Source organism: Tenrec ecaudatus, chromosome 4, assembly GCF_050624435.1.
Source record: "Tenrec ecaudatus isolate mTenEca1 chromosome 4, mTenEca1.hap1, whole genome shotgun sequence".
NCBI classification, from domain to species: Eukaryota; Metazoa; Chordata; class Mammalia; order Afrosoricida; family Tenrecidae; genus Tenrec; species Tenrec ecaudatus.
The window spans coordinates 168,173,379-168,245,199 of record NC_134533.1 but is presented as its reverse complement, the minus strand read 5'-3'; the positions used below and the strand labels follow the sequence as shown (position 1 = coordinate 168,245,199).

The 71,821-nt window shown below is 44.3% G+C and overlaps 1 protein-coding gene across 5 annotated transcripts; it reads left to right on the top strand.

Moving 5' to 3' along the window:
• The first annotated feature begins 19,874 nt into the window (after window positions 1-19,874).
• MECOM (MDS1 and EVI1 complex locus) lies at window positions 19,875-70,215 on the top strand. 5 transcript variants are annotated; one of them, XM_075548896.1, is made up of 14 exons: window positions 19,875-19,977; window positions 23,742-23,958; window positions 29,124-29,271; window positions 31,087-31,240; window positions 35,671-37,027; window positions 39,573-39,660; window positions 44,435-44,461; window positions 49,884-50,050; window positions 51,216-51,293; window positions 57,200-57,369; window positions 60,243-60,387; window positions 63,659-63,880; window positions 65,179-65,359; window positions 69,345-70,215. In XM_075548896.1, exons 1-14 carry the CDS (start codon window positions 19,929-19,931, stop codon window positions 69,477-69,479), a joined length of 3,138 nt encoding a protein of 1,045 aa, XP_075405011.1. In that variant the 5' UTR covers window positions 19,875-19,928; the 3' UTR covers window positions 69,480-70,215. The 5 variants fall into 5 exon arrangements, with proteins under 5 accessions (XP_075405011.1, XP_075405010.1, XP_075405014.1 ...); XM_075548895.1 differs by having other exon boundaries at window positions 31,084-31,240; XM_075548899.1 differs by lacking the exon at window positions 44,435-44,461 and having other exon boundaries at window positions 36,643-37,027.
• The last annotated feature ends 1,606 nt before the right edge of the window (window positions 70,216-71,821 follow it).

The following is a 71,821-nucleotide window of genomic DNA, read 5'->3' as shown; positions in this document are numbered from 1 at the left end:
CTCTGCAGAGTGTTACAGTGCTGTTTGTCCGCAGGAAGCCTATTAAAAGTGGACAGTGTAGTCATTTCATCTGGCTTTGGCTGGACTGCTTTTCTTTCCTTTAATGATGTGCTGGAATGTACCGTGCCCACAGGGTCTCCATTAGGGGCACTTTTACTTCTGGGACGACCATGAAGTTTAAGGCTTAAAAGAAGCATCAGCTTACAGTCTTGTGGGAATCACTTGAATACTGGAGCACTAACTTCTGACTGCTTTCACTAATATATTGACTTCTTTTAAATAAACAGTTACACAATGAAGGCAGAGCCAGTGGCCTTATTGGAAATCTTTGGGCCTTTTAGAGATTCTGAAATCCACACAGCTGGGGGAGGAAGGAAGGGGCCTGAGGAGGGTTTGTGCCCTTTTCAAACCAGGAAGAAAACCCATTAACCTCTCCCCCCCAGCCCTGCCACCAGCCAAAGGGGAATCTTAACTGCTCCTTGAAAGTGCATGGGCTCACACTCAAACCTCCTCTTGCCCGTGCCTCCTCCTTGGTAAACAGGAATTAACAGAACGAGGCAGAAACAAACAAAACCAACAACACGCGAATTCCTTCTAGGGAAATTTGTCAGAATGGGATTTTCTTTGGAAACACTCCGAATTTCTGCATGTGTCCCCGCCCTCCCTCCCCCCTCCCCGGCCCCATGCATTTGTTACAGCTTGTTCTCCATCCCCCTTAATATTTAGATCATTAGCCCCGATACATGTTTGCACATTAAAGCTGGTTTGAGATTATAGTAAAACCATTATTTTTAACAGCCCATTTTCAAGAGCAATGCTGAACACCGGAGAACACGCATGTTACTGATTACTGCTGAGCAGACAGCGGCTTTGCAGATGAATTTGTAACTGGGAACTACTGTAAACAGATTTCACCAGAAATCCCAAGGACTACAGAGAGTTGGTGGTGGTATTTGGCTGCTGGTATTTATTTATTGTCACAGGAAAGCCAGCTCGCTTGCGAGTGGCCTGCACAAACCCTTTCCCTGGGGCCGCTTTTCTCTCGTGTTTCTCTTCTGAGGACGGGGCGGGTCAGGGTCTTCTCCTAAACGCTGATGCTTTACACAGCAAGAGGCTCTTTTCCAGAAGAACAAAGCCCATCTCGCTAGCCGCGCCGGGCTTCCAAGATCCTCCCTGCCAACTTCAAGTTGGGCCGCCACGGAACCAGCGGGTGGCCCTCCCATCACCTGAAGTTAGGGTTCTGGGCTCAGAGCGGAGAGGGGGTGCAGGACAAAAGCCCCGGGGAGAAAACCAGAGAGCGAGGCAGTGTGTCTGTCCGCGTCCTTTGCCCCGTTGCCTCGGATTTCCTCCGGCCGCCTGGCGATGCCGTGGGTCACAAACCCCATGGCGATGCCGTTCATGAAACGACCGTGTGCATGCCAAGTGGGAAATCGCCCAAGTTCTCCGAGAGGAAGTGCTACTCAACGTCATGCGTGGAAAAAGCCCGCGTCCAGCCCGGATGCACAGCGGCCTCGCGTCTGCGGGCCGGGCTGCAGGGAGCATCGCCGGCGGCGGCCCCGGGAGGCGCGGGGCGCGCGAGGCGGAGCAGAGCCGGCGGGCGGCTTCACCTGGTCCCCGGCGCCCGCTTTACTCCGGGACGCACCGCCATCTACCGGCGTCCGGCCGCACCTGCGAGCACGCAGCCTTGAACGTCGCCCCGCCTCCCCCACCCCTGCCCAACCGGAGGGGGGAGAAACTCGGAGACCCTTTCCACGAAGCCCTGCGTGGAGTCCGGACCTGCTGATTCCGCACGGCTCTCTCCCCGTTTCCCCTTTCCTAGTCCACCCACGTGGCCTCCTCCTCAGAGCCGCTTTGGAAAGGATAAGAGGGGTGGGGTGGGGGCTGCAGGCTGGGGCGGGAGGTTGGGGCGCTCGCTGAGCGCCCAGAGAGAGCCCTGATCAGGCCGCACTGTCTCAAGCAATCGGCTCCCCAGATTACTTGTATTTAATACACAATGCATCATAAAACAAATCCCTCATCCTGACAGGAAGAAAATAGAACAGCTCATAGCTCGAGCCGGTCCAATTTATGGCTAAATTAAAAAAAAAAAAAGAGGCTCCGACAATGGGCAAGTTGAGGAAGGGCAGGAAATCAATGGCAGCAAACACCCCCCACCCCCGGCTCTTCCACGTTCTCAAGCGCCGGACTCTGGGAACCTCGGAGCGGGCTGTAGGTTATTTACAAAGGATATTTCCTGTCCTACCTACCACTGCGGTGCGATTTTCCCTCCAACAATAGCCATTATCTGATACAGCAGTTCAATGTCACAGATAACAGGCCACCGAAACGAATTCAGTCACCACGTCTTGTCATTTGCTCATCCCCACCCCCATCCCTCACCCACCCCCACCCCCGGATTCCTCCCTTTTGTTACTGTTTTTGTTTTAAAATCCGGCATTTGGGGGAAATGGAGCTCTAGGAGATTTACGCGTCTGTTTGAATTTGGCGGCAACAAAAAGTGGGGTTTTGTATAGTCCCTCGAGACAGGTTTGCACATAAAGTTTAGCGTCAGCGGACTCCTTACCTCTTTCTCCCCCACTCTCCCCAGCAAGGTCCTTAGTCTCCCTAACTTTGACTAACTTCCCATTGTTGAGTTGGATGTTGTCTATTTGTTTTTATGAATGGAGGGTTGTGATAAAAAGCATGATTTCAATGTAGCCGACGGATTTTGCTGAAATTTTCGAGATGGGCTACAAGAAAAGACTATTTTATTCTTCACTATAGTGTATATATTTTTTCCTGGATCGTTTCTGAAATATGTAGTTAAAATTCACTATATATTAGAAAGCAACATTTATGATGTTAAAACGTTTGAACCCCGAGTTACCAAATTGCTTATTTCCACTTTGGGGCGTTAGTGGCATTTTAAATAGCAAAAGCTCATTAAGACAAGACGGTTGCCCATCTTTCTAAACCCGGAACACACTGTCTGGGCAGATTCTATACAAATAATATTTCAAAACTGCAAGTTCCTTCTAATTAAAATCCATAATCTGAAAATCTGGCATCTTCTGTTCACCTAGCTATTACTAAGCCAGGAATAAAATTTCAATTAAAAAAAAACTTTCCTTAAGCTGCTCAGCAGAAAACTGGAAATATCAACGTTTCCCTATCTGGGCTGCTGTTTTCTGAAAAATTCTAATATAATTATGTTTAGAAGCGTCCCTCCACCCTCAGCCTTGCTCTTGCTCCCTCCACCCCTGGAAGTACTCGTTCACCCCATCTCTCCCCACCCCTCCTCCCCCCAACACACGCGCGCACACGCGCGCGCGCGCACACACAATCACACTTAACACTAGTGCTTTCAGAACGTCGAGACAGAGGACATGTCCCTGGGGAAAGAAATCCTGCCTGGCGAGGTCTCCCCATTGGTTGTTTACTCGGAGAAATCTACATGTTTAAGGGGGATGGTGCATCCATAATCAGTCTGTCCCTATAGGACTTGGGTCTTGGCGACCTTTTGGTGACCTCTCCCGCCAGAGGAGGCTGCTGTCACTTTAAAAATTTACTGAAAGAGGAGCCCGTCTGGCTTCCGACCGCGGCGGGCGGCAGGAGATAGCGCCCTTTCTCCGCGGCCCGGGCGCTCTCTGGATGGCCGCGCGGCGCCTCTTTAAAGGGACAGTCCACGCAGCAGGACCCCGGCGGCCGGGCGCGGAGTGGCGGGAGCGGTCGCGCCCGGGAGGGTCCCGGCGCGGGGCGGGCGCGGCGGCGGACCTGCGAGGGGGCAGCGCGCCCCTGGCCTCCCCAGGCCCCCCACCGTGACCGACGCCCGTGCTCCCGCCGGCGCTCCTTCCCGGGAACTGGGAGCGAGGAGTGCAAGAAGTTTCAGTGGGTTGCACCGAACTTTCCTTACACCCCGGGCTGATAAGAGCGAGGGAAAGTGAGAAAAGAGGGAGGTGATGTGCGCCCGAAGGAATAGCTCCGAGCTCCTTTAGGAGGGGGGGCCCCCAAACACACCCAGCCCGGGGCACCCACCGAACGGAGACGGCTTTTCTGGTCTTAAAAACACACTCTTGGCGGACAATAAATCTGCGACGCGCGCTCGCGGGCAAGCAGATCCTAGGGACGGACAAAGTGATCCGAAAGAAACCCGTTCGGAAACCGAGACGCGAGGTGTTGGGTTTTGTTTCTGTTTTCTTTTTGGGTTTTCCTTTTTTTTTTTTTGCATCGCCGGGGATCGCGCGCGCGACGATCGGGATTTTCGTTCGGGAGAGCTGGGGGCTGCCGAGGATTTTGGTTTAAGTTCTCCTGTGAGTGCTCGATATTGCCGAGCTGAGGCCATAGGCGGGAACTAAGGTAAGAGAACCCCCCCTTGCAGAAAGGAAGGGAGAGAGGCGTGTGGGCGAGGTGCAGCCTTGGCACCCCTGCCCCCTCCCCAGCCCCCTGTCCTGCCCGCGGAGCCCGGGGCCCGCGCGTTCCTGGTTCCTCCTGCGCCCCCGGGGTGGGTCGCCGGCCTTCGGGGGGACCCCGGGCCTCCCCGCCCGCGGCGTGTCCGCCGTCTGGATCTGGGGGCGCAGAAGGTGGGGTTGCCAAGATCCGAGTTCCTGGCAGCGACCACGCGACTCGGGAGCAGCTCTGGGCCGAGTTCCACCTGGGCCGAGTCGCCGCCTCGCTGTCCAACACCGTGCGCTGCGCGCGAGCCGCTCCCACGCGGACCCACCGGCTGCCTGGCCGGGAGGCGCGGGGCTTTCCCCCCGAACCTTCTTTTGCTGTTGTTTTTTTTTTTTTTTTTGAAAGGGCCTTTCTGGAAAGTCCAGTTAAAGAGATTTCTCGCCCCCCCCGCCCCCCCTCGAGCTATCTTAAGGAGCTTGACAGCTTTTAAAAGCACAAGCATGTGTTGGATGAAATGATGGAAGATGTGTTGTTTCTTTATTTTATCCGAGAATTCCGAGCCGATTAAGACATTTGGGAGACGAATGTATTTCTGCTAGCAAATCAAAAGTGAATATTTCACCCGGTGGGGGTGGGGGCCGGTTTTGGAGAAAGTTAGGCTTTTGTCCTGGGGCAAGACTATCGAGGGTAAGAAAGTTAGTAATATTGGTTAAAAAAAAAATTTGAATCATCATATAACAGATATGCAAAGAGACATTCTTTGGAAACGAAACTTTCAAAAACATTCATTTCACTGTTGACAGAGGCACCGGCAGTAACGTTAACACGGAGTTACATTACACCCAGCATTTTTATGTGCAGTCGCTGCAATCCTTAATTCTCTGCCCCCCCCCACTCCCCACCCCTCCCCGCAAAAGGGAATGCTGGAAAACTAAGGGGCTAGATGAGGCTTGACTTTGAAATTAACATGTTTGCCACGACTTTCTGCAAAAACATGGCATGGAACGGGCCCATTTCACTGGCTTCACCCTGTTTCCGTCGTGAAACATTTCTGCCTCAGTAAAACTTGTTGTTTGCTGTTTGCTAGTCTGAAAGGCAACAAAAGATCCAAACCAGCAACCCAACAAAGAAACAACAGACTCCAATCTACCACTTGGTACGACTGTTTTTCATTGTGTGTTGCTTACTGCTGCTGTCTGTGTGTACCTTTTAGACACCTGGGTAGGATCGAGGAATCTCAAGCTGCCCTTTGAGTAATTTCCGCCCTGACATCAGTAGAAGACATCTTAACGTTTGCAATGGTCGAAACAAGAACTTGGTTTTCAGAAACCTGTCCTTTGCACCAGAGAGGGCATTTGAGGGTAGTTTTGGGGTGTTGTTAGTGAAGAGGGGTCCTGGAAAAAGCAGGCTTTGATTTGTGTATTTGTGTTGTGGATGTATCTAGCAATTACTCCAGTCGTATTTTCTGTTTAGATTTCCCTTTTTTTCCCCCCCTTTTAATTGTGAGACTACTTTCTGCTCTTTAATTGCCTTCTGGCGCAAAGCTCATTCAGAGTACCTCTTGACTAGTGCCCTCAGCGCATGGGGCTTCTTCTCCTTGAAGTTCGTGGTGAGTTAATGACTTGAATCTGCAACGGGGTGATTACATGAATTCTAAGCAAAATTGCTTTGGGTCTGTGTAGTCAGGATTTTAGTTTTATCTCATACTGGTTCAGGTACAGCAGAGTTCTGAAGGGGTTGTTTAATTCACTAATTTCTGTTCTGGACTAATATTGTTTAGACTGTGATTGGAAGCTTCCTCAGGGTTGCTTTAAAGGATTGGTTTAAAATTACTGGCTATTCCCCATCAGATCAACAACTCTCGAAATGTTTAAAGCATAATTGCTATTACTGAATCTGACTAGCTTGATTTTAAGTACTCAAAACCTTTGAAATGGGAGTTTTCCACTACAGTTTTTGTTTTAATAGGTGTATTACGTAATGATTAATACTTCGGCTAGGCCAAGAGTAACATCTCCTGAGAAATGACAGTACACAACCACATAGAATGATTGTGAGTTTATTACAATCATTCTTACCTGTTTTTAAAACTTGTTCACAAGCAGTTGTATTTTGCTTTCTCCATGTAAAATTGAAATTTGCATTGGCATGTGTTAGCTAAGTCATTAGGTTGCCATACTTTTTGCATGACTTGTTCACCAACTATTTCTTTTCACTTGTTTTTCTTTAGTTTGGCCAGAAGCACAACTAGTGGACAATTTATTTTTCTCAATTAAGGGTAGGATTTAATTGTTTTGTGGTGGTGAAATGCAAACTGAAGAAAGAAATTTAATAATATTGTGACGAAAGTTTTCAACTGAATTCTTTGAAATAGCAAAAATGTGAAAAGAATGCATTTCTACTGTGTCATTAACTAAACCTAAAATCTTGACTATTTGTTTTGGAAACATGCGCCTATACGCTGCTCTGTATTATTCTAACCCTTCCATTGGATAAGATTCTTAAGTCACGCATCACAAGAAAAGCAGGCATCTTTGAAGTCCCTTGATCTGTTTTAGTAATGTTTACAATTGCTTTCTTTGTTTGTTTTTTTAAAAAATCACAGTACGTTGTCATTTCTAAGATAATTAATTAGTAGTCCTCCTTTATTAATATGCATGCTGCTGCATGACTTTTTTTCTTTTAAGGACCCAAAGGAGGACTATCTAGTCGACTGAAACCTTTTTAAAGCAATTAGCCATTTTAATGAATGGACCAACTTGGAAATGGATTGTTCTCCTGTTCTTCCTTTGTAGATCTTAGATGAGTTTTGCAATGTGAAGTTCTGCATAGATGCCAGTCAGCCAGATGTGGGAAGCTGGCTCAAGTACATCAGGTTCGCTGGCTGTTATGATCAGCACAACCTCGTTGCATGCCAGATAAATGATCAGGTATGTTGTAAAGATTTTCTTGTCTTTCCTTGAGAACACAGAAGTGTCTGTAAAGCCTACAAAATAAAAATAACAGGTAGACCCCTAGGGCCTGTTTGAGATGACGAAAGTAATGAATACACAGATGGAAGATCCAGAATGCAGTCGTTTTCAGTACTGCTTTCTTCCAGTACAACTTTTCTTGAGGACTCTATTTACTGGGCATTACTGTCCTTCATGAATGCTCTAGTTTTCTGAGTGTGATTGAATGATTTCAAAAATGGGTTGTTGCTTAGTGCTTACTGTTCATCACGGATTTTTCTATGCCATCACAATAACAGGGAACTCATCAAGAATACTTAGTGAATTTATATAGAAATTGAAAGTGCTGTGCTTAAATGTTATAGAGGCTTCAAGTAAATTAGTAAGTGAATATATATGGTAAAGGTGCAGTCTTAGCTGCTTGTGCAGTTTTTGTTTTACAGAATTGAGAAACATTTATTTTTAATCAAAATAGTCTGTGTTGGTGTGTGTGTGTATATATATATATGCATATATATATATGCATATATATATATATATGAAAAGGTTTAAATTATCACTGCTGGAATTTACTCTGTGGCATTATGGAGGAGCAAGTGAGACTGACTTTCATAATAATATCAACTGTGAAATAAATATCATGAAACATATTTTGCACTCAATAAAGTTAGGTTATGTATCTTGTAAACGAGTACAGCAATCAATGCCTAAAACAACAAGAGGTTCAGGCGGCTAGCTTTTGTTTTATAAACCTCATTAGGCTAGAATTTAATTGTGCTATCATTTATTTCTTTTAACTCAATGGTTACCTAAATAAAATATGTTTCAGAGAACACATTGAAATGGTTGCTTGGAAAATCTGCTATGAAAATCACCACCATGAAAAAAATAAAGTTTGAATTAGATGTTTCCTATTGAAAGCTGTTAAATGATTCTAGCTTCGTAATGGTCTTCGTCTCTATTTCAATCATCGTTATGAGATTATTCTTTGGCATTTTACCAACTACCAGATAATTTTTACTGGCTAAACTGTAATAAGAGGTAGTAAATTGTAAAATTAGGTTTAAGTGGGAATCATTTTTTAAAAATCTTCAATATATATCAGAATAATAAACCAGATCCATTGTGGGTTTTCCCCCTTTTGCCTTAAGAAAACAAGAGACATTATTGACAAAGGAAAACATTATTAAATTAGCTATTGATTGTGAGCAGAAAATTTCCCAAGTCCCTCATACGAATTACTGTACCATCAACAACAAACATGATTTGATCACTCGCTATTTGTAGATGTGGGAAATACATAGGTGCTACAAGTGGGGGGATTATTTATGTTTTGTTTCCTAAATCAGGAACTGGGGGAATCTCCAAAGCAGCTTTCAGATGTAATAATATAATTACATCATAATAACTTTTTTCTGTCCGTATTAACTGACAAGGAAGGCTATTCCTTTAGATATCGCTCCTGTAAGATCAGTGAAAAGATGGTTTAAGAATGAGATCGATAGTCAAGGCTTTTTTCATTTAATATTGATATGTCAACCATTTCATAGACACGCTTGCCATGGGAATTTCTGATTGGATCACAAAAGGGAAACTCTTTTGCCGTTCCTCCCTATGCATTGGATTATTTGTTAGCATAGGCATTTATAATTATCCCGTGGCTACTTTTGAAGTCCATATTGAAGTAAAATGTCTTCAAAAGAAAATATCCTGGTGCAGACCTTCATGAATAGCATGTCTACTCATTTTATCTAAAGGGCCAGGCAAAAGAGGTAATCAGGAAAGACTTCATTTAAAGCCACTATCAGGCATACATGCCTAGTATGTCTCTAAGTATTCTCGTAAACTTATGTGTTATGCTGGCAGAAATCTAAGATGACAACAGAGTATAGATCAGATGACAGAATTGTGAAATTGACATTACATGGGTAAGTAAGTTCACCCATAAACATCTAGAGAGGAAAAGTCAGAGGTGAAAGTCAGATTTCTGTGATAGGAAGATATGCATAAACTCACTCTTGGCTCAGAAGACAAGTCAAAAGAACACACACCCAAATGATGTATACATATATTATAGAAATATACATCCATAAACCCATTCACATCTTTTTAAAAGCCAGTGAAGGCTAGCAACTCTAGATCGCTCTGAAATGTGGACGTTGGACGACGTACAGTGATGGAAGAACTGACTAAAGAGATTCTCTTGGCAGGAACTGCCAAACGGGGTGTAAGCGCCGTTCATCACGTAAGGAACATACCTGTTGTGGGAGATAGTATTTATTGTCCAGACAAAAAGAGAGACGCTGGCTCAGGTGTCATCTTTAAGCCGTAAGCACTTCAACTCACCTGCACGACGCAAAGCAAATCCAGCAGTCGATAAGAATCTTCTCTGATTCGTAGAATGAACTCAAATTTAGAGAATGAACTTTAATAGCAATACAGGGGTAGATCCTAGGCAATTGAAAGGACGAGGTGCCAGTGGAGCTGTCTACCACAGATGAATAACACAGAGTAAATAACCAAAAAGTGGAAAATTGCTGCCCAAAAAACCCAAAAACGAGACCAACCAATAAGAATGCGTAGTAGTACAGTTTGCCTTTGCAAAGATACCTATTTGTAATGTTCAAGATCAGGTGCAATCAATTTGGGTCAGTTTTCCAAATGACATGGAGTGCTTTGGTGGTGATTAAATGTTTGCTAAGATGATGTGGAGTTTGATAATAGTGAGATAAAGGCAACACATGTACACTGGACAAAAAACAATATTTGATTTGTTCGGTGGGAAAGAATTATTTAGAAATAGCGTGCTTTTCAATTTTCAAATAAAGTTGATCAAGAATGTAACCTTCTGTTTTGTATCATAAACATGAAGATCACTCGGTAAATATCTTCCCTACTTCATTTCCACAAATATTTTACTTGAGGGATTTTCCTGAACTTAAATTTTCTGATGGACTTCTAAGAGAGGCATTATTTTCGTTCCCTCCCCCACCCCACCCCCGCTTCCCAGGTCCGAGTGGCCTTTTTTGACAGTGTTACCCAGAAAGGACTCCTTTCTTTGTTCTTAGGTTTCTCTTCTATTTGAGCTGTTTGGTTCACCAAAATTATTCCGGTGATACCTTTGCAAATAGAGATTCTAAAAACACTGCCATTACTGCTAACCCATACTTTCTTAGTTGCAGTAACTTCTGACAGATAGCCTGCTCACCTCATGAAAATACTGTATTCACGGAAGCAATTGATCTTTAAGAAGAAGGTCACAGCACAGACCCTCACATATTGAAACCACTGTCACACCCACTGGGAGCTGGACCCCACTCCAGCGAGGGCGGAGAGTTTGGTTGTGAGTTTCTTGATCACACTCAAATCATAAAATAGTGGATCCATGAAAAACACGCAGACCTCTTTATCCTTGAAGTCTGCATTATTTTTTTTCTTCCTTAAAAAGTCTGTGTAATGCCACATATCCCTCCCAGTGATGATCTGAAGTCCCTCTTGGTGCATATCCGGAGCAAGAACTGGCAGGGAAATCCAGTGGAGGAGGGGGAGGCACGGATGTAGTTGACCAAAGCCTCTTGGAAGCAAGGTCCTCAAGAGGGCAGGTTCCAGGGGGCAGGGAGCACGGGAGCAGTTTATCCATTATTCAAAGCTTTTATTTACATCTGGAGGAATCCTAGTGTCAAGTAGACCAGACCGCTAAATGATTTCATGATTTCTTTTTGTCTGCCCCACCTCACCCCCAATTTCTTTCATCCTGCTCTTTTGCTGCCCTTTCTGTTAAAGTCTTAGGGATGGGTAGAGATAGCAGGTGGCTTGAAGTTCGGGTCTCACTGTTCCTGCCTTTCACTGTTCTCACCTGCCTTTGCTTAGTCCACGCCGTCAACAGTTTCCATCTCGGAAATCCATGAGGGGTCGCTGCGAGTCTGCATGGCCTCTGTGGCAGTGAGTTTTTTTTTCCTTGGGGAGTTTGGGGGTAACCCCATGGGGTGACAAGTTGAGCGACTACCCATAAGACCAGCAGTTTGAAACCACCAGCTAAAACCACAAGAGAAAGGCGAAGCTTTCCACTCTCAGAAACCCACGGGGGCAGTTCTAGCCTGCCCTCTAGGGTCCCCGGGAGCCGAATGAACCCCATGGCCGTCCGATTTTAAGCTCATCCTTAGATCCTCCCTGAGCCAGGTCAAAGGCAAGGATCCCTGCACCCGCCTCATCTACCTCATCAGTTCAGATCTCACCTTTGGCCCCATCTCTGAAGATGCTCCCTGGTTTCGTATGGCTCCTTGAAGCCTCCTTCCAATGCTGCAGGCTTCCTCTAATGCATCTTCATGGTGAAGCCATGTTGCTGTGATGAGACAGATCACTTGGGCACAGTTCGCATCGGCCGGTTTTTCCCGAGCTCCAAGACCTATCTTTCTGCTCATAACAACTGCAATGATCTAGGCCTGTGGTTTGGAGTAATATTTCATAAATAGCGTGCGAATGTATGCAGCACCCTAGGAACGATTTGTTTCAACCCCCTGGTCTGCCTGATCTCCGAGCAGCGTAAAGTTCCCAGAAACCCAGGACTTTGGGCAGCAGGTCCTTTCCTTTATAAACAATTCCCTGACACAGCTGCCTTTTCATCAGTGCACTGAGAGACGTCTGCTGCTCACGTTGAATCAGTGTTTTGCTTTGTGTTTAAATGTTGATAAGTGATTACCCAGTGCCGGATGGATATTTTGTGGACATAAAATCCAGGGGAACGCGTGTACCCCCAAGAACGCAAAATCCGAGTTCACGTCGGGTATTCTGAGCAGCCACCGCGGTCCCACAGGGTTTTCCTTCGGACCCAGCCTCGTTCCCGTTTGTCACTTACCTTACAGACATTGAACCGCTTCCAGGGTGGCTGAATTGGCACAGCCGCCCACCCTCTTCCTAAGTCCCCGTCAATGGTGCGATCAGACTGCAACACTAGCACGGTATTATTACTGCAAGCTTATTGTGGGCTTAATTATCACCTTATTTTCTTTGGCTTCTTACGGGGGAAAATCATCTGTTTTTCCTGCACCAGTCAGTTAATACAGTTTGTACCCAGGAAGCAGGACTGATCAGCCATGTGCAGAGCAACATGTTAAGTTATAGGCTTTTTCCCCAGGATTGTTTTTTTATTTCTCCCAGAAAAAGGTTTGCGTCCACTGTCAGGTAATTTGTTAAGTTGCTCTTCCTTTACAACGATTTCTGCCCACATTTTGCATGAGCCCTTTTGATGTTAAAATTCTTGTTGGCTTTGACCACTTTCCTTGCTTTGCTTTTAAGTCAAGTTCCACTTTTATACCAAAGTTATGCTCTGCTGTTTTAAGATGAACGCCAGCTGGCAGGACCCAGCGGCTGGCTCTGTGAACAGCGCCTAAGCCGACACTGGGGTATGCTGTCTGGCTGATAAGTGACTTCCCTACACCGAAGATGGAACTGTCTCAGCTAGCTTGCCATTTGATATTTGTATGCTAAACAGCATCCCCTCACCAGAGGAATTCCGCACAGAACAATGCCCAGGGCGAGGCACTGATCCACGCTACACAGACTAGCATTTTTAGTAAGGCAGCCACAGAAGTGGGAAAAGAGAAAGTGGCCTAAGTATTCAGTGTACATGTTCAGTGAGTGCTTGTTTGCACGTGTGCGGTATCTTTCAGGAGTGTCAGAGTCCTCTCTTGCTGGTGCAGGTCCCCACCCCTCGGGGGCGCCAGCTCTTCCTGGGGTAGCGCAAGAAGGTAGTCATTAGAATGCATCTCGACTCTCAAGAGGAAACTGTTGGCCAAGGGCATGAGAAAAGACATCCTAGTACCCCAGAAAACCAACCTGAAGATGGTCATTGGTTTCCTCCTCCCATGGGATGCAGCCATCCCTGACACTCCTGGGGGGCGTCAGCACGCTCGGAAAGCTTCCCTGACTCCAGACGTGTGGCTATTGCTTGTCTTTGGGGCATTTACATAGAGTAGATAGGGAGGTCTGTCTCGGAGGCTCTGTAGAGAGAGCCTTGGAGACGACTTCAGGCGTCAAGTTGCAAGGCTTCAGGCTGGGCACACGGTAGGCTCCAGGTCCAAGAAACAATGAACTTGTCTAGATTCCTGGCTCTTCTTATGCAAAATGGGATTGATAGTCCATTCCCTCATCTGTTGTGTTTCATCCAATAAATTATCCTCGACTTGCTCCCCAGATGATTAACAAAAAGAAAAAACTGTGAACGAGAAAAGTAAATTGCCTCCCAAAATATTCTTTACGGGTGCTTTCTTTCATTTTGGGAAATGCATGTAGCAAGACAGTCTTCAGTCTTCCTCAGCTCGTGTTCTCTTGTCTTTAGACTGTCATCCCAAAGACAACAGGGATGTCATCCTTTTGGAGAAAGGAGGGAAGCCAGGATGGTTTTCTTTGGCAAGGTTGTGTCCCAACCAAGCTTCTATCGTGCTCAACAGAGATCTTTATCTGTCATCCTCCGTGCTGTCTGCTCACGACACTTAGTGATGAGACACAGAATGTAGCATCAGATGCTTCCTCTAGAGGGGGGACACATGACATCGTTCCTGAAGTGGTGCGCCCACACTGCTGTAGAGGGACCGAGGGTCCCGCTTGTGTTTCCCAACGCCATCCCACGTGCACACGGTGTGTGCCTGTGCCTCCCTGTGACCTGTGCCTCTCTGTGTCACCGAGGCTGACAGATGGGTCCCTATCAAATGTTGACTCTGCGCAGATATGTAAACCGTGACCTCCCCTCCCTCCCCTCCGCCACGTGGTCGAGTCCCATGCAGGCGTCCCTCATCTGAGTGGTAAACTGCCTGGGACTGTGGTGAATAGAGCATTCGGACCACAGGAGGAAGAAATCCGCTCTCAGCATCCAAGTAGAAAGACAGCCAGGGTCTGAAAGGGTTGTCTCAGTGCAGAGTTTGCAAGTGAGTCCATTTCTCTATTATTTCAATTATTACAACTTCCTGAATAGGTTAAAGGTCACTCATAATTCACACTTCTGTCATTTTGAGACGCGCCAAACGCCACATCTGAAGTATAAATAAAACTTGTAGCGGTAGGACAGGAAAAAACGAATGGGAATTAATAACAATGAGGCCTTGTTCATCCCATTCAAGCAAAATGATCAGTTTCTTTCCTCCCCCTTTCTTCCTGGTGCTGGCAATTTCCCTTCTGTCTCAGAAGAGGACAAACATGCTACTTTGAATCCGTCCAAGCCTAGCCAGCCAGGCAGTAGGCTGCTCTGAAGGACTGGGGATTGTCTGGTCTTTAGTCGAGGCAGATGTGAAGCCACATTTTTGCCAGGTACGAGTCCCCGTGGTGTTAGCATCCATTTGAGAGAGGTTTAGGTTGGGCTCAAACTTGAGCAGTATCCAACAGAAATAGCCCGGCAGCCCTTGATGGACTGTTAGCGTGCCTGTTGAGGCTGATGAGTGCTCCTGTCCTCTTTAGATTTAAATATCTAAAGACTAGGAATGCTCATGGCATTTGATTACCACAAAGACATACGAGGGGGGCTTTTAAAAAGTTGGTGAAAAACTCTATTGTTCCATCTCTCCACCAACTTTTTGAAGCCCCTTCGTCTATATGGATATATTTAACCTATGGGCTCTGATTGACATAATATAAGTATGACAGATAATTATATATAGCTCATAGGATATACAAGTGAAATAAATCATGCACCTAACCATTTGTATTTTATGTAACTGTATCTTAAAATAGTCTTTTTAAATCTTACCCCCCAAAATATAATGTGCTACATTTGTGTGTCCCATATAAAACATACATTTATACATAAAATTGTATTAAAAAACCGCTTCGGGGAGTCTGATAGTTGCCAAATCAGAGCCATATCTCTGCATGCCGTCTATCTCCAGCTTGGCCTCCTGACTGTTAGCTGAGTGGAGATCCTTTAGACGTTTGAAACTGGTTTCAGATTTTGTTTAAAATAAGTAAAGCACACTAATTACGCTTAGAGTCATTCCAATATGCACGTGTAACATTTTATTTATGGTTTAGATTGTGAATTGCTACAGAAGTAAAAGTGAACAGCTTGGGGGAATTTCTACTCTTTTTTTCCCAACCATCTGAATGATTTAGATTTAATATACAGATACATTTTTCTTAGCAATTTAATAGGCATATAATTTTAACAAATTTAAAAATTAAATTGGATCAGTTATTAAAACCTTTACTATAATAATTTCCTACAAGTTGACATAGTCAGAAGTCTAGATATAAGAGTCATATTTCAAAAGATGGAAAGGATGCTTCTTAAAAAAATAAAGACACTGAGCAAGTGAACATTTTTATATGATAAAATAAAAAGCACTTGAATGCTGCCGCTTCGGGTGTATGGAGAGATGGTCCTAGCGTGTTGTGTTTCCCGGTTTTGGTATTAACTCCCAAATAGAGCCTCCTCCCCTCCCACAGTCCCGCGTCCCACCCCCAAGGTCTTAATGTACTTTAAAAATATTTGTGATGATTTTTAAAAAATGGAATATCTATCTGTAATCTTATTTCCTTCTAATTAAAGGACCTATTGGTGTGATCGTTCTCCATATTGGGAGGGATCAAAAGCTTTTCCCTTCTAATAGAGCATGACATTTTTAGAGAGATATTGCAACCAAAAAAAAAAAATAGAAACCCATCCTTTAGTCTCACCTCAAGCTCTTTTCTAAACGTTTGTGACTTGAGAACTTTGTTCTACAGTTGAGTTCATCGCACAGTCTCTGATCCAAGACGTCTTTATTTTGAATCCAGATAACTTTTTCCATGAAGCCCCTGATGGGAGGGGCAGAAGCCTATTAACTCCTTGATGGTATTGAGCCGAGTGCTTGACTCCCTGCCATTTTTCTCCAGCATGAACTAAAGAGAGGTTACAGTAGTAGTAGTTCTGCTTTCGGAATATAATTCCGATGACGTGTGATTCACATGACTGCCCTGGATTCAGGCTTGGAGGAAAGAAGGATTCCAAGGTCATTGTGGCTGCTCTTTAATAAGCACGGTCATGTCCACAGTTAGACATCTGTGGGGGGTGGGGGAGGAGTCGGCCTCATCTCTTTTGTTTATTTGTTTCTTCCTTGTACTTTCCATTTCCTGAAACATAGCGAGGAGGGCTGCCTTGTGCTCTGGAAGACGTGATTAGCCCCCAGAGTGTGTCTCATGATTGCCAAGGTCATGATGTGGAGGCTGGCCACAAACCACCGCCTTATTTTGGTCCCGGCTCCTCTTCTCACCCCTCAGAGCGTCTCCCGCTATCGCCTTGTCGTTTCTACAAAGTAAGCGTCAGATCTCCCAGTGGGCCTCTCTGGAGTTCCGAGTGGGCCTCTCTGGAGTTCCGTGGTCAGACTGTGCGTTGGGGGCCTTGTAATTACCAGGGGAAAGCCCTGACTTTACTTAAGTCTCCGTGAGATTCTCCGAGATGAGATAGAATGAGGATCTCAGTGGCAGCGACACCTTGGCAGAGCTTTGTGGAGGGTGTGGCAGATGAGACGTCTTACTGCTGCAACAGGAAGTGTGCCCAGAATCTGCCCTCACTGCGTCTGGCGCTTGCCAGTTCTTCTCAAACCTCAGTTTCACGAGCGCCATAAAAACTCACTTCAACTCTAAAAGAACACCCTGAAGTTAAAAGGCGCTCTGCCCTGCCCTGCCTTGCCTTTCACGGCCTGGAATGCCACCCTCTGCCTGCAGCATCTCGAGCCAGCGTGAGCACCGTTCCACGTCTTGTATTTTTTATGCACTCAATATTCTTCCCGTGACGGTGGGGACACGTGAAGGGGAATTACAGGCATGATCTATGCCCCTGGTTAAGAGAATTGTCTCTGTAATATATAGTTGCAGAACAGCCATCATTTTTCCTTTCGTTTCTTGGACGGTTCACTCTGGATGAGTCCATCTGGAATGGAATTAAAGGGGACGTGATTAATAGAGGGCTACCGAGAGACTGGTGTCGCAGCACGTTCCTCAGATGATCCGGCCTGGGCGTCGGCGTGCCGCTCCCTAGCAGTGCCGGGCTCTGCTTTGCCACTGGGCAGGCCATTATCTCTTTAACCTCCCTGTTTCCGAGAAGCCACCGAAAAGTTCTAATATGTCACTATTGAAATGTCAACATGTCGCTGGAAAGGAAGCTAATAAGTTAAACCTTTGAGAGATGCCAAAAAAAGAGGTGATTCAAACTGTTGAGAGAAGTCCATTGTTTCCTAAGGGGAAACTAGGTGCTTACAAGCATTTCAGCGGGAAGATTTCGAGGAGAGGGAAAGCAAACACTACGTAATTTTTTTCCTCCTTTGAATCAGGTAACTGGACTAGAACCTCGGGTGTAATCCTAAAGGTGGGGTGTGTGAAGGTTGGGTGTAATCCTAAAGGAGGGGTGTGTGAAGGTTGGGTGTAATTCTAAAGGAGGGGTGTGTGAAGGTTGGGTGTAATCCTAAAGGAGGGGTGTGTGAAGGTTGGGTGTAATTCTAAAGGAGGGGGGTGTGAAGGTTGGGTGTAATCCTAAAGGAGGGGTGTGTGAACGTTGGGTGTAATCCTAAAGGAGAGTGTGTAAAGGTTGGGTGTAATCCTAAAGGAGGGGTGTGTGAAGGTTGGGTGTAATTCTAAAGGAGGGGGGTGTGAAGGTTGGGTGTGAATGGCCTATAGACCTGGCCCCTTCCCCCTCTCTCCTGGTAAGGGCATATCCCGAGGTAGTTCGGATGCTATTTATGAACGGCCCTAGGGAGTCCCAGTCGGTAGGATACTATATTACCACACTTTATGTAACAACTTATTTGCTCTAAGTCAACTTCAGGTAGTTAAGCTACTCTTCAGTTAAAAGCGATTGTTTTAAGGGGGTGGGGGAAGGAACTAAAGTCAAAGTATTCCTTAGATTGTATTTTGAATCGGGGACAATTTGGGTTCTGGTCTTTTTATAGAAAAATAAACAATTGTGCTTTAGAGCCACCTACTGGAATAAAGGAGCACATACTAACGTTTGATGTCCACAGAGCTTCCGAAGAAATAAATAAATCAACACAGATAAAAACCGTGAGAGTTGGGTGCATTTAAGTTGCCTGTACAAGATAAAATTTAGTCAGATACCAACAAATAATAGTCATCTTGACGCATGGAGAAATCTCCGAAGACCACTTTGAGCTAGCGATAGCTTTTAAGGCGAGTCTTTCTAATTCTGAGTAGTGTACCCCGTTTGTTATGTGACCCGTCTCTTCCTGGCCTGTGCTGAGATTGAGTGTTGCTTTGTGGTTTCCCTGCTGGTGCCTGGTGCTGTGCCTTGTCCAGATGTTAAGGATCTGAGGCTTTGGGACCCATGAAGGTTGGAACCCTGTCTGTGGACTTTAGACTGGGGAACTGGATGGAAAGTGGGAACGCTTCACTGGCGGTGACAGAGAGGGAGGAGGGCACCCGGCAAAGGATGGGATGTGACTAGAGTGCTGGGAGATTTTTTTCCCGAAGCCATTTTGGCAGACTGTAATCAGTACAGCTTCACCCCTCCTTCTGCAATGTCCACCTTATATGAAGTTGTTGTTTTTTTTTAATTCTTAGAAAAGAAATGAAAAGCTAAGCATCTGTTTTCTTTTAAAATGGCAACACATCTTAGAGGGCTTTTTTGGGGGGGCTTGGTTGTTTTTTGCATCTGTGCTTTTTATAAGCAGGGCAGTGGAAGCCCGGACCAATACATTGTTAGTGACTTGCCCAAGGTCACAGGGCTGGTGAGGAGAAAGGGAGGTAGGGAGCTCTTGGAAATTCCAGGGAGGAGTTCTTGCTGCGCTGCCTTTCATTTATAGATAGCTCAAAGCCCTCCTCTCCTCAGCACTTTGCTAGAAAGCAATGGAAAGAACCCCTTGGGGTAGGGGGCGCACCCCTGCCAGACAGATAAAAGAATCCAAACAGGGCCTGATGCCTGCCTTCCAAGAACCGGGGGCTGCGGCCTGAGGGCTGGGCCTGGGGGGGTAGAAGCCTCATCTTGGAGTGGTGATTGAGTTTGAAAACAAAGTACACTCCCCTGCCCCAGGTCTCTCTCTTCAAGGCCCTGGCGCTATCATGATCCCTTGCCCAGGTCCCAGTTAGACCCAGGAGAACGTGGAATTCGCCGTGGTGGTGTTAGCTGTATTTTTACCCCAAACTATTGTTGAGGAAGAGGCATTTTTGAGAACACGCTCAAGCGAGGCTGCTGCACCCCACCCTGGATTTAGGGAGACGGCTGCTGGCTGCCAATGCAAGGCAGGATTCCATGCTGTGGGGGGTGGCTCACCAGGTTGCTGTGAGTCCTTCCGGGATGTGTCACACAGCAAGCCCTGTATTAAGAAAAATTGATTTGTGAAGTAGGATTTGGGAAAGATTTGTGAACCGGTATGAGAATTGCAGTTTTCCATTTGTAACCCCCCGGCTCATCTGCAGACTCTCTAACTTCCTTTGATGGAAGTCAAAGTGAAAAAGGGAGTCTGCGTGTTGAAGTTTGAGCAAACAAACTGGCCTCTTGGTGTCCACCTTGCCCTTCCTCAGTGATGACTCCGTTCCCTCTCTCCTTCCCCTGCCCACCTCTGTCTCCTGCAGATCTTCTACCGCGTAGTCGCAGACGTGGCCCCGGGAGAGGAGCTTCTACTGTTCATGAAGAGTGAAGATTACCCCCATGAAACGATGGCGCCGGATATCCACGGTTCGTACCATTCCACCCCCCACTCCACCACTTCCTCAGTCTCCTACCTCCCCAGTGGGCCTGTCCCCTGGGAACAAAGTGCCCTGGCCGGGCAGTGGCTGTTTTCTTGGCTTGCCATCTGGCTCACGTTCCAGGGCTGCAAACGTAGGGAGAGGGCCTCTGAAGAAAGCCAAAGGATGTTCTGGATAGCTTAACTGCTGTGGGAGAAGCTTCAGTCAAACCTTGGCCAGTGCCTGAGATGGATGGTGGGGAGAACCTTCTAGAAGCTTAGAGATCTAAGCCCTAGAGGGGCTTGAAGTTTTTGTCAAGCTCGTGGGTGGTTCTTCCAGCTAACACTATGACTGGGAAGAGTATTTCCACTCAAGGACAGTCTTAGCCACGCACGGATGAGCCGAGGGAAGGAAGAGGGGTTAATTAGGAGAGAAGTACAGATGTGAAAATGTTGGGAGACGGAGAGATTTAATTCCTGCTACTACTCACTAAGGGCACTTGAAGAGCAAAACCTCACTTGAGTTCATGTGTGTCCCTGGGGTGAGATTTTAAACTGCTTTTCTCTGTCCCCTTGGCGAGAATGGGGCGCGATGGGCAGGCTTTCAGCCTCTGCTTCTGGACCTCCTCACACCGAGCTGCTCCTGTCGACTAGGGTTTTGCTTGAACAGTTTTCCCTCTGGCTCCCTGGATTCTGCCCCTTTGTTGGTTGCGTCAATTAAGAATTTGGGGGTGGGCAGAGGGGGCTTTAGGGAACTCATTTTCATTTTAGAAACGCTGACAAATAAATGGCTTTACATCCAGGAGTTCTCAAAATCAGCTCAGTCTGATCGGGCAGTCTGCTCTGGGGGAAAGGACTTGGGGCCCAGCCCTCACTGGTGGGAGTGAGTGGTTCTGGCAATGGGATCTTTCCGTTGGTAAAGGATGGAACTGGGCTTTCTCTGGTTCAATGCATCTTTCTTCCGTAAATGTTAAAACAAAAGGTTTTTAAAATTTCATCTTTCAAAATATAAATCATCAGTGACCCTGAAACAATATTGAACAACGCGCCCACTCTTCCTTTAGGGCTGCCATACACAAACCTGCCTTTAGAGAAGACCTTTGAACTCCATGCCTGCTTTTATGCTTTCCAGGGATCGTGCATCTGTATGGATGTGGATAGCCTATGCTGTTCAGCTGGTAACTTGTCACACCTTCCCGGGAAAGAGACAATAAGACAGAACACATGGAGTACCGTGTATACTCGAGTATAAGCCGACCCGAATATCAGTCGAGGCACCCAATTTTACCACAAAAACTGCATTAAAAATGTGCTGAAACGTTCAGCATATACACGAGTATATACGGTATACATCTGCTCTGGCTGGATGTTGGATAGTTCCCTTCTATTATCTCATTTCATCCTTCACAGCAGCTGAGACTGAAAGGCCAACTGAAGGGGCAAAAACCACATGGGTAGGAAGGGATGGAGTCGGCATTCCAACTGAGGTCTTACGGTCACTAAAACCCCTGCTTCTCCAGGTAACATGTGGCCTGGAGGTTAAGCTCGTGGTTAGGTCCCTCGGGAAGAGCCAATGTAGGAATACCGTGTACCGAATATGAATTGTATTGCAGGTTCGAGGGAGCGTTTGGATTACCTAGTTAAGCTCAGGCGAGTGTATCACTTTAGAAGCGCTTCCTTTTCCTTAGGAGCGCTGGTGGTGTAGCTGATCATGTATGCCTACGGCTGCCAACCACCACCAACTCTACAAGAAATGAACAAACAAAATGAGGCTGTCCGTTTAGAGATTTGTTTAAAGTCTCGGAACCCAGAGGGTCAGGTCTACTCTGTCCTAGGGGGTTACTGAGAGTGGGAATTGATTTGGGGCAGTGACTTAGAGGTTGGTTGGGTTATTTTTCTTTCGGATCCCGGGGACACTGTGGGCTCAACGTTAAAAACTGCTAAGCTCAGAGCCAGTGGTTCAGACCCACCAGATGCTCCAGGAGAGAACAATGAGGCTCTCTGCTTCCATACAATGTCAACTTTCAGCCAGGGGCTGTATTTGGTTTTCCTTAACCCTCTGTATTCAGAGTCTAGAGAATCTGTGAATCTTCTTTGTCGTTTCTTCACTGGTCTGGTTTCGCTGATGTTGGGTTGGGTCCATTTGAGCTAAAGTACGGCCTCTTGTTTGGCCTCTTTGCTTGGCTTCTCCCACTTGCCACTGGAGGCAACCCTTCGAGACAGCAAGTCTGGCTGTATCTTGCCCACTTGAAGTAGCTTTCTAGTCCCTACTGTAAACCTAAAAAGCCCCTAGTGGCCTGCCACCCGAGTTTCATTCCCCACCCCTGCTTTAACGTGGCTACAAACCTGTTCATGGTCTTACTACAGCTTTGCATCCAGGTCCTGCCCTGTTCTCGCTTGCCTCCATCACTGGTCCTTGCCACTCCTGTGCCCGAAATGTCCCATCATTCTTCCTCCTCTGGCTGCCTCGTAAAACCCTTCCCGATCCTCTCTCCACCAAATGAGATGGATTTGCCCCATTCCTCCGGGATCCCTTAAGCCCAATGCATTCATCTGTCATGTTTCTTACCTCCTTGTCGGTGAGTTTCTACTCTAGTCTTTCCCTAGCACGATGCTTAGCATTGGTGGGTGATTAAAATAGCCCCTCAAAAACACGGCGTTGAGCGGCAAAGAGCTACAGGCTAGCTTCTTCCTTGGCTAAAGGTTGATCGCCCAGGGATTTTGTATTCTGTGGTTTTCCTTGGATACTTCCCGCACGTTGTACTCTCAAGACACCTGCATTCCTTGTCCGTGGGAGCTGTGCACTGTGGTCTCGTGACCGCCGGGGGGTGAGCCACTATTCTCACCAGAAGAACAGACACCGAGTCCCATCATTGCCTAACGTGTCCTGTGCTATCTCGGGTCCTCGCTCATAATGTTTCTTTATTTCGCTTCAGCGTGTCGCTTGGGGTGTTTGCTGGTTAACAGTTGTGGCATTTCATCCAGGCCTGGAGTAACATAAATTAGCCAAGTGGGTCCTAAAAGCATCTTGAGCCCCACAATAAATGATGATGAATGTTCAAGTATTCCCTAGTCTACTGGCTTTGACCAGGCTTAAACATGTTGCAGACAGGGAGCCATGTCTAACCGTGCATGGCGTGGTGAGAAGGATATAGGCCAGAAGAGAGGTTCAGTCCTGGCCAAAGCCAATGAGGCTGGGAATCCTTGACAGATGATGTAATTTCTCCGGTTAGCAACATCGGGTTGCTAACCAGCAGGTCAGCAGTCACGACCACGAGTTGCAAGATGAGGCAGTCTGCTACCATGAAGATTCACGGCTTCAGAAACCCCATGGAGCAGTTCTGCTCCGCCCCATAAGGTCGCTCTGAGTTAGGCGGCTTAGAGTTGGTCTGGGGCCTCCATAACCTCCCCTGAAAAGGAGACTAGAAATCTGACCGCAATTCCTCATTGTGTGATGTTAAGGTGCATCCGTGATCCAGCTCCAGGGCTGAGAAGATAGATATTGCTCAGCGAGTGACCATTATTCCTTTGAGGATGCTGGAAACCTGGGAGCGTTCAGTCATGCAGTTTCCTCTGACCAGGAAGCCATAGTGATCGCTTGTGTTATTTTACCAGACTCCAACCGGGGTCTTTGACATCCCTACTAATGTTAAGGGGCCTAAATGACCATCGAACGATGTGCGCGGTGCCTTCTGCGGTTCGATCAGGACCCGCTGCTTGGTGCTGACCCTCCTGGCACTGTCCAGCCTTGGTAATGCCTCTGTTGTTTTCTCAGAAGAACGACAGTTTCGCTGTGAGGACTGTGACCAGCTCTTTGAATCCAAGGCCGAGCTAGCTGACCACCAGAAGTTCCCATGCAGCACCCCGCATTCAGCCTTCTCCATGGTCGAAGAGGACTTTCCGCAGAAACTGGAAAACGAGAGTGACCTCCGAGAAATGCATGCGATCCAGGAGTGTAAGGAGTGTGACCAAGTTTTCCCTGATTTGCAAAGGTTAGAAATGGCATCTGCGCCACGGTGCTTGTTTATTTGCTCTACAGGAAAATGTTGTCATGCTGAATTTTGACAATTTAGGCGGGTGGGACATTTTGGAAGTGCAGTGACCCAGGCAAGCGTGCCAGACACAAGTTCAGAAATCACCCCCCCCCCCACTTTCCCCCGGGAATCCTCATCTATAAAAATATCTATAACGAAGTCAGAATTCGTTATTTTGACGCCAGATTGAAAGTAATGATATATTGCTTTTAAAGCCATGCCATCAGGAACAGAAAGCTTAATGTTACAGTTAAGTGGTGATTTAGAGAAAAGCCATGTGCTCTGGGGCAGCAGTGATGGCCGTCAAAGTCTCCCGAAGCCTCGACAGAGCCACATCGGCCCAGCAGCATTTAGAGGATGCTCCCCAAGACCTGAGTCTGGTACTCCTGTGGTGGAAAGTGAATGATCTGTGGAGGGTCCAGGGATGTAACTGTCGCTGCTGCGTCCAACATGCGCTTATAGAGGAGAGTGAGCAAAGCATGCTCGGTGATGAAGATGTTGTCTTCTCTAGAAGGAAAAACTGAAGCATGATTCTCTAAACAAGACAGTCCTTTGATGCCTATTTTAGCAAAATACCAGTTGTATCTGATCTAATAACTCTTTGTAACCCTTTCAATTTAATTCCAGAGAGTTTTCATTTTTCTGTCTTTTTTTGTGAAATTACAACCCTGCAACCTACCCTTTGCCAAACAGAGTGATGACTGTACAATAAAAGGATTCTTTAAGGTTTGAGGTTATGTAACTAGTTGACAGGTTTGGCTTTGTTTGCTTCTTGCTAATTGGGTTTTTTGTCCTGGTCCCCAAACAGTTTTGGTTACTGTAATCGTTATGTGGCTAGAATCAGAATTTCTCATGACCATCAGTCAGATGCCTATGTTTGAATGGGTGCAGTACTGTACCACCCAGCTTTCCTCAAGGGTGCGTGTGGCTTAGCCTGCGCTTGCCGTGGTCCACTTCCACCATGCGCTTTAGTTCCCTGCCTTCCACCATGGAATCTTCTCCCTCCTCCTCTCCCATTCTCCTCCATTGTTTGCCCTGAGTCTGCATCTCCAGGTTAGGCCTCTTTCAAGACAGGACCTTTATGTTCTTCCAGTCATTTGCTGAAAGGCCTACATGACTTAAAACAGCAAGTTTAACCCAGTCTTCCCGGAGCCCGAGTCAAAAGCACAGATGCAGGCCAAATTCTGCTCTTCGACACAAAAACACACTCTAGGAAATCAAAGGACCCTTTAAACTCCTCATTTCTACCACCCGGTCAGAATCTGCATAGAGCATGCATGTGATGCGTGGTTTTCTAAAATATGGATTTGGAATCAATAAACGCCACCGCTTGTTACCCTAGGAGTAGTTATGTCTGAGTTAAAAAAAGAAAGGAATAAATACCGGCGGTCAGAAAAGCACACTATAAAGCAATCCCCCTGAGGTCAGAGGTTAAGCAGAGCTGCATCTCTGCTGATTTATATTGTTTCAGCCTGAACGACAGGAGGCCTTTAAAACAAAAGGTGTCAGATTAAACACTGCAGTGTATTTCGGGTTTCCTACTGAAAGTGTCTGGGAGGACTTCTTATGGGGAGAAGCCTTCATCCGACTAGCTGTGAAATTAAACCCGGGTCCACGCCCTGGAAAGCTGAACCAGCCGTCCAGGGCCAATGCTGCTGTCACACATGCTCTGGGAAACAAGCAGGCACCCTGGTCGTGTGTGTCCCCCTCGAAGCCAGGCTGCAGTAGGATGTCATTGTAACCAGGGCTCGTTGGTCATGAATCGCTCTCAGCGGCCACGTGCTGAACCTCCACGCCCTGACTTTCTCCCACGTTGTCAAGTGCTGTTTTTCCCCTTAGATTTTGAACACATGGCAACGTCCTTCCTGATGTGAGTGCGTGGTTCTGGTTTTGTTTCTTGGAGGTAACACCGAGCAAGAAAGGCAAAATCCCGAGGGAAAGAGCAGGAAACAAAGATGTGTGTGCCGGTGAGGGGCCAAGCCCAGAAGGCCACGCCAGAGTTGTGTAGATCGGTTTGCAGTTCTGGGAGGGGTCCCGCCAAGGGCAGAGTGGAGTCAGTCCCTGCCTGGCAAAGAGAGCGAAGCACATTTTCTTTCTCAAATAACATTTGCCCCTGTGTAGCGGATAGCTTATACTCTTACTGACCTTGTGACTTTTCTGTATGATTAGGAGTAAAGAAAAGGAAATTCCCTTTGCTTTGCTATCTCCTAAGTGGTGTGCACTTGAAAACATGCGCGTCACACTCTACCTTCCCAGGACTGGGAAGGAGGTAACTGATGCCGTGCCCCTAGATTTTAGAGCTTACAGTGTCTGCCACATTTTGGAAGCAAGCAGCCTGTTTTCATGGGTGGCTAAGAATGGTTTGTCAGACAAACAGCCTGGGCAGCAGTTTTGAAGGGTGTCTCTGACTCAGCTCAAGGTCAAGTGCAAGGGTTGCTATCTCGCACTTAGCTCTTGTTAGCATTTCACCGTCTGTAGGGAACAGAGGATCGCCTGTTGTAGATAAGGGTCGGTCCTTTCTTGTGACTCCACACACCTGTGTTTTCTTGGACGCTTTTGTTCCCCGAGATATCACTCCTTGCTCCCATAGAACAGCGTTTCCAACCCGCCTGGCTCACGGGGAGGAAAAGCAAGTTCACGTGCGGCTCTGAATAGAGCGGTAGGGAGGACGAGGAAGAGTGTGGTAAAAGCCTGTCTACTTTACTAAGACTTGAGAGCTGGCGCTGCCCTTCGTATGCATCGCAGGCAGCAGCCCACACAACCGCTGGGTTATGAGTCTGAGTTACACCAAGGCTGCCGCCGCTGCTCGGATTCAGGGTCCCCATCTGTCAGAGACATAGAACATGGAAAAGGGAAAGGGTGCTTTCCTGCTGGTAGTTTTGTTTTTCAAAGTAGTGTTTTCTTAGGAAGATCCCAAACAGCAAACCCAGGGAGATGGCGTCAGAAGCCCCTTCTGCCATCGCTCAGCTGCAGTGGTGACCCCTGGGCCGAGCTTGTCGCAGGTGCAACCTGTTTTGGATTATTTGAGACAAGTCTTGAGACTGTATCATTTTGGGTGTATAAATTCATGGATATATAGCTCTAGAAAGTAAGGGCTCTTTAAAAACAAGTTTCGTATTACTTAACAATAATTCCCTGGCAACTTCAGATAGTCAGCCTTCTCAAAATTTCCTATTTATCTTTTAATTTTTAATGTATGTTCTTACTTTAATTAAAGTAAGGTCCAGTCAGTGCAATTGGTTGACGACATGCTTTTTATGCCCCTGTAGGGCCTCCAGTCACCATATCTGCCTGTCTGTCCTCTCGCTCACTCTGTTACTGCAGTGCGTTTATGGAAGAAAATACATTGCTTTTCCTACCAGCATTTCCTCCCATCAGAATTGTGCTGATTTTATCGCCTTTGTTTTTTAGCATCTTTCTCCGTCCTTATATTTCCTGTACACCGGTAGTTACATTCTAGATCAGACTTAGGTTCAACGTTTACCAAAAATATCTCATTGGTGCTATCATTTTTTTTTCTCCATCAGGAAAGACATAATGCATTGCTTAGGATTCGTTCATTTTTTAATCTTTTTATTGGGGGCTCTTACAACTCTTATCATAATCCATATATACATCCATTGTGTCAAGCACATTTGTACATGTGTTGCCATCAGCATTCTCAAAACATTCGCTTTCTACTTGAGCCCTTAATATCAGCTTCTTTTTTTCTTCCCCTCCCTCCCCTCCTCTCCTCTCTCCTGATGGGTTCATTCATTCTCTCATTCTGTTATCCTTTTAACATTTGCTATCTGGGTTAGTCCTACCTGAGTTCTTGCCCTCATAATCTGTTTGGTTATCTGGAGATCCGGTTCCCAGAGGAAAGGCCGGCTATCTACACAGGGGTTTTCGCTCTGTCACTTTCCAGAATAATGGTGTGGGCTCTCTCTTCAGTTGCCCCATCTTTGGTTACTGGGAGCCTTTTCCAATTTCACCCCCAATTTTCCAACTTCATGATTTTGACATGGCCTATAAATTTCTTCTTTTTTGATGCTGAAAGGTAGCCCAGATTCATGTTGAGGATGTCCTGCTGCAGATTTGAAATCAGTTATTTATCCAAGAACGTGAGGTTATTTTAGAAGGGAATGGTATCACAGAGTTGTTGTGCGTGTGCATTGAATTAACAGGTGTGTTGCAAGCATCAGCTGAATATCAGTGGCCATGATGAGACTGGATTTTCATTGCATGTGTACATGTTTCTTCCATAATGTTCGTAAAAGGGAGGACAACATTTGAGAAGGAAAGATGCCCTAACCTTGTGAAACACCTGTAACCATGTTTCCTTGGTTTTTGTTTTCCTTTGGAGAGACTTTGCGTTTATATTTGGTTAAAATGTCACACATATTTTCTGTCCTTCATTTACAGGTTTTCTATCAGACATTTACCTATGTACAATATACTTTGAATATAAAGGGAACTCCAAAAGAGTACATGGGAAAAAAATGATTATTTTTCAATTCCATTTCCCCCCAAACTTTCTGAAGCCCCCTCGCATTATTGCATACATATATGCTGTTTTTCTGTGTTTATAGCATGCGTGCTATTTGTCCATCCATGCATCTGTTCATCCATCCTAGGGTTCTGAGAAGTTGCTTTATTGAGTCGTTACCTTGTGGCTCACTTTCCCATTAGGTGAAGAGAAACCAAAGTCCTTTTGTGAATCTGGAGTTTAATGGCATTAAACAGAAGAAACAATGCCTGTTTACATCTTGAATATTGCCCTCACATTTTCAGGTTAAGGGTTTGTATTTGAATCAAGTCACTATTAGAAATTCCCTGGGGCAGTTAGAATTGTGCGGTGAGTTGACCATGCCCTTGGTTGGGCATAGATAATCCCTGTTAACTGTTGTCAGACTTTTTTTTTTTTAACGAGGACACTTCTGTGTAGTGAGAGACTGAAGGCAACATAAAGTGTGCTTTGTCTCTGACAAACCTGTTTCTTCTTTCTCTTTCCTCCTCCTTACCTCAACTCGTTTTCCTCCTTATTTTGCTAATTGCCAGTCAGGTTAGTCATAAAATGACATTCTGATAATGAATGTGTTCTTTGTCACCGCGTCTTACTGAATCAATTGTTCTCTTAACAGCTTGGAGAAACACATGTTGTCCCATACTGAAGAGAGGGAATACAAGTGTGATCAGTGTCCCAAAGCATTTAACTGGAAGTCCAATTTAATCCGCCACCAGATGTCACATGACAGTGGGAAGCACTATGAGTGTGAAAACTGTGCCAAGGTACAGTGAATTTGTAGGCTGCTTGACGCCCCCCCGCCCTGCCTCGCACAGCCCGTCACGTGCTGTGCACGGAACAACGCCCCTAAGAGGGCGGGCTGCAAATACCCTCGGAAAAGTAGTCTGAATGGTGTCTGCTAAAAGGCATCAGTTGAGTGTATGGAAAATACTTAGTGGGCAACCTTTTATTTTTGTAAGGGAGGAAGTGAGGCTTAATGGGGAGCTGCAGGACTAGGTGTCAGACAGCCTGGGTAAATAAAGTCTTGGTTCCGCGACGGACTTGCCAGCAGAGGGGTTGTTTTATGGCCGGTTGAGAATGAAAATGCATCCGGCGCGCATTACTGATCTCTCTGAATAGCAGCAGCGTGTGAGGAGGTGCATAACGCGTCTGGATGCCCATTTGGAGACAACAGCAGACTCCTGAATTGGCAGGTTTTTCCATGCAGTTCCCCACCCTGAGTCAGGACTTCACTCAAATGTACAAGCGCAGAGCCCTAGGGGCTGGGTGCCTCCGAAATGAAGGGTGTAAAATGAAAGCAACCCATTTGATCCACCCATCATTCACATTGTGCATTTTTGTACGCTCCTCAACTAAACAGAGCAGAAAGCACCAAACAGCTTCTTGTCTCAATAAGCTACTCCCCAAAGTTAAAAAAAAAAAAAAGAGTAGCATTTGAATGCCATTTCTCAGACCAGTGAGAATTAAGACGCTTGAAATGACCCTTTAAACACAGTTTCCTTCCTAGTGATGTGGGTGGCCTTCCCGTGCCTCCAGCACCTTGTCTGCATCTTTGGCCAAAGGAAAGATTGTAACTTACTGGTAATCGACTGAAACAGTGTCAGAATTTAGTCCTTAGGCCACTTCTTTAAAATTGATGGGGGTACTTTAGTTAAAAGCCCTGAAATCTGTTACATACTGTGTCTTTGTTTAAAGGATGAAAATAAGCCACTAGTTTGAGGAATGGCCTGGCCAGAATGTAATTTTTTAATTCTAACCAAAGAATTAAATGGGACCCAGACACCTTTAATGGGCTTATGATGTCATTCCCCAGTTTGTCCCACCGATCTCAAGAGATACATGGCGCTCAGAATATACCCAAAAGCCCCTGAGTTCATTCTGACTTAGGAAGATCTCCTGCGCTCCATACGGGTTTTTAGGGCTGCTGACTTCCAGACACACCTGGTAGGGGAGGTCCTCAAACTGCTGATATCCTGGATAGCAGCCGAGCATGCTACGGGCCCTGCCCAGAGGACCCAGGAAGGTTCTAGAGTTGAGTATTGGATAGCCCATGCCCTAGAGGAAAAGGAACCTGGTAACAATTCAGTGCTCGACTGCAAGGCAGCGGGGCAGCAGTGAGAACCCACTAGTTACCCCCTGAGAGGAGAGCCCTGGGGACCTGCTCCTATAGAGGGGGAGAGCCGTCCTCTCTCCTCCAGCAGTGACCTTAGAGGAAGGGCCCTGGAGAGGCAAGCAGCAAAGCACTCGACTACTAGCCAGGAGGTTGGCGGTTCAGGGGTGCTCCAACGGCAGCCCTTGGAAATCAGTTTCCGAAAGGCGATTGCCGTGGAAACACTATGGGGCCAGTCTATACGCTCCTGGGGTCTCCAAGAGTCCGAACCGATGGACGACAGACCACCCCCACCATCAAGGAGGGATCAGTGCACTTCGTGAACCAGACTTTCCTTGGGTTTGGGGGAAAACAAGTAAACAAAGAGAAGCCGCTCACAATGCCCCCCAATGCATTCTTGGGTCACTCCTGGTCTTCTTTCTGTCCTTGGGTTAAGTGTCTTGATTAATCAGTACTCATTTCCTAGCAGGTTTTCACGGACCCTAGCAACCTTCAGCGGCACATCCGCTCTCAGCATGTCGGTGCCCGGGCCCACGCTTGCCCGGAGTGTGGCAAAACGTTTGCCACGTCATCGGGCCTCAAACAACACAAGCACATCCACAGCAGTGTGAAGCCCTTTATCTGTAAGTTTTTTGTTTTGTTTCAACCCTCCAGCCCCCCTTCCTGCATCTGTCTCTCCTCAACGAATCACTGTGATCAGGAAAGTGCCCATGCCTGGTCCTTAGGGGGGTCACCTTGTTAACTAGTTAGGGGCCGCTCTGGGAGGGCTATTTTCTATTATAAGAAAATCTTTTATGGCCAGGCCCATGGTGTTCTGTCCATGATCCGCAGGGTGTTTTCTTTGAGATGAAATCAATGATAGGTAGCGAAAGGAAAAGTCGTTAAATAATGAAAGGGCAGCCTCCCCAGGTTGTGGGATTTATTGGAGACTACCAGATTTGTCTCACACTGTAAATGCTCGTGGCTTTGTAAACCGCCACAGAGCAGCTATTGCTACACAAGACGCAGTGATAAAACCCTGCTCTGGAAGGACCCCACCCGGCAAGGAGGCCTATGAATCCGGGTGTGTAGGTGTGTGAGTGCGCATGTGTGGTGGGAGGGGAGGGGGTGTTGGATAAAATGCTCTTCAATCTAGCCATTGTGACGTACCACACTGTCAGATTGATAGTTCCCAATTGATTAAGAAAGAACATGTTCACTTTGATGCTGGACACAGAACTGCTCTTGCCCACTGTGCAAAAATAGATCTGCACGCAGGGGGCATCCCACCTGGCACGGACTTGGGGTAACACAGTTCCAGAAAAGTAAAACTCAGCCTTCATTTGCCTCTTTCCCTCCTCGTCCTAGCCCTCCACTGTGTGGAAGTGTTTCTTCAGGAAAATCCATTGTTCTCAGTACTTCTGGGCAACAGGTCTGGGTTTCTTTTGATCCATTACCCAGCGAGGCATATACGCATGATGACTCATACTAACTTCGAGATTGATTCTGGACCAGGTACACACAGTCAGTTGACACACACTCACTCGCTGGCAAAACCTCCCACTCGGGAGCCCCTCCTTCACAACAGCCCTCCCGGCAACAACCTGATCGTTTGTGTTAGGGACCGGACACATTGCTGCAGGGCCTGATGGGAAAAAAGCCGATTTCAGGGCCAAGGCAGAGATGCCAGAGACCAGCCCTTCTCCACTTTGCCTTGACCCAGCCCTCTCTCGTGCTGCCAAGCCCCCAGGAGAGCTTTTCTTTCCCCTTCCAGTTCCCACTGAAGCCCCGATTCCCCGACGTTCTTATGTTCCCTGGGTGGAGCGAGGAAGGCTAGCAGATAAACAAAAGGGTGCCGGTCTCCCTGGGGAAGCGCCGTGGAAAGTCACGGGAAATAAAATATACAATAGAAACTTCAGACGTCTCAGAAAGACATTCCTGAATCTAGGCTGTAATGTCCTAAAAATGGAGTTGACGTTCTGTAAGCAGACAATGTCAGAATACTTCATGGATTTCTGGTTTCTCACAAATAAATTTTAATAACATTGTTAGGTTTTTGGTAAGTAGAGGGGAAAAAACACCACAATGAATTATGGACATGTATTGAATACTCTGTTATTTAAAATCAAAGTCAGTAAATAGCGCTTCCTGTCATCTCAGATTCTGGGAGCTGAAAGTTGGTGTTAAAACCAAGCATCCCACTTTACAAAGCTGTAGCGTGTCCCTTTCCAGTCTGACGGAGTCCACTCTTTCCCGTGAACGTGTGTGCTGTGACTGTTGGTAACAGTGAAATAGCAGATGCCATTTTACAAATATAAAACCTGACAGAGAACCATGGAGTAATTATGAATAATGGCCTTGTAACTTCAGATGGGGGGGGAAACAATGTCAGGATCAGGAGTTGGGGGGGGTGGCAGGCGTTGGAAGCAGCGGCGGTTCATCTGGAGTTGCTATCTGTGGCTCCCCAGAAGGCCACACACCACGGCGTACCCCCACGGGGGTGTGTTTATGAGCACTGTCTCAATGACAGTGTCCCACCAAGCTGAGCCCAAAGTCACCAGTAGTAAGGTAATTATTTAGTGCCTTCAAAGAAATCTCCAGCCTCCCCAAATAGAAACCACATGTTCTAATAGGCTGGCTATATTCAAAATAGCCTCTTAATTTGTTTAATAAGGAGAAAAAAATGCAACTTTAACTGCCGGCTAATTCCTCATTACTGAGAAAAATTACAGTAGAATGCATAGCCCGCAACATCAACGGAGCCATTGACCTGGAGGCCTTCAGAGGCTCTGCCTAAGGGAGCCCGGAGATCCCCCTGAAGCTGCTCAGCCGTGTAACAGCAGGGTGCAAACAAGAAAGCCAGGGGCACCTTGGAGGACTCCAGTGTAGAGCGGACAGTTGATTTCCCTCAATCCAGCCAGCCAGCTGTAACATTGAGATTTCTATTGAAAGAAGTGTAAGAAACAGCACATGTTTGCCAACAGGTCACAGGCCTTCCAGAAGCTTACTCCCTGCTTCAAAATCCAACAAGATGGTATCGCGGCTCCATTGAAAGACTCGGTAGGGAAAAAACATAGTTTCCTTGCGAGACTGTTTTCACAATTTCGGCATCTTATTTACAGTCCTCATTGCCCATAGCTGAGCAGGGTTAGAATACCTACTGAACGTGTTGTTCCACTCTATTTAGTTTTTCATATGGTTCCATTTAGTGTTTCAAAGTATGTAAATACTCTGCATTGATGGTGTATGGCTTAACAGCACATGGTTTTAAAGTAGACTCTGGTCAATACATTGGACTGGAATAATTTGGAAGTAAGTCGCCCACACGTGGTTCTCTTCTCACTCAAACACGTCAGAAGCCAAGTCCCGAGGGACACTGGGAAGGTACGACAAGGGCGCGTGTGTCCCGAAGATGCTCATTTCAGTGCGCAGGCAGGTTAGAGGAGCCAGCCACTGGTGTGAGAGGGGAAAGCGAGGGACGTTCTCGAGAGAGTTTATGAATTTGAAAGGACATCACTCACACTTTCTCTCCTCGCTCGGACGCGTTGTCTCATGAGCCTTCTCCCCATGGAAGGCGCCTTTACTTTTTTACCAAGCTCATGGAGGTCTGTAGCAATCCATTTAATTTCTAGCAGAAAGCGAAACAGGTAACCATACACTCTGCACTGCCGTTATGTAGCCGCCTCTATGGGACAATGCCCATCCTAGGTGGGATTTGCTGATGGATGTTGTCACATGGAAACAACACGTGTGGCATGTCGCCTTCCACTTGGTGTCTGGTGTTATTTCACTGATTTCCAACAAGACACATCCTGCTGCTGTGTGCAGTCCATTAAAGTAAGCACACCGTGAAGTGGACTCCGCTCTACTGAAGGGTAATAAAAACACAATACCTGGAGGACCGATGCGATCACCCTCCTGTGCCAGGAGGGAGGCAGAATCCAACGAAAGATTCTTAACCCGGACAAAAGAAGTTCGTGAAGCTCATCAAGTTGGGCTTAGAAAGAAAACAAAATATATAGCTATATCTAGGCCTGTGCAAGAAGGGAGCTGTCACACTTACACTCCACGGGCACATTGTTGGTGAGGGGGACTACTTCACAGCCGCCCGCACTGCCGGGGTTTTCTTTCTGAATTCCAGCGTTCAAAATACACTCCCCCCACTCGCCAGAGTTGGCTTCTGCATATAGAAGTCGAGCCCTGAGATAAACGGGGAAGATAAGACAAGTGGACATGTTTCCCAAGGACCGGGGTTTCATAAATGCAGGAAGGTTCGCACAACCACTGGTGTGAGGGGAAGTCAGAGGACGTGATCATAGTTCATGGGAATCGGCAATGCAGGATGGGCCACATTCAATTTAGCTTCCTCTGCCGGCTTAAAATAGAGCCATTGTAAATTATGTCAGTCTTTCTCAAATCATGAAAATGATTTTTTAAAATGTCCCAGAATACACAATGTGCATTGTTGTGGGGCTTTGATGTGTGAATGATGAGAGTGTATGATATAATTCGAACTAAATAAAAGGAGATCAGTCACCGGCTGCCCCCACCCCCCACCCCCTGGGGAGAAGGGACTGTAACATGAAGCTTCTGGTCAAGGACAAGACTGTTTTATTTTGTTTTGATGCCTCCAACCTAGAAACCTGATGGACTAGAACATTGTGCTGTGTTTTCTACTTAATACGTTTCTAAGATTTTAATTGCTAAGCTTCTCTTAGTGTGGTCCCTGGGTGGGGGGATCGCTGCATCTCGGAGTGTGGGTTTTCCATCTGTATTAATTACCCAGATACGATGCAAAATATTATGCAGTGGGGATGACAGCCTATGTGGAGAGAGAGATGGTAAAGCATTTGTTCTGCGTCAAGACATTGGTCATTTTCGATGCCTCCTTTTGGCATCTAGGGAGGTGGGGGTCCTTGGTGTTCGGGGCGACCAGAATGATGCCATCCCCAGAATGATGCCATCTTCATTTGGCTTTCTGACTGAAATTTGGGGTAAACCAATTGTGAATACTTGCTAAACTCAGAAGCATTTGCCATAAAGCCTGAGATTCTTTTTTGTTGTTTGCACACAGGTGAGGTCTGCCATAAGTCCTATACTCAGTTTTCAAACCTTTGTCGTCATAAGCGCATGCATGCCGATTGCAGAACCCAAATCAAGTGCAAAGACTGTGGACAAATGTTCAGCACTACGTCTTCCTTAAATAAACACAGGAGGTTTTGTGAGGGCAAGAACCATTTTGCGGCAGGTGGATTTTTTGGTCAAGGCATTTCACTTCCTGGAACCCCAGCTATGGATAAAACGTCCATGGTTAATATGAGTCATGCCAACCCGGGCCTTGCTGACTATTTTGGTGCCAATAGGCACCCTGCTGGTCTTACCTTTCCAACTGCTCCTGGATTTCCTTTGAGCTTCCCTGGTCTGTTTCCTTCCGGCTTGTACCACAGGCCTCCTTTGATACCTGCTAGTGCTCCTGGTAAAGGACTACCAAGTACTGAACAGACCAGCAAAAGCCAAAGTCCCCTCATGACACATCCTCAGATACTGCCAGCTACACAAGAGATTTTGAAGGCACTTTCTAAGCACCCACCTGTAGGAGACAATAAGCCAGTGGAACTCCAGGCCGAGAGGTCCTCTGAAGAGAGGCCCCTTGAGAAAAGCAGTGACCAGTCAGAGAGTAGTGACCTTGATGATGTCAGTACGCCAAGTGGCAGTGACCTGGAAACAACCTCGGGCTCTGATCTGGAAAGTGACATTGAAAGTGATAAAGAGAAATTTAAAGAAAATGGTAAAATGTTCAAAGACAAAGTAAGCCCTCTGCAGAATCTGGCTTCAATAAATAATAAGAAAGAATTCGGCAATCATTCCATTTTCCCACCGTCCTTAGAGGAGCAGACTGCGGTGTCAGGAGCTGTGAATGATTCTATAAAGGCTATTGCTTCTATTGCTGAGAAATACTTTGGTTCCACAGGACTGGTGGGGCTACAAGACAAAAAAGTCGGAGCTTTACCTTACCCTTCCATGTTTCCCCTCCCGTTTTTTCCAGCATTCTCTCAGTCAATGTACCCATTTCCTGATAGAGACTTGCGATCGTTACCTTTGAAAACGGAACCCCCATCACCCAGTGAAGTAAAGAAACTGCCAAAGGGAACCCCTGAGTCTCCCTTTGATCTCACCATTAAGAGAAAGGATGAGAAGTCCTTGGCCCCGGTGCCCTCCAAGCCTCCAGCAACACCTGCCACCAGCCAAGACCAGCCCCTGGATCTAAGTATGGGCAGTAGGAGTAGAGCCAGTGGGACCAAGCTGACCGAGCCTCGGAAAAACCACGTGTTTGGAGAAAAGAAAGGAAGCACCCTAGAAGCAAGGGCGGCGTCAGATGGCTCCTTGCAACATGCTAGGCCCACTCCTTTCTTTATGGACCCGATTTACAGGTAAGGCCGGGCGAGAGGCTGGCTCCCAGGCGCGAACACACCTGGCCAAGGAAGTTCTCACACTAGAACATTAAGGTCTTGAAAATTCGTGTTTGTTAGGATTCATAAAACACAGAGTGAGCCTATTAGGTCCAGTGAATTTTTGTTTTCTTGGATTTTTTTTTTTTCTCTTTCGGAGCGTTGGCACATTAGGGCTGGATTTTTTTTTTTTTAATGTCTCAAAGTTGGGGATTTGAAATCGGTTCACAAATGATTTTTCTCTTGACCATACATTTATGTTGCAGCACTTTTTTAAAGAGTGGAAAATATGGGAAAGTCATATTTAAGGCGAGATGTCGGAGCGGTGGAAGAATGGGGCTCCTGGAGGATTAGCGCAAATATGTGTGGGTACTGTCCCCAGCCGGGCTGTTTTGAATAAGATGGGATCTAGAACAGCAAGAATCCATTCTTTGTTAACCTACCGACACATTCTTAATAAGCTCTGCTCTCGTTCTGTTTCTAAATAAATCTCTTAGGAGGCACAAGCAAATGAAATACTAACCACAGAAATGTTTTGTATATAATATGAGTGGTCAGCCTCAGAAACATGTTTCTGTTTAACGAGGGAATCTATCAGTCATTATCCAGTTTCCTTTGGCGCATCCAAAAATTCTTTGGACAAAACTTATATTTTGTAATAAAATGTCTCAGAAGCAATAATCTGTAATACTCCTTTGACCGTTAGAACAATAGCAGTTTCTTCCGATGGTATGATAGCCAGAACGTGTTACATATTCCATTTATTGCCAAGTATTTCATGTTTACTCTCATGGTCGATTCTTGAACATCATCAAGAACTAATGGGATGGCTGACTGATTTTTTTCAATGGGCACATTTAAGATGAAAATATTTCTATATTTTTGCCTGATTCTCTTTTCTATGGAGAGGATTTGGTGCTATTTAATGCAGTAATGTGTATTGAATTCCTATCACACACACACACAGTGAGGTTTTGTGGCTTATCACATACTATTCAAGGTACAAGTTTTTCGATTAAAATCCTCCTCTCTGCATTAGCTGCAGTGCATTAACAAAGAAACATTGCCATCGAGTAGATGCCGACTCACAGCGACCCTATGGGACAGGGTGAAACAGCCCCTGTGAGTTTCTGAGACCGCAACTGTTTATGGGAATAAAAGCCCCATCTTTCTCCTGTGGAGTGGCTTCAAACTGCTGACCTTACAGGTTGCAGCCCCAAGTGTAACCACCACGCCACCGGGGCTCCTTTTAAGCATGACACAGGACACCAAAACAAAAAGCAGTGCCAATATGTCTCAGAGCCTTTTGTGCCCGAGTTCAGCAACTTTTCTTCTTTCCTTTTTGCCCTTTGCACTTACTGTTTTCATTCCTCTCACTGTCCGGTACGAGGAAAACAACCTCCACCACCAGGCACCCTCTCTCTCTCTTGTATGTAGCATGTCTGATGCCCACTGCCAGTAAAGTTGCATTTTCACGTCCATGAGGGGACTTCATTTGTTTGCTCAAAATAATTTCCCAGACGGTCTTCCTGAATCCTTCTGACGGCAATCGGTGGTCCTCCTCGGCACCTCCCAGCTTTCTCTCTCTCCACTCCCGTCTCCAGTCTTTCTCCCAGTTCAATTCCTAGGCCTGCCGCCGTCTTGCCAAACTCGAGTTATGGAGTCAGACTTCGGTTTGAATCTCAGTTGTCCAACCGATAATACCATGATATTTCATAGTCAGTGAAATCAATCGTATATGCAAAACACACCCACCGGAAGCGGTGTCTCAAGAATGATTGCGGCTTGGTATTGGTTGTGATTCTATTTTTAAATGTACATATTACACCGTTTTTAGCTATATGGTAAAAAGAAATTGCTTTGATTCACCCCACGGTGTCATTTTCCTTAAGTGCTCAAGAAAATACAAGGACAGAGATTTCCAAAGCAGAAGAAGGGACTTGGGGTTTGTAGACGTCTGTTCCTATCTTTTAAACGTCTGCCTCTTCTTCAGCTGCCCTGTTTACCAGCAGCGGCATCTGAAAGAAGAAACGTGCATCTCCAAGTGTGACTAGCAGGGCAAAGAGTATGTTTGGAAACTGCCTGATCTCAGTGCCAAAGGTGAAAGAAATGCACTATCGGGGGACCACCTTCTCACTAGAGAATGAATAGCTTTAATTTTCAGGAGTCCCAAATCAGCAAGGATTCTTGTCCACATCTGTAACGGACAGACACCTGATTTGACACAAATGGCTCCAAGTTAGTGAGTTGTCTTTGTTTGGTTTGGTTTTTCCCATTTCCCCGACATATGACTACTAACCATTAAGTAGGATTGTTCCGTTAAAAAGAGAAGTCTTTCTGCTTTTGAGCACCGCTGGAAGTTCTCTGCGTGTTCTTCAAAACCTGAGCAGGTAGCTCCCCATTTTTTTTCGCGTGTTTCTCAGAAACATGCCATTTGTTTGATTGTTAGTTGTTTTAAATGTCAGTGATTATGTTGTGACTGATATATGAGACCGATTCTCCAGCAAATCTAATTTTAACCTTTCAGAGTAGAGAAAAGAAAGCTAACAGACCCACTGGAAGCTTTAAAAGAGAAGTACTTGAGACCTTCTCCGGGATTCTTGTTTCACCCACAAGTAAGTATTTTGAACTTGAGACTTGAAGCTTGTAAACTAACTTGTTGATCCTGAAAAGCAGGTGCAAAGAAATGAAAGAAATCTTGAGAACACGAGGATTTCCTATGACGCTGGTGCGGAAGAGCACAGGAAATTCTGGCCGAATTAAAGTCCAAGCTCTTTAAAGAAAAAGTCACGGACGCATATGTACAGATAAGGGTTTGGGCGAGAAATGATTATTTGCTCTTCACTGCTCACTGAGCTAGACAGTGCATTCAGATTAAGAGCATTTTGGTCAAGAAAATGAATATCCAAGTTCTCTTTGATACTCAGAAATGGATCACATTGTGACTTGTCCTAAACTCACGAAGGTCGTGTTCCTTAGATAAAAACAGGAAATGAGTCTACCTGACAAGTTTACCAAAGAGGGTGAAGGAATTTATCCAGAGACCACTAGGCATTCCATCAAAGTTCGGTAATTGCCCAAGAATTCTGCACAATACACAAAGCTATTTGCTGAATGAAGCCGTGTCTAGTTATCAAGATACAGACAGCTCTTCACTGCAAAAAAAAAAACAACAACAAAAAACAAAACCAAAAAACAGTGTTATCTAAGGAATTCACATCGGTGTCTTACACATCTGTTTGCGGGGGCTCTCTCTCCTTTCCTTTCCTTTCCTTTTTAAATCCACTTACACATCAGTCAGCCTGTGGGGAATTGTCGCCAAGGAACACATGCTTAAGGACCTTGAATCTGTATTTTTTCATTTTATGTTTCCATTTTGTTGGTATTGTTGAAAGGATACAAACTCTGACCTTTATCGACAGGAAGCAAAATTTCCATGAAAATAACTGAAATCAGTAAAATCTAATTTGTTCTGTTTTGATATGTGCTCACACAAGGGCTGCTCTGTTTTACGTAGGCAGTCTCATAGAAAGTCAGACGGCAACGAACTCATCTTGGGATATGCTTCTCCTCCCCTGCCTTGAGAGCACGCACACACACACACACACACACTCCCTATTTGCTCATCTGCGTTTTCTCAAGTTCCTCGCCCTCTGCCCCCACCAGGGTCCTGAGTAACTTTTATGCACGTAACGCTCAGGTTACATGTTAGTTGTTGTTTGCTGACCCTAGCCTCCTCCCCGTGTATTTTCCTAAGCACACTGTGTGCTAGGGAAGTCCTTTGGAGGGAATATGATGGGAAAAATGTATACAACGTGCGCATTATTTATGGTAGATGATATCTGAAACGCTGTCTTCTGAGAAATCTCTTATTACTAAGAGATTATCGTTCTTAAAACCCTTATTTATTTATGTAAGTCATTTTATTGGGGGCTCTTACAGCTCTTGTAACAACTCATACATCAGTTGTATCAAGCACATGTGTACATATGTTGCCATCATCCTTTTTTTAAAATATCATTTTATTGGGGGCTCGTACAGCTCTTATCACAATCCATGCATACATCCGTTGTGTCAGACATTTATACATATATTGCCATCATCATTTTCAGAACATTTTCTACTTGAGCCCTTGGTGTCAGCTCCTCTTTCTCCCTCCCTACCCTACCCTCCCACCATCGTGAACCCTTGATAAATTATAAAATATTATTAGGGTCATATCTTAGGCCATTCGCTGTCTCCCTTCACCCATGTTTCTGTTTTTCATCCCCTGGGGGGGGGGGGAGGAGGGGCTTATACTGAGATCATTGTGTAAAACCCCCCATTTAATGGAGAAATTTATCATGGCTTAAAAAATTCTCTGTTAGCATTTTATACCTAGTTTGGAAAATGTTATTTTGTCTTAATGGTATGGAAAATCGTCTCATTCCTATTAATTTTAAATAGGAAATCTAATGGAGGCTATTCATTGACATGCTGATTTTACAAAAAAGAAGCATGTTCTAAAACAATAAATATTTATCAGGGACTGATAGGGTATATTGATGCTGACCTACGTTGGTTTTTTGGTGTGTTTTTTTGTGGACTTCATGGGCGCAAAAACCTGCGCTGCTCCGAGGGCCTTCCGGGAGGAGGCTGGGCAGCAACAGGGATTCAGGGGCCTCAGAGCAGAGGCTCTTGGTGGACTATGGCAGGAATATGGCTTTCCTTCGAGGACCCGATCTGTCCCTGGGTGCTACTGGCAGAGATAGGGGACATCCTTCGTTTGCCTTATCTTCAGATCAACTCGCCTCGTGTCTCAGCAAACCTGCCCCCCATGTCCAGATGTCTCCACAGAAGGTGTTGTTTGTTCCTTCGAAGATGTGATCCCTTTGCCCTTGGCCTCCAGCCAACCTAGTCGGGCCCCTTGTAGTCGAGGTGATTCCGACTAATGGAGGTTCTACGGGCAGCAGTGCGTGCTCTCTAGCGTTTCCGAGGCTGTCAGTCTTCACAGAAGCTGAGCGACGAATGGGCTCCAGCCACCCACTTTGCTGTAAGCAGCCCGTCGCTTCACCCGCTGTGCCACCAGGGCCCCCTTAGCCTTGAGGGCCACCTTAAAAGGGGGTTGGTGCAGGCGTCACTGCCGCAGGGCGGCACGTGTTTCAGCACTGTGCAGGTCGGAGGCACGTGGAAAGCCTCTGGTGGTTAATGGATGCAGCCTTCGCTTTGAATACAGACCAGTCTCGGCAAAATCACCTCTTCTCGTGCCCAGAGGCCAGTTTCTTTGGCCAGCACTGTGCTGTGTATCGAGGAGCAGTTGGAAAGATGTGTTCTTGGCACAAGCCTGCCATCAGTTTGGTGACACTGAGCAAAAAGCCAAACTGGAAGGACTTGGCTCTGCTGCCCGAGCTTGCCAGGATTTCATAGCTATGGACATGCTTTGACAAGACCGTTGATTATGTAATTTTCCATCTAAGGGATACCAGAGTGGACACTATGGGCTCTTCATCTTTAAAATAGGCATGATAGTTGCCCTAATGACTATTGGGGATTATCATTACAATACAAAAATGATATGTCCTCAGTCCTTTAGGAGAAACTGTCAAGAAATACCTTAGTGTGTGTGGTGGTATTTTCTGGGCAAACATGATTTCCACTTCTTGAATATCTTTGTATTCCACCCAGTTCCCAAACCTTAGGTAAGGAAAGACAAGACACCTTAATCCATAGTTAACGAATTCTACAGAAAGATTTTTAGGGTGTTTAAATATACAAGAAAACATGCATCAAAAGATAAATAAATAGGTTTTAAAAAAAATATTCTGAGAGCCTAAATTCCTCTGTTTAGCTCAGTTCTACTTTTTTAGCTCAATTCTTGAAGTAGAGTTCTTAAAGCCCTAGAAGTAGCCTATTTCCCCTATTCCACCTCCTGGGCACGACCTATCTTTCCATTTTCCTCTGCTAGTGCACTGATTTACTGTCGGGGCATTGGGGCCCTCCCCGGGTTTGTGGTTGGAAAGCATTGGCCGTGCTTTAGTTGGAGATCGTGGCTTTGAAAGGGAGATGACAGTTACGTGTTGGTGACGTAGTGGGAATGGTGTTCGTGTGCAGTCTCGTCTAGAATGTTCATGTCATGGATTTCTATTTTAGATACTTTGGGTTCATGCAGATAGCTCATTTAATCATTCACCGAGATAATCTGGTAATAACCGGCTATTAGTCCTTGGTTTGATGCTATCATTTTGATAGATAGAAAGTGTTATATAGTGTTTTGTATGCAAACGCTATTGTGTTGCTAGGCTGTGAATCAGGTTGTTTCTGACTCATGCTGACCTCAGCTCAGATCGGTGTGTTTGGGCCACTGATGCAACTGCATTACATCATATATAATGTCTACTGTAACCAAACATATTGGGTTATTTATGCACTGTATTTTCAAACGTCTGGCTTTGTATGCATCTAGAACAAATACTTGCTTTTACTTGTATTTTCATCACGCATACATTTATTTATATTTTCCCTCTTTTCGTGTTGGGAGTATCATGTTACTACATTCCACGGTATTTAGGAATATCTTACAGTCTTTTCCCAAACTGTCACATGCATATTGATGTGAAAACCATTTGTCTTTCCCCGGTTTACTTCTGTTTAGCTTTCAACGAGTATTTCTTATTGGTAGATTTATTCTGTGGGGTAAAAAAAAAAAACCCAAACCACCATCTTTTATAATCTGTGTATCTTCCCTAATAAAGCTATCACAACGTAAGACATGCTTATGGGCTTAACCTTTGTGATTCTTGAGAAGTCTTAAAGCCCAGTGGCGTCTACTCCACTGAATCTTGTTATAAATTATAGACCTTCTTTGGCTCTTGAGCTCGCACGGAGGCATTCTCAAAACTGATGGTGCGGACCCTAGACTAGAGGCCAAGTGGTATGTCGCTAAGTCTCACAGCTTTGTGTTACTCAGCATTTCACAGTTTTTGAATAAATACCTTCTTTGTTATCCACATTATAAAAATCTGAGGCTTTTTTGGGGGTGATGGGAGGGAACTAAAAGAAATGCCTTGATATTTAGTTGTGGGTGTCGAATGCAGTGATTAAAACCAAATAGAAAGGAAACACCTAGTGTGCTGTTAAAATTTCAGTAGTATGAAGTGTTAACATTTCTTGGATCAAAGAAGCTTTTGGTTGATAACCGTGATTCTAAAATTTAATTTAGGTAAGTAGGGGAAACTCTGCAGTGTTATAAAAATATTTCATGTTCATTCCCAAAGCTCTTACTCAAGCTACAGTTACATGATAAGCAACCTTTACTAAGTTCGTTTAAATGCTAATTTCTCAAAGGATAGATCGTAATAGAGATACCGACCCAGAAGTAATTTCTTGTTTTTGTTTCAATTTTGCTCCCAGTACCAACTGCCTGATCAGAGAACATGGGTAAGTTTCCTCCTTCTATTTTTGACTGAAATAATGTCGCACTAACAAGGAAACAACTTGAACTCTCAATTGGTGTATGGACAGAAAGAATTCTGAACCCGTCCGCACTAAGTGATTCGACTTCAGCAGATACGTTTCCAACTTTGCCGAGTCGCACAGCACATTCCCTTATAATTGGGCATTTAATATGCTACAAATTGTTTACAGAAAGATGTTTATTCTATATGTCTGGCCCAATCCACATAATTATCCATTGATGTCAACTCTTCCTGGGTACCTGTGAGCATGTTGTTAAAAAGAGGTTTCGATGTGGGTCACTAAATGGAAACAGCCATTAGTTGGGGGAGCTTGCATCAGCATGTTAAAGATGCTTTTGATAAAGCTTTCTGAAGGACAAAACCTGAACTTGTGTGCAGACCCAGGCTGACATTGGAATTCGTATCCGTATATCCCAGGGCAGAAATTGGTTCTGCCTGTTTGAAGAGGTAAAGCTAAATGTTTAAAAATCCATATCTGACTTTAGTAAATGGGTTTTGTTTTGTTTTAGTTTTGAGCCTCACTTCCTCCACTTTCAGTTACTGTTCCCAGATAGCGTCAGCATCAGCTAGTAGTACTGGGAGCTGCTTTATTTCTTATTGGGAAAGACATTCAGCACACAAAGAGCACAGTGTATGTAGTTTATTCACCACCGAATAAACCCTAGGTCAATGGAAACTACATATATTGTGAAACTCCTTCTAAGTGTAAGTGTAAGTGTTTTTGTTTCTCTTCACTCTCTCCTTCAAGAGTGACGCTCCTCAAGCATCAAAACTCTGGGAGATAGGTCAGCTACTTTGCAAAAGCCGTGTTTCAATTTTATATCAACCGGTGTAGGAACACTGTGCCGTGTACCTGGTTCCTTCATCTGAGGTGGTTGTCTGCCAGAAATTCTTCCATTCCTCCTATACAGTAGGGAGCGAATTGTGATTTTTTTTTTCATTTATTTTAAGGGCACGTAAGAAGAGAGGCTGGCTGACAAATGGTTGTGTAGCCCATGGGGTTATTATTCTGATTGCCCTGGTCTACATGTCCAGTGTTTCTCCCCGACTCGCTTTTCAGACGTCGCCCTTAGTCCCATGCTGCACTTCTTCCATCTAAGGACAGTGTTACTGAAAGCGTTACAGGGTCAGCTGCTTCAAGCTTAAGGTGTTACCCCTCCGACCTAAATGACCATTGGTGCCAACCCGTTGACAAAACCAAGTGGGCTTGCCAACGACATTCTCTTTCCATGTGAGGCACAGCCACTGTCGTGACACGTGTGTGGAAAGTGTCCCATTTCTTTGGAACCATGGTGCTTTCAGAGCTGCAAGCGACACTCCTTTTGCAGAACCTAAGAAATCCAGATGGCACACTGGTTACACACACTTACCGAAAGGTTAGCCGTGCCAAACCACCAGCCCCTCCGCGGGAGAAAGATGTGGTGTCTGCTCCCAGACACCCGACAGGACAGTTCGCTCTGCCCGGTGGGGTCGCTAGGAGTTGAAATTGACTAGATGGCGACGTGTTTTTTAATGACACATAGACGCTGATGGGAAATGTTAAAGGATATATTTATAATTTTTATATCAAAAGTTCTGATTCCATCATCGTGACTGATGAATAATGTGCTGCATGGGAAGAGATAACTATAAAATGTGACTCTTTACGTCTCCCCCAAATGGCCATGATGTTGATATTTCTCGATTGTCAAGCAAATAAGTATGGAAAACCAGTATAGCTACAAACTTTCCCATCGTAAGTTACTAGTGACAGGTTAGTTGCTTCGTGATACAAGCATGCGCCATCTAATTTGCGGACCATTGGGTTGCAGAGCTCAGAGTGCTGTTGTGCACAGCGTATCATACAACCAGGCTGTCGCTTTAATAGTTTTAATGAGAAACTTCTTGTTTTTATGTCATCAATTATTGACTGTCAGACAGTAAATATTCATCTAAATGCTTAGGATCCAGTTGATGCTATCTTGCCTGCTGAAATGTTTTAAAAATACATAGAGAGATGGCGGCATTTTTTGGTAGGAGCTAGGGAATTATGTCCAAATATTAGTTTGCGTCACTATGAAGTTAATGGTCTCTCTGGGACTGCAGGGGGTGAAACAACTTCCTCTTCCAGGCATCTGGCTGCCGATACCATCAACAACCATTACATATGAAAATAAAAATTATTGCTCCATAGAAAAAAATTGTCCTTTACTGATAAGAGATTAATTAGCCTATGACATTAATGGTCATAAGGCGATATTTCTAAAATAATATGATCTGTGACCTTTTTTTCCCCTCATTCTCAGAAAATTTCTTATTTAGATTTCTTGGTCCTGGTAAGGGTGCATTACCCTCTCCGGTCAGTAGGAAAAAATATGTGTCGCTAAGATTCTGTTCCCTTTATCCAGGTGTCCTGAGTTTTCAGACACTGCGTCAGATGTCAGAATGTAGTGCTTCTTTTGGGAGATGTGTCTTAGTTCTGAGGGAAGCACCCGTGAGCCAGCCCAGGTGGGAAGAGAACATAGGAGCGTTGACCTTACACTTGATAAAGATCCGCTTAGTCCAGGACTGTGCATTTGCTTACCACTATCGGGCTGAGGTTGGTTCAAATGTTGCTAGTCTTTTCCAAATGGCAACTATCTAAGTCACCTTTGCCCGGCTTAATGAGGAAACATACACTTTCCAGCTGAGAGGAAGTGCCGGGAGAACACACCTGGGGAAGATGAAGAGAGAGATTCAAGGATGGCTTTTATGCTGCTTCCAGGATGCTAGTGGGGGGGTGTGGTGTGTGTGTGTGTGTGTGTGCGTGCGCGTGCGTGTGTGTTGGCTTTTATGCTGCGTCGGGGATGCTAGCTGGTGTGTCTGTGTGTGTATTGGTAATAGTGACCTTCAGCTTATTTTTCCATTTTCCGTCTTTCCCTTTTTCCCCACTCCAATTTGAATCTCTTTAATTGACACTGGAAGTTAAAGGTGGGGGCAGCTATAAGCCTATTCTTTTCCCTATTATCTGTAAGAATGTCATTATTTAGTCATCAAGCCCATAATATATTTTCTTGTTTCTTAATGGTTTTCACAAATCGAAACAGTTTGAGGTAAAATAATCACAGTGATCTTTCTTCAAAAGGAGCTATTAGCAGCTACTAAAGCAAGACACATTTCTCAACAGCCAATTGCTCTTAAATAACTCGAAGGACGCGTGGTTTATATGTGCTAGAGATGAAAGCCGAGAATAATAAGAGTCATGAGTAAGCTATTTTCCATATAAAAGGAAAAGTGTTTCTATAAGATGTATTGCCACAGAAATCTGTGTGTGTCAGCAGGGCGGTTGCTGAAATGATTTAAAATGGCTAGATAATGAAACTTTACTCAAATATTAAATGTACATAAATAAAACATTTATAATCATCACCCATGCACTTACTATTCTTCCCAATAAATACATGTGACCATGACCCTGACCCTTGCTTGTTACTGCTAATCAGTTTGAAGGCCAGGGGTCATTTTTCACTCCAACAATTGATTCCTCTATGGATAGAATATCAAAAGATTTTCTGCAAGGAACAATGAAAAGGAGTACATTCAAATACAGTGCTATCGTAAAATATTTTCAGATTGATTTTTAATAAATAAAATCCAAAGTCATATGAAAATGCTAATGTGCTGGCCGGAGGGGGGTAATGATCCTCTTGGGCAGAGACAGAGCTTCCCCCACCTCCCTGAAGAGCAGCATCATTCCATTTCTCTGCCCCGTGATCAGTATGTGTCAGAATCCTTCATAGTGACAAATGCGCTGTCCACTTGCATCTGTGGAGAATGTTTTAGCAGCTGAGTGATTATGAATCAAACCCCTAAGCTTACAGCCCCTACTGCTTCCCAATGCGTTCGCATTTGTCGTCTGACAAGTAAATGTATCTTGACTTTCCTCTGAGAGTTTTATTTATTTATTTGCATCCTGTCTGATGAAAGGCATTTGGCAAATTGGCAGTGGTACCCTGTACTTGGCAATTTGTAGCGAGCATTAGGAGTCCGGGCATGAAATGAGAGGGCCTGCTCCAGGCTAAAGGCAAGAGAGACAGACGCTAACTAGAACAGGAGCCGTCATTCGAAGGCTCGAACGTACACTGTTCCCTTAGTCTGAAGAGGTCCTCGCCCAGCCACGCCCGTTAGCTCTTACTCTAGTTAAGAAGTCCAAGAAGTCTGTGTCCACGGAATCTAGTTTCTCAATTTCCCTCTAAGAAGACCGTTTTGTTTTACACTCTTTACCTTAAGCTCTGTTTCTGTCCTAGTCTCTCTTTAGCAAAAGGGTTAGCCATTGGGTTGACCGGTTCTTTCCATGGAGTTTTCTGGTCTGGCGTTTCAGCTCTTGGAGAAACTACCTTGTAAGTCCTTCTTGAGCTCCACGGGGGCATATTGCCCTGGAAGCCTAATCAGTCAACCATCAATGGATTCAACAAGGTGGCTTGAAAGTTTGCTTTTGCAACTTAAAAATTCGGTAGTAAGTAGCTTCCAAATATGGTGTGAGCACTTCCACATTTAATTGGGGAGGATCAAAAGATGTGGCAGAATCTCACCACCTGCGACATGTGAAGGACCAAGTAAATGACATCCTTCCATTGTGGCACTCCCAAATAGATCTGTGTCGGTGGACAGAGCTGAAGATTATAAGTAATATAAGTTAAATTGGTGGAGGGGAAGACTTACACATCTTGCCACTTTTTCTCATGACGCATGCCAAACTGCTACGTGAGGTGATAGTCATATAGGTTATAATGAGCTCTCGTGGCACTCATTCTTAGTCAAAAACTGGTGAGTATTTCATCAAAAGGCCTTGTGTATGGGCCTAGGTGAAAACCTGGTATATCCAGATTTCAAGCTAGCACAGTCATAGGCAATATGCCTCTTACATGTTTATTATTTTTCCTTCTGGATTACACGTATTAGCCTAAGCTATGACTTCAGAATGCCTGGTGTTCCTCCACGCTGTGAGTTCTTTGCATGTGAGTCTATGGTCCCTCGGACTTGTCTCTAATTTGTAGTTTATTGTAGAGGTTCTTAAGAGAAGAGTGATGTCATCACGTTTTGATATTAAAAAGAATTGGCTTTGTTACCTTTTCTGAATTTCATTGCTCGTGGGTATAGAAAAGTCTTATCCAATTGTGTAAAACCAAGGTCTTATCGAAAATGTTGGCCCAGCGTTTCCTAAGCTTGGTACTACCTCTGTGGTTTCCCAAACGAGTTCATTCCCTGGTCATTTGTTTAGTGGGGGGACACTGCACCCTCTCTCCAGCCCTTGCCTTGAACAGAGTTGGTGTTTCCCTTTCGGTGATGTTCTTGGTTTGCCAGGACTGACTATGGAAGAAGGAATGTTAGACCCTTCATGCCCTGTGCTGCTGCTTCCCTTTCAGATGTCAGCCATTGAAAACATGGCCGAGAAGCTAGAGAGTTTCAGTGCCCTGAAACCGGAAGCAAGCGAGCTTCTCCAGTCTGTCCCCTCCATGTTCAACTTCAGGGCGCCTCCCAACACCCTGCCAGAGAACCTCCTACGCAAGGGGAAAGAGCGCTATACTTGCAGGTAACCACAAGGTTAATTACGCCGGCTTTCCCAAAATCTCCCCGGTGATTTCAAAAGGCCCTGCTGTTTGTTTTGGAAATTATTCTTGATTGCATGATTAATCGCAACTGTGATGGATCTCGGGCACTTCAAAGTGCTCTTTATTTAGTGAGATATGAAAAGAATGGTTTTTAAAAATTATTATTAAATGAGCATTTTAACACAGGCCATTCCGCTATGATGAATGAGGTTGGAAACTCTCCAAATGCTATCTGCTTGTCTCAGTTCCCGATCACTTCAATATTTATGAATTTTCCTTCACAGTTAATTATTTTCATCCAAAGGTGTAATACTCCTGTCCTCAATCATGCATTTATTAATTACCATGGCAAAGACTTGCTATGAGTCGGAGTTAATTCAATGACAGTAAGTTTGTTTTCTGTGCGTGTGTGTGTTTATGGTATTGAAGAATAAGGCGAGGAAATGAGGGATCAATAAGGTTGATAGAAATGAAAACTAGTTAATAAGAATCACATTATCAGAAGTAAGGTGAGCTGTGTGTGTGTGTGTGTGTTGTGGTTTCTTTTGTTTCTACAAGTTGCAATTAACTATAATTTCTGAGTTGTCTTTGGAAATTTGTGGCATCTGACTCAGGCATATCAATTTATCTGCTCTTTGGAAAGCATGTCACTTTCTTCCCAGAAAAGCTTTCATGGGAACCTACCTTGATGGATGAGGTCTCAGACTCTTGTCTGATCTGATACTACTCAACGCGAGCATTGTCCCTGTGGCGGACATGTAAAATGAGTTGAAACATTTGAAATCTGTTTACATCAACCCAGAATCACAAACTCTGTCATTTTTTGATCCCCCTTGTCTGGTTCGGTTTTTGAATGCAAAAGATACACTGTTAATAGAAGAGTCTGGGGGCCGTCAAACGAAAGTCTTTTTTCAGAAATTGCTTGCGTGTGCAGGAAGAAAGTTAACTCCCTCTCAGAAGGCAGGCTTTATTTGTAGAGTTATTTATATCTGTAGAAAGGCTTGGTTGCAACTTTTATATACCAAAGGCATGTGAGTCCCATGCAAGATCAATTAAAGCGGGAACACGCATCTGGCGCCTGACGCGGCTCGAGTGAACTAACGTCAACTGTGCTGACTTTCGCTTATAAACATCTTTTCATAACAGATACTGCGGCAAGATTTTTCCAAGATCTGCAAACCTAACACGGCACTTGAGAACGCACACGGGAGAGCAGCCTTACAGGTTTGACCATTTTGCTCAACCTTCCTGATAAGTATTGTTAAGAACTCAAGTGGACTTGTGGGCGGCATTTTAAAGGAAGCTATTTGGGGGGGGGCATCAGGATTGTATGTCTACTTAATTATGAGTTGAGGAAGAATCGACCCGAAAGAAAGCGGGGTGAGGGGGGGGAGGAATTGACTGACATCTAGGATGGAAATTATAAGAATCTTAATTTCTCTAATCGGCATTCTCTACATCATTGGCTAGCTGCATAATCTTGAGTAACTAATTTATTGTTCCGCTGCCGTGTGCACTGGGTATTAGTCCAGGGAGAAATGAGACAGAATGACGCGGATTTTAAGTACAACACAGCAATTTGTCTTCTGTGTCGACACGTCATTGAACCTTTGTGAGGGTATGTTTCCCTGTCTGTAAAAATCAAGATACTAGCATCTCCTCGAGTGTGGTGATGAAAAACAACGGCGGCAGCAGCACAACTCAGTAGGACACTGCCTAGAGGGGACCTAGCTAATACGTGCTTGATACATGTGAGCAAATGTGACTATCGAGCCTAGAGGGGCTGGAACGTTTGCTTAGTAATTAGGAGTACGATGCAGCTGATAGAGTTCCTCCACTTCACGTCTGCATCTGCGCGGTCACTGGCACATTCTGTATCACCGAGAGGTGAACTCACATCTGTAGGATGTGAATAATTATAGCACCTTCAAAAACAAAACAAAAAGAAGACGAAATGTAATCATCTCTGTGAGGCCAATAGTGTGGTGTGTGGTACAGGTTAATGTTGAGGAAATGTTAACCATTTGAAAATCAATTTGCTCTCGTCGTCCCTGTTTTCCAGTTACTGCTCTTTCCGTTGACAGTCGTTGCCTCTCTTTCCCAAACCTTAACCTCTTTTCTTCACCTTAAGGAGATAAGAATTTAACTTTATCTTCCCAAGAAAGCCGAGCCAGTGCCCACAGGCCCTGAGAAGAGGTTTAAGGGCCAAGCTGGGGAAAAGGAAGAAATGAAAAACTAGAGATAGAATAGATTATAAGAAGAGGGACAAATTCACCAACAGTTTCCTAAAGTACTTCATTTATTCCATTAAATCCCAAGAGTCACCCTATGACATGGAATGGTCATCTAATTCCGATGTCTCCCTTATTACTTACTAAAAAGTAAAAATACTTAGCGTGAGTTTTCTTCATCATAAGCAGTATTATAATCTTCATCCTATTTTGAAATTCTTATGCATTACGTATATGTAATTCTATTTTGGGCTCAACTCTCACTTGTTTCATTAAAGGGAGCTGATTACATCTCAGCTTTCAGATACTATTTTTACATGCAGGAATAAGAATGGGCAAGCCAATGCTCACATTAAAAATTATTTTTAAATTTTTGTAATTTAAGTAAAACAATAAAAATATTTATTATATATAAAAAGTAATACTAAACTTAGAATTTCTCCAGGGGGGTGTTAATAATAATTGTAATTTTAGGAGAAAATTGAAGATGCTTAAACTTGGGAAATAACACTTGTATTTTCCCTAAATTCTTCACTTACCTAATATTCTATAAGTCATCAATCATACATGGGAGTTCTACTCAATATGTAATAGAATGCACCATTCGCAGGAGGCCTCAGGAATAGCTACACTAGGAGGAAGTGTTAGGTGATTTTTTTATGAGAAAATTCCGTAGTCCGGGAGGTATGCCTAAGCATACCTCGGTTTAATACTCTAGGAAGAAAAGACTTCCACATACATATTTGGGTATGATCAGGGGCCCTGGTGTACAACTATGAGCTCATTCTGCTTTATTCTTCCTAGCTGCCGGAAGGCATTGCTTTTATTCTCCCTCTGAAATGACACTATTATTGTAGGTACATTTTTAAAAACACGAGCCAGAATTTTGACATAGCTAGGGACCTAAGCGATGACCTTTCTCAGAGACTTTGTTTTACAAATGAAAAAACCTGAAAGATGCTAATTGCTTTCTCAAAGGGCTGGGTGCTGACAGAGTCAGCATCTAACTAAGCCCTCGCCTGGAGCTCCCACTTCAAAATTTCGATATCGCATTACGACCTCGGGGTTTCCATGGGTCTCGATGTCTGCATCCAGAGTCCCTGTACCAGTTCCCATGGAGAGCCCGTCTGGGCTCGGAGCAGCCTCACGTGTTTCAGAGAAGAGCTGTGTTAGGGTTCTCAGGGGTTAATGTTTCAGCAGTGAAATGGCAGGCTTCTTTCCCAAAGAGCTTCTGGGTAAACTCGAACTCAGCCTTATCAGTTAGTGCCGGGGCACTTCAGGCTTACGCCATTCAGAGACCGCTCCTGTTCACATAGCAATTCTCTTTAATAATTTCTAGAACGTAGGCTCTGATTTGGTTTGTCTCTTAAATCACTATGAATGTTCGGGAGCGTGGAACTGAATGTTTTCTTACTCAGAGCTCTCAACCATTTCTCCAGATGGGAAGGAACAGCTGATCCTTTGTGGAAATGAATGTCCTTGTCAAGCACATTCATTGACATTAGAGAATTGGGTGGTTACTGGATTTGGGGAAGCCCCGTTTTGCACATATGACCAGATACTTGGAATTATGTCAAAGACATAATTTCTCATTTTTGTGATTTGTACAGAGAATGATTTAAGGGGGAATTTTTATAAAGAGCTGGATCAGACTATGTATGTTGAGATAATAGTTGAGAACATTTTGTTTCTAAAATTTCTACTGGAAGTCTACGTGGTCTCCCTCCTTATTGGAAGAGAATTCCCAGTTTATTCTGCTTAGTGCAGCATGATGCCCCTGATGGTACAGTGGTCCTCATTGCAGTGGGCTTCTGGGGTCCGGACATGCGTGCAGAAAGGGGCACGACTGTATGTGTTGTTATTTTAAAACCAGAGGACACTTTCTGGTTTTAATATGATATCAGAACCACTTTCTTTTCTTTTTTTAATAATCATTTTATTGAGGGCTCGTACAACTCTTTTTTTGTAAATGCTTTTATTGGAGGCTGGCACAGCTCTTACCACAGTTTATGCATACATCCATTGTGTCAAGCACATTGGTACATTTGTTGCTATTATCCTTCTCAGAACATTTTCTTTCTACTTGAACCCTTGGTATTAACTCCTCATTTTTACCTGCCCTCTCCCCCCCTCCCTCATAAATCCTTGATAAATTATAGATTATTATTTTCATATCTTACATTGTCCTCCGTTGCCCCTCACCCACTTTTCCACATTATCTGTCCCCTGTCGGGGTTATAAACTGATCCTTGTGGTCAATTTCCCCTTTTTCCCCCCACCCTCTCCTAATCCTCCTGGTATCTCTACTCTCATTGTTGGCCCTGAGGGGTTCATCTATCCTGGATTCCCTGTGTTGTGGGCTCTTATCTGTAGCAGTGTGCATGCTCTGGTCTAATCTGATTTGTAAGGTAGAATTGAGGTCATGATAGTGGGGGGAAGGAAGCACCAAAGAACTAGAGGAAAGTTGTGTGTTTCATTGGTGCTGTACTACACCCTGACTCTGCCTTATCTCTTCCTTGTGACCCCTCTGTGAGGGGATGTCCAATTGTCTACAGATGCACATTGGGTCTCCACCCCATGTCCATCCCTCCCCTCCCCCTTGACATTGGGTATGATTTTGTTCTGGGTCTTAGATGCCTGATACCTGATCCCATCAACACTGCATGATCACACAGGCTGGTGTGCTTCTTCCATATGGGCTTTGTTGCTTCTGAGCTAGATGGCCACTTGTTTATCTTCAAGTCTTTATCTTTTGATAGCCGGGCACCATCAGCTTTCTTCACCACATTTGCTCATGCACCCATTTTCTCTTCAGTGATCATATCGGGAAGGTGTGCATCACAGAATGCCAGATTGTTAGAACAAAGTGTTCTTGTGTTGAAGGAGTACTTGAGTCGAGGCTCAATGTCCAACTGGTCCTGAAGGGATCATCTGTCCTGGATTCTCTGTGTTTCCAGTTCCTATCTGTGCCAGTGTACATCCTCTGGTCTAGCCGGATTTGTAAGGTAGAATTGGGACCATGATAGTTGGGGTAGGGGCGTGGGGGGAGGAAGCATTTAGGAACTAGAGGAAAGTTGTATGTTTCATCGTTGCTCCTCTCCTCCCTGGGACCCTTTTGTAAGGGGATGATGTCCAGTTGCCTACAGATGGGCTTTGAGTCCGCACTCCCCCTCATTCACAGCAGAACCATTTTCTTATGGGGAAAAGATTAAGCAATTATTCCCTGAGTTGATTTACCTGAAATATTCTGCAAAAATCAAACACAGTTGTTCAGCAGATTTGCCTTCCCCACTAACCCACGTAGGCCTCTGGAATGCCACCAGGAAGGTCCAGGTTCCCACACACCTTGACTGGATTAGGCCATTTTCTGTACTTGTACACCCACCACACCTGTTCCCTGAATCCCAATTCAGAAGTGAGAGGAGAAAAAACTTTCACAAATAGAAAAATTAGTTAAGAATTTTCTGGTGGCTATCATTCAAATAAAGCCAGTTTATTCTTGCAAGCAGCACACACAAACACACAAATCCCATAGGAAACTGATAAAAATCTGTATCTTAAAATACCAGAAGCTATCTCCCATCAATTACAAAAAAAAACCAACAAAACCACTTTTCTTCCACACTGATAAGAACTGGAGGAGAGGCTTAAATTTTTAATTTTCTGACTAAAGGAAAACTTTGGCATAATTTATGATTTTCCATTACATGGAAATAATGAGTACTTTCCTGGGAGTCGTGGGGGAGGGGAACGGACTTGGTTCAAAAGAGCTACTGACTCTTTCAGAGAAATTGCGCTGAAAAATCGGGGAGAAGATGGGCTGAGGAGATTAATGAGAAGCTTTGCTGTCATCTCAGAAGGAGAATTCAGTGGCACTGTCATTGGCTTTTAAATAACAGATTATCAAAATTCATAGGGATCCTGGGCTCCTGATCGCTACAAATCAGGAAAATCTACGTCTAGCTAAACTATTCACATTGTCTCTGGTTTAAATTTTTCGACTGTTCGTTGCTCTTTTGAGAGGATAATGGTGTTTCAAACCATTAGGATTGCCCATCTAGATGTGAATTTACTACAAAATGATTTGATCACGCACTACAAATTTTTAATGCAGAAAATTATCTTTGCTACATTTGAAAGAGACATAAATTTGTCGCATGTTGTACAAAGGGTTTGATTGTGTTGTACTAAGCAAAAGATAAAAGTGTTACTATTTCTTAATGTCCTCAATTTTTTTGAGATTTATTTTAAAATATCAGGATTGATATTTGGTAAAATAGCAATCCAGTTTTTGATACTTTATTCTTTTAAGAAATTAATAATGTTTGAAGGAATGCCTGTTAAAATTGAAATCTTGACTGAAACAGGAATCTACTAAGTGCTTCTCTAAATTGTTGTTTTGGGGTTAATAATATATATATATATTTTTTTTTATTTTAAGAAATCATTTTATGGGCGGTTCTTGCAGCTCTTATATCTTATAACAGTCCATCCATCCATTGTGTCAAGCACATTTGTACATATGCCCCCATCATCATTTCCAAAATATTTTCTTTCTACTTGAGCCCTTGGTATCATTTCCTCTTCACCCTGCCTTTTTTTTTTTTAAAGATCATTTTATTGGGGGCTCTTGCAGCTCTTATAACAATCCATACATCAATTGTATTAACCATATTTTTGCAAATGTTTCCAGCACTATTTTGTCAACATTTACTTTCTATTTGAGCCCTGGGTATCAGCTTCTTTTCTTCTCCTCCCTTCCCGCCTCCCACCCTCATGACTCCTTGATAAATTATGTTGTTTTTATTATTTTCGATAATAACTTTTGACATCTGGTTTACTAGACTTGAGAAACGCCTTTCCATTTGCTTGAGAATATATTCTGTGTTTATCTTTCAGATGCAAATACTGTGACCGGTCCTTTAGCATATCTTCCAACTTGCAGCGGCACGTTCGGAACATCCATAATAAGGAGAAGCCTTTCAAGTGTCACTTATGTGACAGGTGTTTCGGGCAACAAACCAACCTGGACAGACACCTAAAGAAACATGAGAATGGGAACATGTCTGGTAGGTAACGTGTTAGGAGAGGATGGCTTACTGCTCCGTTTCCAAAGGCAGTTACATTCTTTCTCCTGTAGTTTGACATCAGAAAAGATCCTGCCTGTAGCTCTTATTTCTCTGATGGGTTAATATAAAGCTCACGGACCTTACTGGCATTAAGATGTATATATATATATATATATATATGTATATATATATATATATATATATATGTTCTCCTGAGTGCTTCTCATCTGGGCAATCTCAAGCAAAAGAGAATCATGATTCAAGCTCAGAAGAGGCTTACTATGATTCAAGATTTCCTAAATGGCCAGATACCTGTCTTTCTACCTCTCTGCCCAGAACGGGGCTCCTGGGTCTGGCAGGAGTCCCAGAGTGACAGGCCCAGAAGGCTACTCAGAAAAGACCTCATGACTGCTTCTGCAGAGGGTCCAGACAGTTAAAGGGACTCTAGGACAACATTGTATTATATTTTATTTTTTTAAGCTGACGGACAGAACCCCTGAGCATGATCAGGGCAACCCACAGCAAATGATAGTGGTATGTGGTTTGGGTAATTTATTCTAATGTAGACATTATGTTAATAGTCACAGGGCAGTAAAACCCTCCTTAACTTGGACTCGGCAGCACATGGTTGGCAGAAGGAATGGCAAGTTTACTTCCCTTTGGCTTCTGAGAGTCAGATAATGAGGCATTAACTTTTGCCTGCCAGCACACGTGTGCACGGCCAACTTGTGGAGTCACGGTTTGTTTCTAGGGGATCATGGAAATTGGTTCTGTTGGGTGTGGGGCCATGGGGTTCAGGGAAAGTAGTTTTAAGAGTGGAAAAAAGTTGGTTTTTCCAAATGAGTAATCTTTACTTAAGGAAATTATTTTATGATTCTACCTTCCTTCACGGTACAGACATATTGCTTCTGATCTTGAATGGTTGCTGTGTAGAACGAGATGCTGTTAATTTCAGCCAAAGCCTAAATTCTCGTACTTTAAAAGTACTAGATTTTAGAAGCAGAAATCCGATCCAATATATAAAGAACTGGGTATAGTTCTCTAACTGCACCTACCTGCATAGTATATTACGATAGTTTTCCAGACGCACTTATTTCAGGGGGGGGGGAGGTTAAAGCTTTAGCGTGTCAGAGTTTGCTTATATGTCAACCCTGACTGTAGCTTCACCAGGGGTGGGGGTGCTGGGGGCCATGTTCTAACCTTCAGTTACTTAAATGTCAACAATCGTGACGTAGTCGATTGCAAATATTTTGTGGGAAAGGCAAACGGCGTGCAGCTAATATGGGTGTAGACTGTAAGCACATCCCCGCATATAAAAGTGCTTGTTATGAGCCACACGGACTTGGTGGCAGAGAGAGTTTGAGTGAGTCGTAACCCCTGACTCATGGGCACCCAACGCACGATGGAGCGAAACACTGCCTGATCCCATCTCTTCCCCATGCTTGGTTGCAGATCAGGCCAACCGTTGTGAGCTTTCATGGATGGACTTTCAGAAGTAGATCCAACAGACTTTTCTTCCTAGCTTCCCATTGTCTGCTCAACAACATAACACACAAAAGCCTCCAAGGCCAGATGGGTGGTGGTTGAGATGTGTTGGCTGAGAATAGAACCAGAGTTTTTCTCGTGGAAGGCAAGAATTCTACCTCTGACCTACCAGTATCCCCATAGAAAGCACGATGTGCAGGGGGCCATCATGTGTAAGCCTCCTAGCCATCCTCCAGGCAGATACTACGATGCCATGTTCTGATTTGAACTCTACAGATGAGCAAGCTGAAGAGTATCCCACAATCAGCAAATTCAACATTGTCCTGTTTACATGATACCGCTCCTCTCTGGAGTGGCATGTTTGGATTCTCTACTTGCTGGGTAGCCCACCAAGTCAGAATTTCCAGCATGACTTCCATCATTTTAGTATAGAAGCTATGTGTTTGTCTGGGTGGACTAGAGAAACAAATCCATAGAAATTTATATGTGTCTATAAGAGTTTTATATAAAGGGTCACTGTACATTAAGAAAGCATCCTGACCCAGTCCAATCCAAGCCCCTATGCCTGATATTAGTCCATAATTCTGATACCAATCTATAAAGTCCTCTTCAGTCTCACGAAACACATGCAGTAACACCAAATGCAGGATGATTACAGGCCAGTGTGTAGAAAGTCTTTGGATCCAGTTGTAAGCACCTCAGCACAGGGATCCACGTGGCTTCTCCGGGATCAGAGTTCTGGTTGCAGCAGGGCAGGCCCATGTGGATTCTCCAGCTCAGGGCACTAGCGTGGTTCCATGTGTCTTGTCAACTCCAATGTCTCCCAGGGAGTCAGGAGAGAGAGAGAGAGAGAAGTGGCTCCTGCCTCCAAGGAGGGAAATGGAAAATACTGGAATTCCCAGATTCCTTAGGGGAAGGCCATGCCCACACATTGGCTACGACCTGATTGGCAGAGTAGACCCTCCCCCTTCACTCTTAATCCTCAAAGTGACAAAAGATTTATAGCAACCATAAACTATGAACATGCATTGTCTGAAACCACCAGCCTCTCCTCCAGAGAAAGACAGAACTTACTACTCCCATACAGAGTTACAGTCTCAGAAACCCACAGGGCAGTTCTACCGGGTCCTATAGGGACGCTGTGAGTCGGAATTGACTTGATGGCAGTGAGTTCCGTTTTTTGGATTTCTTTTGAGTTCCTGCATCTTTCTATCCCAAGGTCAGGTTAGGGAAGCTAGTCATCCACATGGCAGTAGGAGACTATACTTCTACTATAACTAGTATTTAAAGTGCATATTTTGACCCAATTCAGAAAGAATATGGTTTAAAATAGGTTGCCATGGAAATAATAATAGTCCATATCAGAAAAGACTGTCTCCTGCCCACAGGCACGGCAACATCATCGCCTCATTCGGAACTGGAAGGTACAGGCGCGATTCTCGATGACAAAGAAGATGCTTACTTCACAGAAATTCGAAACTTCATTGGAAATAGCAACCACAGCAGCCAGTCCCCCAGGAATGCAGAGGAGAGGTAGGACTTGATTTGGGGTGGTTGGTTTCCCTTCATGTTGTTCTTTCTGAAATGAGTCTTCAAGAGCATTCACTGCCGTCACTTCTGTAACACGAGGAATAATGCCATTATCGTTGCCTGATACTTGTGTGGGATCTATTAAATACCATATGCTTTTCTAAGCACTTTATGTATGTTAATTAACTTAGATTCTCATAATATTCCTATGAGATAGGGACTTATTATCTAGTATCATCAGTGACTGACTGGAAGTATTGAAGGTTAAATACCTTACCAAAAATCACATAAGTAATAAGTGAGTTTTCAAGCTGCCCTGCCTGACCCCAGAGCCTACACTTCAACCACTACGCTCTTCAGCTTCTCTCGATTGTAAAGCAGAACTTTTTATCAAATGGTGCCAAGTAGGAGAGAAAGGCATTTACTCAGAACACTGTGAATGACTGAACTACTGTGTTTACTATTAGATGTCATAGATCACTTGTACTCTGGACAGTAATTGACTGTGTGTGTGTGTGTGTGCGTGAGAGAGAGAGAGAGAGATAGAACTGTTAGATGTCATAGATCACTTGTACTCTGGACAGTAAATGACAGTGTGTGTCTGTGTGTGTGTGAGAGAGAGAGAACTGTTTTAAAGATGAGCATTCTCCAAATAACTTTCTAACCTTTCTTATGCCTGCTGTACGTGCTCTCGAGGCCATTGGCATTTGGTGCTGCCATGTTTGCTTGACCAGCGGGACCGGCCTTGTTTTTTGTCAGCTGGCACATGGGGCCTCGCTTGTCAATATCAACATCACACATTCATGGCTTGACTCGTTTAAAAAGAGCAAGGGGGAAAGCTGGTATGGCTGCTGATAATAATAACGGACACTTTCCTATCACTTTGCGTTTTACGTGAAGTGAATGCCATCTTGTTTCACCAACACTTGGGTGTTTCTTACCTGTAGGTTGTAAATAAAATTCCCATACTGGAGAGCAAGCCTGCCCTGACGATTGCGCTCTGATGCCGCATTGCATCTAACGGGTAATTAGTACAAGTCCCGATATTTTTCATCACGGCAAGCACAAGTAGCACTGGGTTCGTGCTCCTGAGTTTTGATGGCATTGAAAGTCCACATTAATCCTCTGAAGCAGCTTTTCTGTTAAGGTGAACTTCAGATACACACGTTTCCCGCACAAATTTGCAAACATAGCTTACAGATCCACGACTGCCGCAACTCTTCACCTTGTATCAAACTGTGCCGGGGGGAAATGAGAGCGTGCCAGTGCCCCATGGCCTTTTCCAGCCTTCGTGGAGACGGTCGAGAGCCGTCTGCTTGCCCGTTCATGTGTGTGTGTATGTGTGTGTGTGTGTGTGTGTGTGTGCATTCCTCTCGCACAAGAGAGAAAAAGGAGGGCGGATCAAAGTCTAACGTAGTAAGAGCAAATGACACGGGTGTTTACAATCTTACCTTTTGATAATGGTATTTACATGACACACGAATTTTGAACCTAATATATACTATTTAGGTTCTGAGATGCCTAGGCAAGCTTTCTAGCCCTTAATTGAATATTAGTGTGACCAATATTAGCTGCAACATCTGGCGTCAACATGTCTAAACAGCACGGGGCTGTGAAGGTTGAGTCATGGAACATTTCAACCCCCCTACTCCCATCAGGCTACTTTTGATGAATATTTTCTCCCCCCCTCCCCCCCACGCCCCCCACCCCCGCCATTGCTACATTTCAAAGCATAATTAACAAATCTGTTTTCTTCATCATGTTGGTTTTTGCTCCTTTGGGGTTTCATATTGTTCTCTTACTTTTAATTTTTTAATTAAACACTAGTTTTGATACATTCAAGTTAGTAAATTGGTGGTTTATCTGGAAACTAATCATTTTTGTCTGTACAAAACATGTTTTCATCATTCTCTGATACCGAAGCTTAAGACGTTGATTGTATAAAAAAGCTTAGCAAGGACAGTTTTTCTGGTCAGATGAGTTTTTAAGATGTCTATCTGTCACTTCCTGGGCAGTTCTTTTTGGCTTAACCCAGGAAATCTATATATTACTACAGACATATTGTAATGTGGGTGTGTGAGGCCCCTGCGATACAGATAGCCCTGGCTTCCATGTTCTGAAGGGTGGTTACATTGAAAGTAAAGATCATGCTTGGCTATAACAGTGGTTTCATAGATTAGTTTCATAGATTGTTCGTCAGTGAGGAAGGAGCAAGGCGAAATGGAGAGATGATTAATGAGCCTAGAATCAAGACACCTGGATGTCTAGGGTGGTTCTGTCCCCCTCAAGTTGCCTGAGTTTGGGCTAAATATCTTAACTTCTCTGGAAATCTATCTTTAAAAGAAGGATGTTAAGAGAATGCATTTGGTCATGATTTTGTATCATAAATATGGCTTTTTAATCCCACAATGAAACTGACATTCAGTTTATGCACATTTCAATGTTTATAGAGCATTTGGGAAATTTATCATAGTTTCAGAAATGCTCTCAACTGGTTAAAATGAGATGCTTGCATAATCTCTGAACAACATTATGATTTGAGGAGTGAGAATATTGCAGCTGTTTTTTAATATGACGCCCGTCTTTTCTGTCAGTTATCCAAAGCCCTTATCACAGGGACAGTGCTCGCAGTCTCACCTTCTGGCGCTGTGCTGGGAAATAAAGACCCTTTTCACATTCAGGCGAAAAAGGGTAACTCAGAAGTGATAGAACTAAGTGAGTTCTCAGTCACTTCCAAGTTTCGGTAGAGCGCCTCAGTGGAAGATACCACAGGTCACTTAGAAAGATCCGAACCTGGGCCATTCCTTGACAGCAACCTTGGCATTTCCCATGCAGTCTTAGCCTCACTGGCACTGTTGTTGCAGCTCTTGTCAGTGTTGCTCTGAAATACAGAAATCTATTATTTTAAACGCTGAGCACTTAGATGGTCATTAGGTACATTATGTAGAGAAAACATCCATGCCCTTTTTACATTATAAAATAGCCATATCATTCATCAGGCAAAACGGCCTGATAAGCAACAGGAGACAGTGTTTTTCAGTTCTGCCAAGGGCCCCATTTATAATCAGAATAATCATCCAGTTGTTTTTTTCCTTGACTTTTGCATTTATGGAAATTACATTAAGTTCCCACAGTTGCCGTCCAGCATGAATAGTGGGAGTTTACCCCACAGTGGAAGGGGTTCTCAACCGTTGTCCGGAAGACAGGATAATCCATAAAGCGAACTTCACCGCAGAAAGACAAACCAAGAATTTTCTTGTTCTGTTTTTAAAAGGATGAATGGCAGTCATTTCAAGGACGAGAAGACTCTGGTGACCAGTCAGAATTCAGACTTGTTGGATGACGAAGAAGTAGAAGAGGAGGTGCTGTTAGGCGAGGAGGAGGAAGAGGATGACATGACTGGGAAAACAGGAAAGGGACCATTGACAAGTAATTTACATGAAGGAGCCGCTGAGGATGACTACGAAGACAGCAGTTTCAAGACCTCCCCAGTGAGGTAAGTCCTGGGTGACTCCAGGGAGGAAGTGACCATACCAAAGAGAAGCTTGCGCATTAAAAAGATAAGGAAAGATAAAAAGGACCAATTTACCGAATGGGAGAAAATGTCTGTAAAGCATGCATCTCAGAAGAATCTAGAATGGGAACCCCAATAAAATGATTTTAATTTTTTTAAAAAAGAATCTAGTATGCACACTACGTACACATAGTTATCTAAATTATTGTTTCATTTACTTGTTCATCCATTTTAACTCACAGTTCCTTTTTAAAATGCAGCCCAATGTATCTATTGTTTTCTCTTGTTGTTAGTGTGTTTGGTGTCACAGCTAAGGCCAAATCCAAATTCCTAACGTTTACACTAGCCCAGTGTGTCTCAACCTTCCTCGTGATGTGACCCTGTAATACAGTTCCTCATGTGGTGGTGAGCCCCTGCTTCATCACTGTCGTTTTGCTACTTTATGAATCAGGTGACCCCTGTGAAAGGGTCATTCAACCCCAAAGGGGTCCCATAGGTTGAGAACCACTACCGACCTAGCCCCAGACTAGGAACCAAAACACCACCATGCCCATTACCATCAAGTTAGTTCCAACTAAGAGAGAGCCTATAATACAGAATATCACGGCCTTATAAAGTTTCTAAGGCTGGTAGCTTTACAGGAGTGGACAGTTCCTGCCAGGGAGCAACTGGTGCCTTCCAGTGGCTAACTTCTTGGGTAGCAGAAGAGTACTCAGCACCTCCTCCCCCCTCCCCTCCCCTCTCCAAAATTCATATATCGATGGGGATTATGTAGTTCATTTGATATGATAATCTGCGGTGATGCTCTTGATGGATAAATATCGTTCAGACTTGGAAGTGTTTACATCATTTGAATATATGTTATCCGTGTAACTGATAGATTTTAAAATGGAAAATAATTATAACCAATTTGTAGGTATCTTTTGTTTTCACAATGATAGTGAGTGTTGTCCAGATATTGCTGCAGCAGGCTTTGTTTTAGATGGAAATTATAAATGTATGAATTCTGTCTCCACTGCATTGCTGACCTAGCACGCCATTAACTTTAACTCTTTATCTCAAATATACCCTTCATGTTCGTGATTAAAAACCCTAGAGCAACAAATTTCAAGGTCTTTCCATTTTAACGATATTTCCATGTTAACAGAGACAATCATGGATGCATGCTACTTTACACTGCAAATACAAGATAAAGTTTTGACAGCTGTATCAATTCAAATGAAGTGACTTAATTGGATAAGAAAGAAAAATATCTATTCTTTCCCATTGGTTCATTTTAGATATAAAGAGGAAGAATATAAAACTGGACTTTCTGCTCTAGATCATATAAGGCATTTCACAGATAGCCTCAAAATGAGGAAAGTGGAAGATAATCAATATACGGAAGCTGAGCTGTCTTCTAGTACATCCCATGTGCCGGAGGAGCTTAAACCGCCGTTACACAGAAAGTCCAAGTCACAGGTACATGTTCTCCTGCAGTGTAGCATCATGGTAACATGATTTGTGCATGACAATGTGTGTTTCCTTTGACTAACACAAGGTAGAGATCCTACCTGCGCAGCATCCTAGACTCTGGACGGACTTCAATCATCTAGGCCAAACACTCAGCACTGCAGGATGTGACTGGTCACATCCCAAATCGTTAGTCAACACAGCAATTCATAATGGCTTTATCATCCTGCATGGAAACCTCTGTGACATACGACCCTACAATAATTTTTACTTTACTTCCCTTCTGTGTAGATAGTCCATCATTCCAAGCTTGCATCTGAATTCATTCCTAATTGTTTTTTGTCTATAATTGTTGTCAATGTAATTATAGTTTAGAAGCTAAGGAGAGCAATTCTGGCTTTTTAAAGTCCTTTACTGTGTCTCGTAAATGTTCACGTATAGTAAGTCACGAGTCATCTGAACTGTAGAATTTTTGAGTAAGAAAGGAAATTGAAGTTCAAAAATTGAGTTCCCAAAAGTCCACCGCCATTTAGAGGCAAATCAGGAAAAACAAACTTTTAAGTTTTAATGAAATGAATGAATGAGTGGTGCCCCAAACCATAAGCATTCTATTAGTGTTCTGGTAATGAAGGAAAATAACTCTGGTTGTAAGCCCATCGATATCAATGGCAAGATCCTGAGTTCTTTTATTATGAAATAAAGGAAGTCCGCAGTTTCTATTTGACATCCACACTGAATCAGATTGTTCAAAGTAAATGTTGAAAAGCAATTCCTGTTGCTGGTAGATCCTGACTTACACCTTCTATTCCAGTGATCCTTGTAAGTCCGTTCTGATGTAAGTCAAGTTCCCCTCCCCCCTATTTTCTTTGTGATTGATTTTTATTATAAATCTGATCTTTGAATATCTGCAAGTGAACAGCTTACAATGATAGCGTCAGGAAATTGCATTGCAATATGATATGCAGTATATTTGTACTAGCATAAGATGTACAAAAGGAATGTAAAGAAACAGATTCCAAGTGTGGTTCTTGGTAACTGGAGCGCCGTGTGGGTCAGAGTACCTGTTTTGCTGCCTGTGGGTGACTTTGGTCTAATTGCTTTGATCCGTGGTTCCATGTTAGAGGTGACCTGATACTTCAAACAGTGTGCTCATTCATATTGTTTATTTTTTACCTAAAAAATGGTTTTCTGTTGCGTTGACATGTTTGGGGCTGGTCTTAGCACACATGTAGTGGTATCTCAACTAAAGTGGAGAAAAACACCACACGAGTGGGAGAAGACCCATGTGTGAAGGCCAGGCAAATGTCTCAATGTGTCGTGTTTGAAGAATAGAGTCCTTTCTAAGTTTAATTAAAAGGAGCCCTTAAAAAACAGCCTAGCTCTATGCATATGAGACCATCACTTAGCCACGATGGAACCACTTCCTCACTGTAAGGTGTGATCAGTGGAGTATATCTAAGACCCCTTGGGGGAGATAAAAATAACCCCCCACCCCAAGTTGATAACATTAAAATAAACAGAGGCCTTCATAAAAGATGGCTAGCATTTTCTAAAGCCTGATTGCCCATATTTCCTTGCCAGTTAGTGCTCAGAAATATAGACGAACAGCTTTTCATTTCTTTTGATTGATCATCTAAAGAGACAAATTACTTAGATAATCCCTTGGACCTGCAGAAATTGTCAGCTACAGTAGAAACCAGAAGAGTCCTGAGAATCTAGAGATGATGGATGTGAAATTTCAGTAGCAGCATTTCGCAACCCTAGCTCATATTTTTCTTGGCCTTTGATCGTGTCGTATATATCATTTTGAAAGTATATATGCGGTCACTTTTGCAGATTGACTTATTTCATGATAGTCTTCTTTCGTTCATTCATTGGTCATTGACTGGCAGCTAGGTGCCGAACACCAAGCCTTGTACGTGGAAATGTGCGTTTCCCTGGATTACCGAAAGACCTGCAATCCCGTCTGTGTAATTCTCCGAGCTCGGAGCAGGGGCAGGGGCTCTTCTCAACCGTCCCTGTCATCACTGTTATGTTTATGGTGACTCATTTTTAAATGGTTGGCCAATATCGCAGTTCATACACTGCATTCTGCATAGAAACATCTCTGGGAATCTCTATCCCATAAAAATGAATTTCACGAGGACTGGTAATATTCATGCCGGCACACTGAGCGAACAACTTTGTCAGTTAGTGGTGGTACGGTTGCATAAGGCAATACAGTGGGAGCTTCAACAAGGGTTGTGGGAAATTTCATGATCTTTAATTCCTTTTTTAAATAACTTTGGAGCCCCTTCCCCCAATATATTACTACAATAAAACCCATGAAAGCCAGAAACTGTGTCAGGGGAGCCTGTGGAAAAGGAAAACTCACACACTTTCCTCTAAAAATGGAACCACGTCGAAGGCAAAACCTGGTTAAAAACAAAAATCCAGGCTGGACCTTTGGGTTCTGGGTTTTGTGGATTTCACTCTCTTACCTCCGTTTTCAGAAAGGGGAGCGGAGCTTGAATGGTTAAGCAACATGCCCAAGGTAACAGAGTTAGTTAAACAGGGGCAGGGTACACAACCAGGATTAAAACCCAGGTCTCCAGAATTTTCTCTAAGGCTCCCTTCTGTCTTTCCAAAGCTCAGAATTGTTTTTGTTCAGAAATTTAACAAACACTCTTTACCATGGCCCTAAAAGTGTGTGTGCGCGCATCATTAGAACAGGTGGTTTCCATTGAATGTTCACTTCTTGCTTTATATACTACCAGGGTGAGGCCTGCCTCATATTGATCCTTCATGCCCTGGTGCCTAGCCTGGTGCCAGTCATAAAATAGATGCTCAGGAAATATTTGCTCGATGGATGCTGAGTCTTTGAAGAGTTCCAGGAGGCAAATTGCCGGCACAAAAAGTCACATGTGTCCCTTGAGAGCACTGGCCCAGCAGATCAAAATCAGTGTGCCAGGCAGGGCAGCTTTTCTCACAGAATGCCATCATTATGGAAGAGACCACAAACTGGCCACATGTCTCAGCACGACTCCCAGAGACAAGCTCTGCCTAACAACAGAGGCATTTTGTCTTTGTTTACAGACAGTGGAATGTCTTTGGCAGGACTTTAATGATTCCACTTCAGCAGCATTTTGACAAGCAAGTTTAGCCATGGATGAGACCAACAATGGCAAATCAACAGTGAAAAGTTCACTCACAAGTCAAGACCAAACATTTCATTTGAATATTTTACTTGGCAGTAAACAGGGGATTCTCTGAACAGTTATTTCACATTTGACATGATAATAGGGAACGAATGAGCGCAGCCTCCTCCAACACCTCTAAGCCCCTTCTGCTCAGCAGATTCTGGGTCACTAGTTGGTTAGAACAGCGGTGGATCTTGTGTGTGGTTTTATTTTGGAATAAGGCGATCTTTTGGGGTGTTTTTTTTTTCATCACTGGACATTCCAAGCGTAGAAGGAAATCGGAGAAAAGGCACATGGGATCCAAAGGGGGCCAGAACAAGTTTTAGTTCCATCTGCCCAACTATCTAGTTGAGTGATTTGGGGCAAGTCCTTTCACTCTTCATGCTCACGGTCAGACTGTGTCCTCAGCCGACCCCAGTGCCGCCACGGCAGGTGTGCATGCTGGGCATATTCTCTTGTTTCACAGCGCTGTCTTCGATGACCTGAGCCAAGAAAGCAGATAGATGGCTGTATGTACGTGTGTTTGGGCAGCGGGGTCCCTCGGTGTTTCTCAGCGGTGGCATGACTGACATGGTCTAGTAGACGGGACAGATTGCCATTCTGTAGAACACATCACCTCTGCGGACCCTCAGCCATTGAAGGCCAGCAGTCAACCCACCTCTCTGTAACGACCAAAATATATGACCCACACCCACTGGGGATGCTCCTGCTTAACATCCTCTCCCTCCCCTTCTTCAGAGGCCCCGGCTGTGCTCATCGGGTTACAAGTGGTGTTTTTCCAGTGTCGCTCACGAGTTATCTCCTTTTCACCCCAGGCATATGCTATGATGCTGTCGTTGTCTGACAAGGAGTCCCTTCACTCAACACCCCACAGTTCTTCCAACGTGTGGCACAGCATGGCCAGGGCTGCAGCAGAATCCGGGGCCATCCAGTCCCTAAGCCACGTATGACGTTACCAAGGTTGGCCAGAGTGGGACCAAGTCCACCAGTAGCCCAGCTCTCTCCCATAGGACTTATTTAAAAGACTGCCGAGCAGAATGCCTTATAAACCTGAAGGGTCACTCAGTTAAAGGCCAGTGACCTTAAACTGAATGAGAAAGAAAGAAAGAAGAAACTATTTATTCTCGATATTTCGTTTTGCACAGAAAAGGCAGCTGCTGACTTCTGGAAGATCGGTGCGACTCCAAGTGATGCCCTGAAAATGAGAAACGTACTGGGCAGAAGGCGTCTTCCATGTCGCCCTCTCCCGAGGGGTTGGGCGGGAGAGGGGGACAGCTGAGAAGTCAGCATTGATTCGGACGAACGCTCCATAGAAACGGATTCCTTTTTCTTACCAGGTCACCTGACACATGCTTGGGAACAGTGGCTTTGAATGACAGATTTGAATTCTTTTCTCCTTTGTTAAAGTTTTAAGTAATTTAACCCTTTGAAGATGGAAGTTTTGGAAGAAATGCACACTCGCTTATTCTAGACGCTGATAACAGGGAGTTCTTGTCCCCCATTACCCTCTGCCTTCTTAAGTACCTTGTTGAAAGGAAAATCGGGGGAAAGGGTCTGTGTATATTGTAAACTATGGGTGTTCGATGCTCAAAGAGGTGAAGTCAGTGAAAGTCACCAGTACCACTGTACCCTAATAAAATGTTTGCCAAATCCTTGTAATGACATCTTAATTTTAGACAATCATGTCACTGTTTTTTAATTTTTTTGTGTGTTGTGTGTATCATGTATTTATTTGTTGGCAAACTATTGTTTGTTGGTTAAAATAGCACTGTTCCGGTCAGCCACTACTTTATGCTGTCTGAGGCCCACTCCTCTCTGAACTTCAAGGACCAAGGTGACTTGACCTGTGTGTGGGAGTGCGTGCCAATGGTTGTTTGGCTTTTCTTAACATTCCTTCTTTTGTTGTTGTTTCGTTTTCCTTCTTAATGAACTAAATAACGAATAGATGCAGCTTAGTTTTTGTAATCCTGAAGTTGATTCAATTGTATAAATGATTTTAATTTCTTCATGAAAGCATGATTCTGCTGATTAAGAACTGTACCCCATATTTTATGCTGGTTGTCTGCAACCCTGTGCGATGTGATGTTCATGTTATTTGTAAGGTGAAGTGTTCCAGACCTTATGTTAAAAGAGAGAAGTAAATAACAGACTGTATTCAGTTATTTTGCCCTTTATTGAGGAACCACATTTGTTTTCTTTTTGTTTGTAATCTCATTTTGAAATAATCAGCAAATTGAGGTACTTTCTTCAAATGCTTTGTACAATATACACTGTTATGCCTTTCAGTGCGTTACTATGGGAGGATCAACTAAGAAAATAAAGACTTACAAAAATGATTTGTTTTTGTTTTGTTTCCAACTCTGTGGTATTTTCCCCTCTCATGCCATTTTTGTTCCCTTTTGGGATCCATTGATTTTCAGACAGATGACTGAGACCTTGATGCCCGAGGAGATACAATGACGGGGAACATGTTTGGCTTGTTTTCAGATGGCATACCTGATCGTTCTTGGCCCGTAGGGAGTTGGGGCATCTCCTGCTCCTTGTTCTGAACTTCCTCCGTGTGGGGGCAAAGCCAGGGCTCATGTACAGCACGACAAATTCTTGGCATGATTCCAGGTTCACAGTACTTGGGGCACAGGAAGGACAACTGCATTGGTGTGTTTGCCGTGGTAGATCTAGATCAAAACATTGCTTATTTTTACATGTACAATTCAGTGACTTTACTCACTTTCACCGTGACGTGTAACTGTTGAGAAAATCCACATTCAAATTTTTCTGTCACCATTAACAGATGCTCAGAGGTCCCAAAACAGTGGGATCCTGTCCCTCCCTCCTTCCCTTCCTGGTATCTACTAATACAGCGGTTCTCCACCTGTGGGCCGTGCGTGACCCCGATGGGGGTCGAACGACCCTTTCACAGGGGTCGCCCAAGTCATAACAGTAGCAAACTTGCAATTAGGAATTAACAACAGAAATAATTTGATGATTGGGGGGTCACCACAACACGAAGAACTTAAAGGGTCGTGGCATTAGGAAGGTTGAGAACCACCACACTGATAAATGGTGGTCTCCATATAGTTACCTGTTTTACTTATATCATATAATATGTCTACTGCATTTTATACAGAGTACAGTAAGAGGACCCCGACTTAAGAGTGGTGCCGTGGTAACACACATCAAGTAGTTCAAAACCACCAGCTGCTCCCAAGGAGAAATGTGAGACTTTCCCATTCTGTAGAGTGACAGTCTCAGAAACAAACCCACGGGGCAGTTCTAGTGTGTCCCATAGGGT

Bases quoted from the DNA above. Each gene is read 5' to 3' on its own strand.
- MECOM (XM_075548895.1), top strand. From the start codon at position 19,929: ATGAAGAGTGAAGATTACCCCCATGAAACGATGGCGCCGGATATCCAC. The intron at 23,959-29,123 runs GTTAGAAATGGC...TTCTCTTAACAG, and splicing joins GTTTTCCCTGATTTGCAAAG to CTTGGAGAAACACATGTTGT. The intron at 50,051-51,215 runs GTAACCACAAGG...TTTTCATAACAG, and splicing joins AAAGAGCGCTATACTTGCAG to ATACTGCGGCAAGATTTTTC.